Source organism: Camelina sativa, chromosome 13 (assembly GCF_030686135.1).
Source record: "Camelina sativa cultivar CO46 ecotype springtype chromosome 13, ASM3068613v1".
Lineage (NCBI taxonomy): Eukaryota > Viridiplantae > Streptophyta > Magnoliopsida > Brassicales > Brassicaceae > Camelina > Camelina sativa.
The window spans coordinates 17,553,202-17,625,290 of NC_141892.1; the positions used below are offsets into that span (position 1 = coordinate 17,553,202).

General features: G+C 40.8%; 2 protein-coding genes and 2 non-coding genes across 4 annotated transcripts; 3 read left to right on the forward strand and 1 right to left on the reverse strand.

Moving 5' to 3' along the window:
* Positions 1-11,317: 11,317 nt before the first annotated feature.
* On the forward strand, positions 11,318-31,254 carry LOC147929697 (uncharacterized). Its single transcript, XM_087480694.1, has 8 exons — positions 11,318-11,349; positions 11,496-11,894; positions 17,385-18,690; positions 18,757-18,943; positions 28,161-29,480; positions 29,580-29,696; positions 29,904-30,295; positions 31,135-31,254. Exons 1-8 carry the CDS (start codon positions 11,318-11,320, stop codon positions 31,252-31,254), a joined length of 3,873 nt encoding a protein of 1,290 aa, XP_087336820.1.
* Positions 25,152-25,258, forward strand: LOC147929698 (small nucleolar RNA R71). The gene has a single exon (XR_015579043.1). It is a non-coding gene; the product is annotated as a small nucleolar RNA R71 (small nucleolar RNA).
* A 1,448-nt stretch (positions 31,255-32,702) lies between the features above and the next one.
* On the forward strand, positions 32,703-34,821 carry LOC147929699 (uncharacterized). The gene is made up of 2 exons (XM_087480695.1): positions 32,703-34,017; positions 34,079-34,821. Exons 1-2 carry the CDS (start codon positions 32,703-32,705, stop codon positions 34,819-34,821), a joined length of 2,058 nt encoding a protein of 685 aa, XP_087336821.1.
* LOC147929700 (small nucleolar RNA R71) lies at positions 33,249-33,355 on the reverse strand. The gene has a single exon (XR_015578991.1). It is a non-coding gene; the product is annotated as a small nucleolar RNA R71 (small nucleolar RNA).
* Positions 34,822-72,089: the final 37,268 nt, after the last annotated feature.

Below are 72,089 nucleotides of genomic sequence, written 5' to 3' on the forward strand. Positions count from 1 at the left end.
TTTTACCCATCCAAATGCCTTGACCAGGGCTGCCCTTGAGATAGCTCAAAATCCTCTCCACTTGACTCCATTGATACTTGCTTGGAGCTTGCATGTGCTGACTCACCTGATTCACAGCATAAGAGATATCAGGTCGTGTGATAGTTAAATAGATCAACTTACCTACAAGCCGTCGGTAGCATGTGACGTCCGGGAACGGCTCGTCCAATGGTTCGCGTGGTTTGCCTTCCTTCGCCCGAATGCTCTCCCCCTTTCGCTTGAGCTGGTAATCTTCATCCAGTGGTGTAGTAGCTGGAACCGTACCAAGTTTGCCTGTCTCAGCAAGCAAGTCAAGAGCATACTTGCGTTGTGAGAGGAAGATACCCTCCGGGGAACGGCAGATTTCGATGCCGAGGAAGTATTTGAGCTCTCCGAGGTCCTTAATGTCAAAGGCAGACTTGAGAGAGTCTTTAATGGCAACAATACCGGCCTTGTCATCGCCAGTCACGATGATGTCATCGACATAAACCAGCACCACAACCAGGCCAAGTGATGTCTTGAGAGTGAAAAGAGTGTGGTCAGCCTCCGATCGTCTAAAGCCATTCGCCTTAAGAGTGGAGCTGAGCTTATGGTACCAGGCGCGTGGTGACTGTTTGAGGCCATAGATGGCCTTGCGTAACCGTAAGACCTTCCCGGGAGCAACAATGTCCTCAAGGCCAGGCGGAGGAGTCATGTACACTTCTTCATCTAGCTCGCCTTGGAGGAACGCGTTCTTCACATCCATTTGCCATAAGTCCCAAGAAAGGTTCACGGCCACCGATAGCACTACTCGCACGGTATGCAATTTGGCCACGGGAGCAAACGTTGCCGTGTAGTCATCTCCATAGGTTTGAGTGAACCCTCGGGCCACCAGCCGTGCCTTATGCCTTTCAATCTCTCCCGTGCTCAAGAACTTGATGGTGAATACCCACTTTGAACTTACGGCCTTCTTCCCTTTGGGGAGGTCAGCCTCATCCCATGTGTGATTTCTGATCATTGCACCAGCTTCATCCTCCACAGCATCTACCCATACCTTATGTTCTTTGGCCTCCTCGTACGTTTGGGGAACCCAGTGTTCATCAACTTGGCCGAAGAAGGCTTGGTGCTCGGTCGGAAGCAGCTCGAGCGAACATACGGCTTGGATAGGATGTGCGACGGCTTGACTGTTGTAGTAGACCCTCTTATCTTTCCATGTAGAGGGGTGAGACCGGACACGCGTGCTTCGTCGTGGAGCTGGTTGAGCTGGCGGCACTGATTGGCTGGACTGAGTGACATCTTCGATGACCGGTTCAGCATCGGGTCGTGTCTCGGTCAGGCTTGAGTTTGGCTCGGGCATCTCATGTGCCTCGGTCATGCTCTGGTTTGGCTCGGGCATCTCATGGTCCGGGGATATCATCTCGGGCATAGCACCTTCCGGCTCGAGCGTATGGTCAATGGAGCTCGGGTTGGGTTCTGGCTGAGGAAGGGCTGTGGCCGTAGGCGGATTTCCGAGATGGTCAAGGAGAAACTTAAGGCTGGAGGCTCTATCATTTGGTGATGATGAAAGATCCTTCAAGCTGTTCCAGTCTTTGTTATCAAAATAACCCACATTTTCCAAGAACCGAACATCTCTTGATACATACAGCCGGCTTGTCTTTGGGTCAAAACACTTGTATCCCTTTTGAGTAGTGGAGTAGCCGATGAACATACACCTTATGCTTTTGGGATCGAGCTTACTCCGCTGTTCTCCTGGCACAAGTACAAAAGAAACACACCCAAAGACCCGTAAGTGCTCTAGAGATGGTTTAAATCCATTCAATACCTCAAATGGCGATAGGTCATTAAGGACTTTGGTTGGTGTCCGATTGATCAAGTAGCATGCTGTCATCACAGCATCACCCCAATATCGCCTTGTAACGTGTGAATGGAACATCATCGACCGTGCCACCTCCATTAGATGTCGGTTCTTCCTCTCGGCCACACCATTTTGTTGGGGCGTATAGGGACAACTCGTTTGGTGTAGTATGCCGTGTTTTGCTAGGTGTTCTCTGAATTTGTGACTTGTATACTCTCCACCATTGTCTGATCTAAGTACCTTAATTTTAGCATTGAAATGATTAGTAACATAATTTTGAAAGTTTATAAAAGCATCAAACACTCTATCCTTTGAAGGCAACAAAGTAATCCATGTGTACTTAGATTTTTCATCAATAAAAGTCACAAAATATTTGTTATTATCTCTAGAAAGGCATGGTGAAGTCCACACATCCGAGTGCACTAAATCAAAACAATGCTCATAAATAGTTTTAGACTTGGGAAAAATAGATTTGCAATGTTTACCAAGAATACAAGACTCACACATTGAACTATCAAAAGAAACACTTGGTAACATTAAAGCAAGGGCACGAGAATGAGGATGGCCTAATCTAGCATGCCACACACTATCCAAATTAACAACAAAACAAGATTTAGTAGATAAACTTGGCGAGGTTTTCTCTAGGACATAGAGATCTCCACTCCCTTGTCCCTCTCCAAGAACTTTTCCAGTCTCAATATCCTGAAAATGAACACTATTAGGACCAAAGATTGCATAACAATTCAAATCATTAGTGGTTCTCTTAACCGATAGGAGATTAGATGTGAAGGTAGGCATAAAGAAAGCTTTTGTGGTTTTATCAAATAGTTTCAAGTCCCCTATTCCTTTCACTGGTATTTGTTCTCCATTTGCAATTATAACATTTCCTAAAGCCGGTTTTATATTGTCAATTAGACTAGGATTACTAATCATGTGGTGAGAAGCACCCGAGTCTATGACAAGAGATTTACTAGGCTTAGAGGTAAAGAAAGAGATACCAGACTCCTTGAGTGAGGCAATGGAACGGATGAGCGCCTCAAGGTCTGATTTCCTAACCACTTCTCCATAGGCTGCGGTCATGGCTGCCTCATCTCCTTGCTTTGACGGCCCGGCTCCCTTGTCGCTAACCGCTTCCTTTGAGAGGTTTGCTTTGAACTTGGCCGGTTTGAGATGAGGGTGGAGGACCCAGCACTTGTCTTTCAGGTGACCCCGCCTCTTGCAGTGGTCGCATATCCACACCTTCCTCTCCTCTTGCTTGTACACTCCTTTATTAGCCGTAGCAAGCTCCCCCTTACCGCTAAACAAGTCAAGAGAACCTTGCTCTCTTTGGATTTGTGAACAAATGTCTTCAAAAGAGGGAAGTTTCTCTGCCCTGAGGATGTGCTTCAAGAGATCGTTGAAGGATGGGTTTAAAGTAAGAAGGAGACCAAAGATCTTGTCTTGCTCCTTTCTTTCAGTCAACACACTCGGATCGAGTGTACTCGGCCGCAACATGTCAAGCTCGGACCATAAAGCTCGAAACTTGCCAAGATGTTTAGTGAACTCCACATCATCTTGGTTAAGCTCATTTATGGCCTTCTTGACCTCAAAGACCCGAGTCAAGTTGGAGATATTGCCATAGACACCTTTAAGTGTCTCCCACAACTCCTTGGCCGTCTCGCAATATGAGTAGGCCTCAAGGATTGGTGTGTCAAGAGAGTTTTGGAGAACAGATAGGACAACTTGGTCTTCTTGGAACCACTTGGCCTTCCTCTCGCTCTCTTCTTCTACTTCCTCCTCGGAAGCGCCTTCATCTTCTCCTTTGAGGTTTTGTTTTGGAGCATAGTCACTCTCGACATGACTCCAAAGACCACGACCTCCAAGGGCAGTTCTTGTGGTTCTAGTCCACAGCAAGTAGTTTGTTCCTTTGAGAACAACCGGCATGACAATGGGTTTGGCGTTTTCCATGGTTTAACCGCTATGGACCGATGGACAAAGCTTTTACCCGGAGAATAAAGAGAAATAGGACTGAGAATCGAGTGAACAAGAATGAAGAATGGAAGAATAGAAGAGATAGGTTATCAAGAACGACAACCTAGCTCTGATACCATGTTGAAATAAGCGGAAGACTTAGAGAGATTTGAGAGGTTTAGAATGAAGAAGAAGAGTTGGTGGCGAATAGTATGAAAGAGAGTGATAATAGATTAGAATTAGGTAGAATATCCCAAATACAACACATGACAAAGGTTTAAATAGGGAGGCAGCTAGGGCGACCACATGACCTAAAATAGAAACAAAAGAAATCGACAATTAGGAGAGAGAGGGGGTAGGTGATCGGTGATAGCGACTTGTCCTAGTCTTCCACTCTTGTCCACTTGCGCTTTCTCCCTAACGGCTACACAAGGGATTCTCGATCCTTCTCATGGGCTGAAGGTAAGCAGGCCTCCTCACTATCCTCACACATAGATGACTCGGCCTTAGTGCTTCACTCGGCCTTATTGCTTGCACGTACGGACGGTACGGACTGTACGGACGCCATAGGCTTATTCTTGATCAATATTTGGAGTATTTAGACAATATTTAAACCCATTTTATCCCACAACAGGCTTAAACCGAGAAAACATTGGTTTGAAGCAATAAACAGCTACGTTACTCTTTCTTGGGTCAAAATATGTAACAATCCAATGCATTTGACTAATTATAAGAGTTCGGGTTGAATTTGGAGTGTTTAGATACCACCTATACCCATTTTGTCCTGAAACAGACTTAAACCGAGAAAAAGGCTAAAACTGAGAGAAAACATTGATTCGAAGCAATAAACATATATGTTACTCTTTCTAGGGTCAAAATATGTAACAAACAAATGCATTTGACTAATTATAAGAGTTCGGGTTGAATTTTTAGACACCACTTATACCCATTTTTCCTAAAACAGGCTAAAACCGAGAAAACAGGCTAAAACCGAGAGAAAATATTGATTCGAATCAGTAAAAAGCTATGTTACTCTCTCTAGGGTCAAAATATGTAACAATCCAATGCATGTGACTAATTATAAGAGTTTGGGTTGAATTTGGAGTGTTTAGACACCACTTTTACCCATTTTGTCCTGAAATAGGCTAAAACCAAGAAAATATAGATTTGAAGCAGTACACAGCTTTGTTACTGTTTCTAGGGTAATAATGTGTGACAATCCAATGCATGTGACTAATTATAAGAGTTTGGATTGAATTTGGAGTGTTTAGACACCACTTTTAACAATTTTGTCCCGAATTAGGCTAAAACCGAGAAAATATAGATTTGAGGCAGTAAACGGCTTTGTTACTGTTTCTAGGGTAAGAATGTGTGACAATCCAATGCATTTGACTAATTGTAAGAGTTTGGGATGAATTTGGAGTGCTTAAACAACACTTAAAACCCGTTTTATCCCAAAACATGCTAAAACAGACTAAAACCGAGAGAAAACATTGATTCGAAGCTGTAAACAGCTATGTAACACTTACTAGGGTCAAAATATGTAATAATCCAATGCATTTGACTCATTATGAGAGTTCGGGTTGAATTTGGAGTGTTTAGACACCACTTATACCCATTTTGTCCCGAAACAGGCTTAAACCAAGAAAACATTGATTCTAAGCAGTAAACTGTGTTGTTACTGTTTCTAGGGTCAGAATTTTTTACATTCCAATGAATTTGACTAATTGTAAGAGTTCGAGATGGATTTGGAGTGTTTAGACAACACTTAAACCCATTTTATCCCAAAAGAGGCTTAAACCGATAAAACAGGCTAAAACCGAGAGAAAACATTGATTCGAAGCAGTAAACAGCTATGTTACTCTTTCTAAGGTCAAATTATGTAACAATCCAATGCATTTGACTAATTATAAGAGTTTGGGTTGAATTTGGAGTGTTTAGACACCAGTTATACCTATTTTGTCCTAAAACAGGCTTAAACCGAGAAAACAGGCTAAAACCAAGAGAAAACAATGATTCGAAGCAGTAAACAGCTATGTTACTCTTTCTAGTGTCAAAATATGTAACAATCCAATGCATTTGACTAATTATAAGAGTTCGGGTTGAATTTGGAGTGTTTAAACACCACTTATACCTATTTTGTCCTAAAACAGGCTAAAACCGAGAAAACAGGCTAAAATCGAGAGAAAACATTGATTCGAATCAGTAAAAAGCTATATTACTCTCTCAAGGGTCAAAATATGTAACAATCCAATGCATTTGACTAATTGTAAGAGTTCTGGTTGAATTTGGAGTGTTTAGACACCAGTTATACCCATTTTGTCCTGAAACAGGCTTAAACCGAGAAAACAGGCTAAAACCAAGAGAAAACAATGATTCGAAGCATTAAACAGCTATGTTACTCTTTCTAGGGTCAAAATATGTAACAATCCAATGCATTTGACTTATTATAAGAGTTCGGGTTGAATTTGGAGCGTTTAAACACCACTTATACCCATTTTGTCTTGTAACAGGCTAAAACTAAGAAAACATGAATTCTAAGCAGTAAATAGCGTTGTTACTGTTTCTAGGGTCAGAATGTGTGACATTCCAATGCAATTGACTAATTGTAAGAGTTCGGGATGAATTTGGAGTGTTTTGACAACACTTAAACCCATTTTATCCCAAAACAAGCTTAAACCGAGAAAACAGGCTAAAACCGAGAGAAAACATTGATTCGAAGCAATAAACAGCTACGCTATTATTTCTAGGGTCAAAATATGTAACAATCCAATGCATTTGACTAATTATAAGAGTTCGGGTTGAATTTGGAGTGTTTAGACACCACTTATACCCATTTTGTCCTGAAACAGGCTTAAACCGAGAAACAGGCTAAAACCAAGAGAAAACAATGATTCGAAGCAGTAAACAGCTATGTTACTCTTTCTAGGGTCAAAATATGTAACAATCAAATGCATTTGACTAATTATAAGAGTTTGGGTTGAATTTGGAGTGTTTAGACACTACTTTTACCCATTTTGTCCCGACACAAGCTAAAACCGAGAAAATATAGATTTGAAGCAGTAAACAGCTTTGTTACTGTTTCTAGGGTAAGAATGTGTGACAATCCAATGCATGTGACTAATTATAAGAGTTTGGGTTGAATTTGGAGTGTTTAGACACCAATTTTACCATTTTGTCCCGAAACAGGCTAAAACTGAGAGAAAACATTGCATTTGACTAATTATAAGAGTTCGGGTTGAATTTGGAGTGTTTAGACACCACTTATACCCATTTTGTCCCGAAACAGGCTTAAACCAAGAAAACATTGATTCTAAGCAGTAAACTGTGTTGTTACTGTTTCTAGGGTCAGAATTTTTTACATTCCAATGAATTTGACTAATTGTAAGAGTTCGAGATGGATTTGGAGTGTTTAGACAACACTTAAACCCATTTTATCCCAAAAGAGGCTTAAACCGATAAAACAGGCTAAAACCGAGAGAAAACATTGATTCGAAGCAGTAAACAGCTATGTTACTCTTTCTAAGGTCAAATTATGTAACAATCCAATGCATTTGACTAATTATAAGAGTTTGGGTTGAATTTGGAGTGTTTAGACACCAGTTATACCTATTTTGTCCTAAAACAGGCTTAAACCGAGAAAACAGGCTAAAACCAAGAGAAAACAATGATTCGAAGCAGTAAACAGCTATGTTACTCTTTCTAGTGTCAAAATATGTAACAATCCAATGCATTTGACTAATTATAAGAGTTCGGGTTGAATTTGGAGTGTTTAAACACCACTTATACCTATTTTATCTTGAAACAGGCTAAAACTAAGAAAACATGGATTCTAAGCAGTAAACAGCGTTGTTACTGTTTCTAGGGTCAGAATATGTGACATTCCAATGCAATTGATTAATTGTAAGAGTTCGGGATGAATTTGGTATTGCCCATGGTACACTCGAGACTTGAGGTTGTCCGTACGGTCGTCCGTACATATACCATTAAGGTCGTCCGTACATATACCATTAAGGCCAAGGCCTATCGAGTGTAATGAGAAGAGATGAGGTTGGATTACCTACCAAGGCCCATTAGAAGGATCTCGAAGAAGTTATGGAGCCGTTGGAGGATAAGGTCACGAGATAGTTTCCCTTAGGGATACAAGGTCACGTCACTATCACCCTTGGGATCAATCCCTTCTCTCTCTTTATGTCTATATCTACAAGTTGTCGAGTGTAATAGGTTGTTGCCCTAGTTTTTCTTCCATATAAGGCTCTTAGCCGACATTATAAACCATATACTAATAGAATCTCATCATTCACAATACTCTCTCTACTCTACTTCTCTCAAACTTTGCTCTTAGTTCCGCTTAAACGTTTTAAACCAACATGGTATCAGAGCGAGTTTGTCGATCTATGACTCTATAAACCTTCTCTTTACTCTTCTATCATTCTCTTTGATTCTACTCTCTTATTCTACCCGTTCACTCTGCTCACTATTCTATTTGCTATTCTACTCGCCACTCTACTTAACAATGGATAACAACAAGACAATTGTTACTCTGGTGGTGCTCAAAGGAGCAAACTACTTGTTGTGGAAGAGAACCACAAAGACCGCACTCAGTGGCCGAGGACTTTGGGTCCACGTTGAAATGGACCAACTCCCCAAGAAAGCCACTAAGGAGGACGGTAAAGAAGAAAAGGAAGAAGACAAGGAGGCTGATCTATAGAAGGAAGTCAAATGGTTCCAAGAAGATCAGACCGTGCTTGCCATTCTCCAAAACTCGTTTGACGCACCTATCCTTGAGGCCTATTCGTATTGTGAGACGGCCAAGGAGTTATGGGAGACACTGGCGAACGTGTATGGGAACGTGACCAACTTGACTCGTGTGTTTGAAGTCAAGAAGGCGATTAACGGTCTCCATCAAGAAGACTTGGAGTTCACGAAGCATTTTGGGAAGTTTAGGTCGTTATGGGCTGAGCTTGAGATGCTTCGACCGGGTACTATCGATCCAGCCATCCTCAACAAAAGAAAGGAGCAAAACAAGGTGTTTGGCCTTCTACTCACTCTTAACCCGACGTTTAATGACCTAATTAAGCATATCCTCCGTGGAGACAAGCTGCCTACGCTTGAGGACGTTTGTTCTCAAGTGCAAAAGGAACAAGGCTCCCTTGGTCTCTTTTGTGGAAAGGAAGACTTGGCTACCGCAAACAAAGGTGTCTACAAGCACGACGACCGGAGAGTGACCATGTGTGACCACTGCAAGAAGAAGGGACATGTGAAAGACAAGTGCTGGATCCTTCACCCTCACCTTAAGCCGGCCAAGTTCAAGGTGAATCTCTCACATGAAGGGTCAAGCGGTCAAGGTTCCGGTGCAGCAAACCAAGGCGGTGTGGCGGCTACGGCTATGGTGGCCTTGTTTGGGGATCTTGTGAGGAAATCCGAACTGGAGGCCCTCATCAAATCCATTGCCGCACTAAAAGATTCCGGTACCACCTTTTTTGCTTCACAGCCTAGTAAAACGCTTGTTGTAGTCTCGGGTGCTTCTCACCACATGATAAGTAACCCTAGTCTTATACACAACATTAAATCGGCTGTAGGGAATGTTATTATTGCAAATGGAGATAGAATACCAGTTAAAGGTGTAGGAAACTTAAAACTGTTTGATAAGGACTCAAAAGCTTTCTTTATGCCTACATTTACTTCTAATCTCTTATCAGTTAAGCGAGCTACAACTGATTTAAATTGTTATACCATCTTCGGCCCTAATAGTGTGCATTTTCAGGATATTAAGACTGGAAGGTTCTTGGAGGAGGAGATGCTAAAGGAGATCTCTATGTTCTAGAGAAAACCTCATCAAGTCCATCTAATTTGTTTTCCCTTATTTCAAATCTTAGTAGTATTTCGAGTGATGTGTGGCATGCTAGACTAGGCCATCCTCACTCTAGAGCCTTTGAATTAATGTTGCCTAACATTTCCTTTGATAATTCAAGTTGTGAACCTTGTATTCTTGGTAAACATTGCAAGTCTATTTTCCCTAAATCAACTACTATTTATGAACATTGCTTTGATTTAGTACATTCTGATGTTTGGACTTCACCTTGCCTATCTAGAGAAAATAACAAGTATTTTGTGACCTTTATTGATGAAAAATCAAAGTACACTTGGCTTACCTTGTTACCGTCTAAAGATAGAGTCTATGATGCATTTGTTAACTTTCAGAACTATGTTACTAATCATTTCAATGCTAAAATAAAGGTACTAAGGTCAGACAATGGAGCAGAGTACACAAGCCACAAACTTAAAGCCCATTTGTCCAAACACGGCATACTACAACAAACTAGTTGTCCCTATACACCCCAGCAAAACGGTGTGGCGAGATCGATGATGTTTCAAACCAATGTCACCAAACACTTCTGGGGAGACGCCGTAATGACAGCTTGTTACCTGATCAATAGGACTCCCACCAAAGTCTTACAAGACAAATGACCATATGAGGTACTGAATAAAATTAAACCCTCATTGGATCACTTACGCGTTTTCGGGTGTGTGTGTTTTGTCTTGGTTCCAGGTGAACAAAGAACTAAACTCGACGCCAAGAGCACCAAATGCATGTTCATCGGCTATTCATCGAGTCAAAAGGGCTATAAATGCTATGATCCGACCACTGGCCGCTTACTTATCTCCCGAGATGTAAAGTTCCTTGAACAACAAGGATACTATGAGACAAAGGATTGGGAAAGCCTAAAAGACCTCTCTCAATCCAACTCTGATCGAGCAGCAAACCTACGGTTTCACCTGAATCATCTCGGCATCACAGCACCATTGAGTCACACGGACCAGGATCATCCTGATTCGACTCCGCATGAACCGATAGTGAGTTCTACACCAACCAAGGACGAGGAAGATCAAGAAAATGCTTCCGAGCCGCTTGTTCTTCTGACCTATGAACCTCTTGCTGAGCCAAACCAGGTGGATAGTGATCACACGAGTGCTGACATCGATGTCCCCTCACAGGAATCGACCGTAGTTCTCCCTAGGCGAAGTGAACGACTTAAATTTCATCCGTCGACTTGGAGAGAGAAACGGGTTTACTACAATAATCAGGCAGTGGCTCACCCAATTCAAGCTATGTGTTCACTTGACCTTGTTCCTCAAGACCATGCCGCATTTCTCACCAAGATCGATGCTCAGTTCGTTCCTCAAACCTATGATGAGGCTAAAGAACACAAGGAATGGCTAGCGGCTGTTGATGATGGACCGGTGCGATGATCCGTAATCATACTTGGGACAAGGCTGAGCTTCCGAAAGGGAAGAAGGCGGTCAGCTCCAAATGGGTCTTCACAATTAAGTATTTGAGCAATGGTGATGTGGAGCGCTAAAAGGCTCGTCTTGTTGCTCGCGGTTTTACATAGACCTATGGCGCTGATTACACGGATACATTTTCCCCGGTCGCCAAGCACCACACCGTCCGCGTTGTTCTTTCTCTTGCTACGAACTTCTCGTGGGACCTTTGGCAGATGGACGTCAAGAATGCCTTTCTTCAGGGGGAGCTCGAAGAAGAGGTCTACATGCATCCTCCCCCAGGCTTGGAGAACATAGTTGCTCCGGGCAACGTTCTTCCCCTCCGCAAGGCTATCTACGGCTTGAAATAATCCCCTAGGGCGTGGTATCATAAACTTAGCTCTACGCTTCGTACCAACGGCTTTAGGCGATCGGAAGCGGACCACACCTTGTTTACTCTCCACACTGCCGGTGGTCGCGTGGTGGTCCTTGTTTATGTTGATGATATAATCTTCACCGATGATGATAAAGATGGAGTCTCTACCACTAAGGCTCTTCTTCACTCTGCGTTTGACATAAAGGACCTTGGCGAACTCAAATATTTCCTTGGGATAGAAATCTCTCGATCTCCGGTAGGGCTGTTCCTCTCTCAACGAAAGTATACGCTGGATTTACTCCAAGAAACTGGTAAACTTGGCGCTAAACCAGTCTCTACGCCACATGAAGAGGGTTACCAGGTCAAGCGAAAGGGGGAGATGAAGAAATCACCAAATGCTCCAGTGAACAAGTTGGCTGAGCCATATGAGGATGTGGGGAGATATCGTAGGTTGGTGGGGAAGTTGATCTATCTCACCATCACAAGACCGGATCTTTGCTATGCCATGAATCAAGTTAGCCAACATATGAAAGCACCAACAAACTTCGATTGGAACACGATAGAGAGGATCCGTTGTTATCTTAAGGGGAGCCCTGGCCGAGGCATTTGGATGGGGAAGAACAACAACACTAAGCTCGTTGGCTATTGTGACGCGGACTATGCGGGTGATACAACCGATAGGAAATCCACGACAGGGTATTGCACGTTCGTTGGAGGAAACCTAGTAACTTGGAAGTCGAAGAAACAGAAAGTTGTGTCTCAATCAAGTGCCGAGTCGGAATATAGGGCTATGAAGAAGCTCACAAACGAGCTTACATGGCTCAAAGGCCTCCTCAAGGACCTTGGAGTGGAGACTGACAAACCGATCACTATGCATTGTGACAACAAGGCGGCAATACACATAGCAACCAACTCGGTCTTCCATGAAAGAACTAAGCATATCGAGGTAGATTGCCATAAGGTGCGAGAGAAGATTGAAGAAGGTGTAGTCTTACCGTGTTACATGCCAAGCAAAGACCAATTGGCGGACATCTTCACAAAGGCCACTAGTCCACAAATTTGCGAATACATCTCTAGAAAGCTTGGACTAGTAGATCCCACACACCCATGAGAAACTCCTCTAATCCGTAGGGATCATACTCTTTTCCTTAACATGGTTTTGTCCCATGTGGTTTTCTATGTTAAGGTTTTTAACAAGGTGATTCCTTACAGGTTCCAAGCTTAGCCGTTCCACTTGGCTAAGCTTGAGGGGGAGTATTGCCCATGGTACACTCGAGACTTGAGGTTGTCCGTACGGTTGTCCGTACGGTTGTCCGTACGGTCGTCCGTACATATACCATTAAGGCCAAGGCCTATCGAGTGTAATGAGAAGAGATGAGGTTGGATTACCTACCAAAGCCCATTAGAAGGATCTCGAAGAAGCTATGGAGCCGTTGGAGGATAAGGTCACGAGATAATTTCCCATAGGGAGACAAGGTCACGTCGCTATCACCCTTGGGATCAATCCCTTCTCTCTCTTTATGTCTCTATCTACAAGTTGTCGAGTGTAATAGGTTGTTGCCCTAGTTTTTCTTCCATATAAGGCTCTTAGCCGACATTGTAAACCATATACTAATAGAATCTCATCATTCACAATACTCTCTCTACTCTACCTCTCTCAAACTTTGCTCTTACTTCCGCTTAAATGATTTAAACCAACATTTGGAGTGTTTAGACAACACTTAAGCCCATTTTATCCCAAAACAGGCTTAAACCGAGAAAACATTGATTTGAACCGAGAGAAAACATTGATTCGAAGCAATAAGCAGCTTCGCTACTCTTTCTATGGTCAAAATATGTAATAATCCAATGCAATTGACTAATTATAAGAGTTCGGGTTGAATTTGGAGTGTTTAGACACCACTTATACCCATTTTGTCCTGAAAGAGGCTTAAACCGAGAAAACAGGCTAAAACCGAGAGAAAACATTGATTCGAAGCTGTAAACAGCTATGTAACACTTTCTAGGGTCAAAATATGTAACAATCCAATGCATTTGACTAATTATAAGAGTTCGGGTTGAATTTGGAGTGTTTAAACACCACTTATACCCATTTTGTCTTGAAACAGGCTAAAACTGAGAAAACATTGATTCTAAGAAGTAACAGTGTTGTTACTGTTTCTAGAGTCAGAATATGTGACATTCCAATGAAATTTACTGATTGTAAGAGTTTGGGATGAATTTGGAGTGTTTAGACAACACTTAAACCCGTTTTATCCCATAAGAGGCTTAAACCGAGAAAACAGGCTAAAACCGAGAGAAAACATGGATTCTAAGCAGTAAACAGCATTTTTACTGTTTCTAGGGTCAGAATGTGTTACATTCCAATGCAATTGACTAATTGTAAGAGTTCGGGATGAATTTGGAGTGTTTAGACACCACTTATACCCATTTTGTTCCGAAACAGGCTTAAACCAAGAAAACAGGCTAAAAACGAGAGAAAACATTGATTCGAAGCAATAAAAAGCTATGTTACTCTTTCTAGAGTCAAAATATGTAACAATTCAATGCATTTGACTAATTATAAGAGTTCGGGTTGAATTTGGAGTGGTTAAACACCACTTATACCCATTTTGTCTTGAAACAGGCTAAAACTGAGAAAATATTGATTCTAAGCAGTAAACAGAGTTGTTACTGTTTCTAGGGTGAGAATGTGTGACATTCCAATGCAATTGACTAATTTTAAGAGTTCGGGATGAATTTTGAGTGTTTAGACAACACTTAAACCCGTTTTATCCCAAAACAGGCTTAAACCGAGAAAACAGGCTAAAACCGAGAGAAAACATTGATTCCAAGCAGTAAACAGCTATGTTACTCTTTCTAAGGTCAAATTATGTAACAATCCAATGCATTTGACTAATTATAAGAGTTCGGGTTGAATTTGGAGTGTTTAGACACCAGTTATATCCATTTTGTCCCGAAACAGGCTTAAACCGAGAAAACAGGCTAAAACCAGGAGAAAACATTGATTTTAGCAGTGACCAGCTATGTTACTCTTTCTAGGGTCAAAATATGTAACAATCCAATGCATTTGACTAATTATAAGAGTTCGGGTTGAATTTGGAGTGTTTAAACACCACTTATACCCATTTTGTCTTGAAACAGGCTAAAACTGAGAAAACATGGATTATAAGCAGTAAAGAGCGTTATTACTGTTTCTAGGGTCAGAATGTGTGACATTCCAATGCAATTGACTAATTATAAGAGTTCGGGATGAATTTGGAGTGTTTAGACAACATTTAAACCCATTTTATCCCAAAACAGGCTTAAACCGAGAAAATATTGATTCGAAGCAGTAAACAGCTATGTTACTCTTTCTAGGGTCAAAATATGTAACAATCCAATGCATTTGACTAATTATAAGAGTTTGGGTTTAATTTTGAGTGTTTAGACACCACTTTTACCCATTTTGTCCCGAAACAGCCTAAAACCGAGAAAATATAGATTTGAAGCAGTAAACACCTTTGTTACTGTTTCTAGGGTAAGAATGTGTGACAATCCATTGCATTTGACTAAATGTTAGAGTTCGGGATGAATTTGGAGTATTTAGACAACACTTAAACCCGTTTATCCCAAAACAGGCTTAAACAGGCTAAAACTGAGAGAAAACTTTGACTCGAAGCAGTAAATAGCTATGTTACTCTTTATAGGGTCATAATATGTAACAATCCAATGCATTTGACTAATTATAAAAGTTTGGGTTGAATTTGGAGTGTTTAAACACCACTTATACCCATTTTGTCTTGAAACAGGCTAAAACTGAGAAAACATTGATTCTAAGCTGTAAACAGCGTTGTTACTGTTTTTAGGGTCAGAATGTGTGACATTCCAATGCAATTGACTAATTTTAAGAGTTCGGGATGAATTTGGAGTGTTTAGACACCACTTATACCCATTTTGTCCTGAAACAGGCTTAAACCGAGAAAAAGGCTAAAACTGAGAGAAAACATTTATTCAAAGCAATAAACATCTATGTTACTCTTTCTAGGGTCAAAATATGTAACACTCCAATGCATTTAACTAATTATAAGAGTTCCGGTTGAATTTCAAGTGTTTAGACACCACTTATACCCATTTTGTCATAAAACAGGCTTAAACAAAGAAAACAGGCTCAAACCGAGAGAAAACATTGACTTGTATCAGTAAACAGCTATGTTACTCTCTCTAGGGTCAAAATATGTAACAATCCAATGCATGTGACTAATTATAAGAGTTTGGGTTGAATTTGGAGTATTTAGACACCACTTTTACCCAATTTGTCCCGAAACAGGCTAAAACCGAGAAAATATAGATTTGAAGCAGTAAAAAGTTTAATAACTGTTTCTAGGATAAGAATGTGTGACAATCCAATGCATTTGACTAATTGTAAGAGTTCGGGATGAATTTGGAGTGTTTAGACAACCATTAAACCCGTTTTATCCCAAAACAGGCTTAAACAGTCTAAAACCGAGAGAAAACATTGATTCGAAGCAGTAAACAGCTATGTTACTCTTTATAGGATCAAAATATGTAACAATCCAATGCATTTGACTAATTATAAGAGTTCGGGTTAAATTTGGAGTGTTTAAACACCACTTATACCCATTTTGTCTTGAAACAGGCTAAAACTGAGAAAACATTGATTCTAAGCAGTAAACAGCATTATTACTGTTTCTAGAGTCAGAATGTGTGACATTCCAATGAAATTGACTAACTGTAAGAGTTCGGGATGAATTTGGAGTGTTTAGACAACACTTAAACCCGTTTTATCCCAAAACAAGCTAAAACCGAGAAAACAGGCTAAAACCGAGAGAAAACATTGATTCGAAGCAGTAAACAGCTATGTTACTCTTTCAAGGGTCAAAATATGTAACAATCCACTGCATTTTACTAATTAGAAGAGTTCGGGTTGAATTTGGAGTGTTTAGACACCACTTATACCCATTTTGTCCCGAAACAGACTAAACCGAGAAAACAGGCTAAAACCGAGAGAAAACATTGATTCGAAGCAATAAACATCTATGTTACTCTTTATAGGGTCAAAATATGTAACAAACAAATGCATTTTACTAATTATAAGAGTTCGGGTTGAATTTGGAGTGTTTAAACACCACTTATACCCATTTTCTCTTGAAACAGGCTAAAACTGAGAAAACATTGATTCTAAGCAGTAAACAGCGTTCTTGCTGTTTCTAGGGTCAGAATGTGTGACATTCCAATGCAATTGACTAATTTTAAGAATTCGAGAAGAATTTGGAGTGTTTAGACAAAACTTAAACCCGTTTTATCCCAAAACAGGCTTAAACCGAGAAAATATTGATTTGAAGCAGTAAACAGCTATGTTACTTTTTCTAGGGTTAAAAAATGTAACAATCTAATACATTTGACTAATTATAAGAGTTTGGGTTTAATTCTGAGTGTTTAGACACCACTTTTACCCATTTTGTCCCGAAACAGGCTAATATAAATGGGGATCATGGTCACCTTGTCCGTACAGCCACCGTCCGTACATACTCTAGCCGGGCCGTCCGTACAACCGTGATGTCCAAACATGTATAGGCCCATTCGTTGTGTCACAAGCCTCATAGTGAACCAAGACAAGTCTCTAGATCCTTCTATTCCTACCGTTGGCGACTCAAGCAAGTGGGGGAGAAGAAGTCACATGTTAGGATAAAGAACAAGACATGTCACTTTCATGTCTTAATTACATTTAGCATCTTGTATTGAATATTCCTATTGCCTTCACATGTCTATATTTAGTTTGTATCTAGGTTCTAAATCAAGCAAGAAGTTGAATTCTTCTTCTACACTCTCTCTTACATTCCTACTCACTCACACAACCCTAAACCGCAAACTCTCCCTCTTGCACTATACTTTCTCCTCTTATCTTCTTCCTTGAATCTAAAACTTACATGGTATCAGAGCCTTGTTGCTCCTAGTTCTCAATCTCTCACCCATTCATCACTTCCGCCCTTATTACTTCCCTCACTTCTGTTTCAATCGCAAGAAGCGTTGGATAAAGCTATTGACCATGGAAGGCACCAAGACCTTGATTGTTCCAGTTACTCTCAAAGGAGAGAACTACTTGTTGTGGGCGAGGACCACAAAGACGGCACTATGCGGTCGAGGGCTTTGGACCCATATTACCACGAGTGAGGCTCCAAAGGAAGAGTCCACCATAGACGGCAAAGAAGCGGTCACAAGTGGTGGAGACAAATGGTTTCAAGAAGACCAAAGTGTTCTTGCCATCATTCAAAACTCTCTTGATGCTCCAATACTTGAGGCCTACTCATACTGCGAGATGGCCAAGGATCTGTGGGACACATTACAAAATGTGTTCGGCAACACCACCAATTTAAACCGAGTATTTGAGATCAAGAGGGCCATTAACAACCTAAGCCAAGAAGACATGGAGTTCACCAAACACTTTGGGAAGTTTCGGTCCCTTTGGGCTGAACTTGAGATGCTTAGGCCGGCCACACTTGATCCGGCCATACTGAACAAGAGGCGAGAGCAGGACAAGGTGTTCGGTCTACTTCTCACACTAAATCCTTCTTACAATGACCTCATCAAACATATCTTGAGGTCAGATAAGCTTCCTAGCCTAGATGAGGTGTGTAGCCAGATTCAAAAGGAGCATGGCTCCATGGGGCTGTTTGGTAACAAAGGAGAACTTGTAACCGCTAACAAGGCTGAAGTAGCGGTTGCAAACAAGAGCTACTATCGGCATGATGACAAGAATCCTCCAGTGTGCGACCACTGCAAGAAACCTGGTCACTTCAAGAGCCAGTGTTGGATACTCCATCCACATCTTAAGGTTAATCGACCAGTAAACAACCGCAGAGGACCTAGAGCACATCAAGCTACCGTAGAGCCTACTATCACCGAATCAAATCAGCGAATCATCGAAGGACAAGGAACTGCTCTAGCAGCGACGTCCGACCTGGTGAGGAAGTCAGATCTTGATGCCCTTATCAAAGCTCTCAAGGAAGCCTCTGGTAACTCCTATCTTGCTTTAAATCAAACTAAACCGCTTATAGTCGATTCTGGTGCGTCACACCATATGATTAGTGACTCCAAGTTAATAAGTGAAATTAAACCGGCAGTTGGAAATGTGATTATATCTAATGGTGAGAAAGTACCAGTTAAGGGAATAGGTAACTTAAAATTATTTGATAAGACTACTAAAGCATTTTACATGCCTAGCTTTACATCAAACCTTTTATCTGTTAAGAGAGCCACCACCGATTTAAATTGTTATGCTATATTTGGTCCTAACAATGTACATTTTCAGGATATTGATACCAGCCAAGTCCTTGGACAAGGAGTCTCTCAGGATGACTTATATGTTCTTGAAGACTTAAATCTATCTACTTCTAATGCTTCTTGTTTTAGTTCAGTTTCTGTTAAAGCAAACAATGCTATATGGCATGCTAGATTGGGACACCCTCATTCTCGCGCTTTAGAAATTATGCTTCCAAGTATTTCTTTTAAAAACAATGAATGTGAGGCTTGTATCCTTGGTAAACACTGCAAAACTGTTTTTCCAAAATCTTTAACTATTTATGAAAAATGTTTTGACTTAGTTCACTCAGATGTGTGGATATCTCCTTGTTTGTCTAGAGAAAATCAAAAGTATTTTGTTACCTTCATTGATGAAAAGTCTAAATATACCTGGCTAACCTTGTTACCTACTAAGGATAGGGTTCTTGAAGCTTTCATTAGTTTTCAAAAATATGTGACTAACCATTACAATGCTAAAATCAAAATTTTAAGGTCAGATAATGGCGGCGAATACACTAGTCACTGAAACTGACTCTTTTTGTGGTTGGGTGAATGATGTATGGAATGATGATGTATGGAATGAATAGATGTCAGGGTGTTCCAATTCCCCTTATGCAATTGTAGTATAAGAGGTGTCAATCCAATCTGAGTGCTTGTGAACAATCAAGATGTGCATATGAGTCTAAGTCAAGCCAATTGTAAAGATTGTTTGTCACTAACAATCCTATAATGAGATATGAAATGCAGAAAGTAAAACCAACTAGAACAAGATACTAAATGCAAACAGAACAGACAAATTAAAGCTATAATGAAACTAGAACAGAAATAGACACTATGCTGATGAACTAATGCAAGACAAGTAATGAACAGAAAACTAAGCGAATGCAATGGAAATGAAAAAGGAATGAAACAAGACAATCACAAATCATAAACACAAGTTCTGGGGACGAACTCGAGCAGCACTCGACCGAGTGTAGGTCGAGTACAGGGTCGAGCTAGACTAAACGTGAAAACAGAGCAACAAAAGAAAAACAGAGCAATGCAAAAACGAATCAAACAACAAGCAAGCAATGATATTTAGACTAAGATATTAATAAACAAAGAAGGCCTTGAGGAGGGATTCATGGGCTGAACTAATCATTGTGGTTATCTAACTTGGTCAACAAATCTCAAGCAAACTTTGAGCTGATCTCTAGACATACTATTCTAAGACATGTTTAATCCACTCTCATGGCAAGAAACAATCAAACCTATGCATTTCTAGATTTGTTCTCACAAAGTAAAGAATCTACACAAGCAGGCATTAAGCAATACATCTCAAACCAAACAAGACTTCTAATCTCTTAGCAAGCCTAATGGTAAGCTCTAGATCTAGCCTTATCTATGCTCCTTAGACATTGGTGTGATGCTAAGATGCTTGAAATCAAACCCTACCTTCTCAGATATAGGATCAGCATTAAGAACATCTATCCTAGAAGAGATCTACAACAATCAAGCTTGACCAAATCAAATAAACCACAAGATCAACCCAGCCTAACCCATCCTCAAGGTCCTAAACAAACTACTCACAAGAACACATGGTGAAATAAGTCAAAAACCCAGAAAATATTGAAACTTGCATCATTAGAAAGATGAAACAGAGATCTACAATATTGATGAAGAAATAAAACTCGAAATCTTAATATTTTGAAAGTTATGAAACAAACAAAATACAAGAATCTAGTCTTTCTTTCTTAAAACAAGTACAAAATCTAAAATAAAAGAAAGTGCAAAAGGAATAAATCTAAAAAAGGTAAAAACTAGTTTTGAGACTCTCTAAAAAGCTGGACCCTTTGGTGGCTGCAGGTACAAGGACCTTATATAGGAGATGAGGTGGAAGCCCTAAAAATACAAAAAGTCAAAGCAGTCAACGGCTCGGTCAACTCGACTAGTTCTCGGTCGAGTGGCTGGTCGAGCTGGCTTCTCTCGTGCATTCTCCACTCGGTCGAGTCCTTCCCAGCACACGGTCGAGTGTCTGGTCGAGTGTGCGGTCGAGTTGGACTCTGGACCTTGATTCTACAGCCTTAACTCTCTTGTTTTCTCCTCAGGATTGCTTCACTTCTCCTCAGCATTGCTTCCATGCTCCTTAAGCTCCAAAATCACCTGTTTATGCATGAAAAGATGCAAATGCAATGCAACTATACTCTAATGCATGATTAGTCCTAAAGCTACACAATAATGGCCTAAATGGATAGCAAAAGATGCAAACGTTGTGAATAAACTAAGGGAAAACAAGGTAAAATATATGAACATCAACACCCCCAAACTTAGTCTTTGCTTGCCCTCAAGCAAATAATCAAGACGAAAGAAGGTAGGTGAGGTTTGAAAGTGGGATCTCAGCTCCTAAAGCTTGCAAATAGACTATCTAGAATCAATGTCCAAGTTACTAGTACTATGATGCAAGTTGAATGAGCTATACTTAAAAATTTTAGACAAGCATATCACAACCTTTACTGATTTGAGCCTTAGATACCCACATGCATTCAAATCAACCATTCCTTTTAACATTCATTAATCAAGAACATGAATCAATTATATGCAATGCTTAAACTCATTTGGCTTGGCAATAAAAGGTTTAGAGACAATGATGGTCTCTCTTTAGAGTGGGGTTTATCAATATCAAAGTTCTCTCATAAAAAATGGATTGAGCTTTAGAAGAATGCTAAAGGTAAGAACACTTAGACATATACAAGAATAAAACCTTGTCTACCCAAAGGCTCCCAAAGTGTTTTATCCTAGCAATCTAAACCCAAATGATCCTAGTTCTACCCTTTAACTTCTTCTCTTCTTTTTCAACCTTTTCTCTTTTGGTTTTCAAGTCTTAGGAGATGTTTCTTATTTGATCTTTCTAGTGGGATGGGGGATTCTTACTTATTTGCTATGGTTCTCTTTTCTTCTTATTCTTAAGACATATAAGCATTTTGCTAGACTTCTCTTTTTCTTTCTTTTCTTTTCTTTAATTAGAACCATTCCCAACATTTTTTTTACTTCCCATCCTTTCACTAGACTTTTACTTAAACACATTCTCCTCTTAAAGACTCTACCCTCTTTTCTTTCTCTTTTTCCTCTTTTCTTTTCATAACAACCAAGTCCCAAACCCAACAAGTGAACCACCTAGTCCTATCTAGTTTGAAAAATGCAAACTAGAACTACACAAGGCTTTACTCTTGTCAGTTCAAACCTAACACTTTCTACCAAGCTCAATCCCAAAAATAGGCCTCACACACACAAGAATAAACATGGTTTGAAAGAAGGTTTGGTTTAGGGGTAGGGGAACTGATTCTTAATGAGGAAATCAGCTACTTGGATCAACAAGAGTGGTAAAAAGGAAGAAGATGATCCAAATATGTATATGGTATCCATGAGTTTAAAACAATGCACACATTGATAATTGAAAGTCAATATTAGGTTCTTATAAATAGGAAATGGTTTCAAATCTCAACATGCTTCAATTTAGAGCAAATGCAATGTAGGAATTCAAGGCTTGGTTCAATCTTATGCTTCTAACCACTCAACTAGCATCAAAGTACTATTAACTTGGGCATTGATCCTAGTCTAGTGAATAAACAAGCTAACAAGGGAATACTCATCATAGATCCCTAATGCAAATACTATACAATCCTACATGAAACATGCTAAACAAGATCCTAATATGCAATGCAAACTACATGAACACTCTTTTTTTTATAAAGAATTTTCAAAAAATTTCAAATTTTTAGGGTTTTTCTATGTCTTAGATGATATGCAAATACTAACATGTTGATGCTAAAAATTTGAAATAAGAATCACAAAACACATGTCAAATGCTATCTCAAACCCTCCCCCAAACTTAAATCACACAGTCCCTGTGTGAAAGAAATTTGATTGAGGATTCAAGATGAAAAACAAAAACAAAACACAATGTCAAATGCATTGATATTTACAAGTGAAGGTGATAGTGGTACCTTAGGGATTGTGGAAGTAGTTTTCCACATCCATCTGCATGCTGTCATAGGAGTAGTTGGGGTCTTGCTGGTTACTTGGAGGTGGAGATTGGGGCAGCTCGACGATGGGAATCGACCGGGACTCGGTCGAGTACGTGCTCGAGTGGGGGGGTCGAGCCTGACCACGAGTCTTCTTTTCCTCTTCTATCTTGTCTCCCTTGCTTCCCTGATCGTGAAAATACCAAAACAAAATCAAAATACCAAAAACCTTAAACAATATGTACATGGATACCTTAGGGACTTCCTCCCTAGTGAGCTTGTTTAAAGTCACTAAGCTTGACTTTGGTGTCCTTTTTAGACTTGGTTTAGATACCAATGAGGTGATGAAATCCTCCCTGGAACCTCTTGATCACTGTAAAGTTGATCCTTGATCTCCTCACCCTTAACACACAAACCATATTTCTTCTTGATTTTGAGCCTTGGTCTTGCTTTCCTTAAGGACCTCTTGTTCAGCTTAACTTGAAGATCCTCAACCATACTAGTCAACTCTTGAACTGACCTCTTAAGCTTTTCCACAGAATCATCTTGAAAGGAGAGCTTAGCCTTTGGAGTTGCTTCACCACTTAAACCTTCTTGACCTCCTTTGTCCTTGATAGTAAAAGGTTGATCATCAATGGTAGGAAGGTTGGTTGGGTTATAGATGTTAAACTTCATGGCTATATCTTCAGCAATGTTCAAGGTCACAACACCCTCTTTGACATCAATAACTGCTCCAACAGTGGCTAGGAATGGCCTTCCAAGAATGATTAGATCTTCAGGTTCCTTGTCCATCTCCAACACCACAAAATCAGTGTGAACCCTTGCCTTCCCTATCTTGACTGGGACATTCTCCAACCTTCCAACTATCTCCTTGTTTGACCCATCAGCTAGACATATATGAAGGTTGGTGGATTTGAAATCAGTTCTCCCAAGCTTTTGTGCTATGGAGTATGGCATCACACTTGTTGAAGCTCCCAAATCACAAAGGCATTGGTTGTAGTGAAGATAGCTAAGTGTGCAAGGTAGATAGAATGGACCTGGATCCTTAAGCTTGATTGGAATGATAACTCCTCCAAGGTCCTCAAGATCCTTCTCATCTTGAGCTTCAGCTTTCTTCTTTGACAAATCAAGCAAAAAATCTTTGTAGAGAAGATATGGATCATACTGTTCCAAGGCAGGTCCTCTCTCTTTTTCTTGGTAAGCAATGGTGATCTCTTGTATGGCCAACACTTCCTCAACCACAGCTTCTTCCTTTAAAACCCTCTCTTCTTGTTGTTGCTTAGCCATCATCTCCTTTCTCTCAATGATTTCCCTAAGCTCCTTAATCTTTTGTGCCTTGAAACGTCCTGGGAATGGAAGAGGTGGCTTGTAAGCAGGAGGAATGTACTTAGCAGGCTTGACAGCTTCTGAGTCTGCAACTCGATCGACCACTCGAGCATGCACTCGGTCGAGTGGCTGTTCGAGTACCTGGTCGAGTGCAATAACGGACTCCAGTTGCTTTGCACAAACGTCACTTGGGGCTTCAGTAACTAATGAATTCCCCCAAACTTTGACTTCACTGTCCTCAGTGACTTCCTCATCAGAGATATGAATGGCTTTTGCAGTGAACTCCCTTGGATTTTGAACAGCTTTTCCAGGGAGTTGGTTGGGTTTAGGAGCTGAAGTAGAGGCAATGTTACTCTCCATATACTTCACTCTGGAATTGAGACCTTCAAACTTCATGTTCAGATCATTGTACTGTGATGTGAGCTTTTGATTCAATTCAGCAAACTGTTTGGCTTCCTCAATCTTGCCTTGTGTTTGCCCAATCAACAACTGTTGCATCATTGCTCTTAAGTCTTGTTCCTGGCCTTGGTTAGTCTGAAACCCTGGTGGGGGACACAATTGGGGCTGGAACACTTGATGTTGTTGCTTGGGGATGTAGTTTCGGTGCTGTTGTTGAGGCTAAGGAGGTGGATAGACTTGGTCTTGAGGGTTGGCCACATTGGTGCTCCTATAAGAGAGATTGTTGTTTTTGAAACCTCCTTGGTTGTAGCCTTTGAATCCTCCCTGGTTTTGCATGTAGCACAACTCAGCAAATTCAGGCTCCCCCTCTTGAACTGGAGCTTCTTCTGCACCAATGAAGTGAATGGACTTGGACTGGCTTAGGAGTATCTTGTCAAGCTTCTCATTGACCATCTTCAAATCCTTCTTATACTTGTCCTCTTGATCAGTTGAGGAGCCCCTTATGGTCCTATCATAATCCTCGTTATAATTGCCATCAGATTGAGCAAGATTCTCAACTAATTCCCATCGTTCTTCCACATTCTTGTTGAGGAAGTTGCCATTAGAGACTGTATCAAGAAGCATTCTTATCTTGGGAAGCACTCTTCTATACAAGGTGCTTAGAAATGACTTATTGCTGAAACCATGGTGAGGACACTGAGTCTGGAATCCTTTAAACCTCTCCCAAGCTTCACAAAAGCTCTCATTATTCCTTTGAGCAAACCCAGAAATTTCATTCCTCAACCTAGCAGTCCTTGCATTGGAGAAAAACTTGGCCAGAAAAGCTTTCTTGCATGCATCCCATGTGGTGATAGCTCCAGTAGGAAGAGTCTTCTCCCAAAGGTGAGCTTTGTCTCAAAGAGAAAATGGGAAAAGCCTTAATTTGAATCCATCTTCACTCACTCCATTGATCTTTGTGAGTCCACATATTCTGTCAAACTCATCAAGGTGATCTAGTGGATCCTCCATTGGCAACCCATGAAATTTGTTGGCTTGTATCATTGAGATCAATCCACTCTTGATCTCAAAGTTATTGTTTGCTACTGAAGGTGGCACAATTCCAGCCCTTTGGTTGTGGGTATTGGGTGCATCTCCTGCACCAATGTGCCTTAGTCTCTGCTCATGGATAGCTGGTTGCTCCATGATGTCTTGACCTTGTTGTTGTTGAACTACTCTCTTTTGCTTATGTCCCAAACCCTTTTGTAGCTTGTGGATGTTGTCAATAGGCTGTTGAAGACATTCTTTGCCTTTTGACCTTGTGTGCATCAACAAACTCTACTCCAGACTCGAACAGGTACACGACCGAGCGCAGGCTCAAGTGGGTGGTCGAGTCGACTGGGAAGTAATGGCTATTTGGATCCGGCTTCTGGCTCGATCAAGTGCTCGATCACAGCTCGGTCGAGTGGTGGTCGAGTGGGTACCTGAAACACAAAACATCCAAGCAAAGGAAGATTCGAGTTCAGTAACGTCACAAGTGTTTAAACGAACTTAATCTTAGACTAATATTGATCCTAAATGTCACAAAACAAACTCAAATGGGCAACGGCGCCAAATTGAAACTGACTCTCATGGGCAACAGCGCCAAATTGAAACTGACTCTTTTTGTGGTTGGGTGAATGATGTATGGAATGATGATGTATGGAATGAATAGATGTCAGGGTGTTTCAATTCCCCTTATGCAATTGTAGTATAAGAGGTGTCAATCCAATCTGAGTGCTTGTGAACAATCAAGATGTGCATATGAGTCTAAGTCAAGCCAATTGTAAAGATTGTTTGTCACTAACAATCCTATAATGAGATATGAAATGCAGAAAGTAAAACCAACTAGAACAAGATACTAAATGCAAACAGAACAGACAAATTAAAGCTATAATGAAACTAGAACAGAAATAGACACTATGCTGATGAACTAATGCAAGACAAGTAATGAACAGAAAACTAAGTGAATGCAATGGAAATGAAACAGGAATGAAACAAGACAATCACAAATCATAAACACAAGTTCTGGGGACGAACTCGAGCAGCACTCGACCGAGTGTAGGACGAGTACAGGGTCGAGCTAGACTAAACGTGAAAACAGAGCAATGCAAAAACGAATCAAACAACAAGCAAGCAATGATATTTAGACTAAGATATTAATAAACAAAGAAGGCCTTGAGGAGGGATTCATGGGCTGAACTAATCATTGTGGTTATCTAACTTGGTCAACAAATCTCAAGCAAACTTTGAGCTGATCTCTAGACATACTATTCTAAGACATGTTTAATCCACTCTCATGGCAAGAAAAAATCAAACCTATGCATTTCTAGACTTGTTCTCACAAAGTAAAGAATCTACACAAGCAGGCATTAAGCAATACATCTCAAACCAAACAAGACTTCTAATCTCTTAGCAAGCCTAATGGTAAACTCTAGATCTAGCCTTATCTATGCTCCTTAGACATTAGTGTGATGCTAAAATGCTTGAAATCAAACCCTACCTTCTCAGATATAGGATCAGCATTAAGAACATCTATCCTAGAAGATATCTACAACAATCAAGCTTGACCAAATCAAATAAACCACAAGATCAACCCAGCCTAACCCATCCTCAAGGTCCTAAACAAACTACTCACAAGAACACATGGTGAAATAAGTCAAAAACCCAGAAAATATTGAAACTTGCATCATTAGAAAGATGAAACAGAGATCTACAATATTGATGAAGAAATAAAACTCGAAATCTTAATATTTTGAAAGTTATGAAACAAACAAAATACAAGAATCTAGTCTTTCTTTCTTAAAACAAGTACAAAATCTAAAATAAAAGAAAGTGCAAAAGGAATAAATCTAAAAAAGGTAAAAAACTAGGTTTTACTCTCTAAAAAGCTGGACCCTTTGGTGGCTGCAGGTACAAGTGCCTTATATAGGAATGAGGTGGAAGCCCTAAAAATACAAAAAGTCAAAGCAGTCAACGGCTCGGTCAACTCAACCAGTGCTCGGTCGAGTGCCTGGTCGGGCTGGCTTCTCTCATGCATTCTTCACTCGGTCGAGTCCTTCTCAGCACACGGTCGAGTGTCTGGTCGAGTGTGCGGTCGAGTTGGACTCCGGACCTTGATTCTACAGCCTTAACTCTCTTGTTTTCTCCTCAGGATTGCTTCACTTTTCCTCAGCATTGCTTCCATGCTCCTTAAGCTCCAAAATCACCTGTTTATGCATGAAAAGATGCAAATGCAATGCAACTATACTCTAATGCATGATTAGTCCTAAAGCTACACAATAATGGCCTAAATGGATAGCAAAAGATGCAAACGTTGTGAATAAACTAAGGGAAAACAAGGTAAAATATATGAACATCAGTCACGCATTCAAACAACACTTGAACAATCATGGCATTATCCACCAAACCAGCAGCCCATATAACCCCCAACAAAATGGTGTGGCCGAACGCAAGAATAGACATCTCATGGAGGTAGCCCGGTCCATGATGTTCCACACAAATGTTCCAAGGCGTTTTTGGGGAGATGCGGTCCTTGCGGCATGCTATCTTATAAACCGCATTCCCACTAAGATTTTACAAGACGTCTCTCCATTTGAGGTATTGAACAAAGAAAAGCCTACATTTCATCATTTACGTGTGTTTGGATGCACTTTTTTTGTGTTAAGACCAGGTAAATTACGAGACAAACTCGAGGCCAAAAGCACCAAAGCAATGTTCATTGGGTATTCCACCACACAAAAGGGATATAAGTGCTATGATCATGAGGCTAGACGAGTTCTTGTCTCTAGGGACGTGAAGTTTGTTGAATCTCATGGGTACTACAGCAAGAAAAATTGGGAAGATCTCCGAGATCTATCGACCTCGTCCTCCGATCGGGCGGTCAACCTCCGTATCATCCTCGAACGCTTAGGGGCCACAAATGATCGAGACGCACATCGTTCTCCTGGGCCAAACTCACCAGAAGGGCCCCAACCACCTCTAGACAGCAGAACTAGTGAGTCTACCGAGCCCTGTCCTCAGACAGATAAAGTCAACCAGTCAAACGATGAAGAGCTCAAATCGCCTAATCCGGACACCAGTATACATCCTGGAGGAGATACTGATCCACAAGACTCTGAAGATGAAGAAGATGATCATGATGAAGTTATCCCATTAAGACGCAGCCAACATCTCAAATTTCCCCCATCCAACTGGAAGAACACTCGGGTGTACTACAACAATGCAGCGGTAGCACACCCGATCCAAGCCGTATGTACGCTTGCCCATTTACCTATGGAACACCAAGTATTCCTCGGACAAGTTGATAGACACTGGATCCCACAAACATATGAAGAGGCCAAAGACCATAAGGTGTTGCGTGATGCAGTACAAGATGAGAGAACGGCCATGGAGACAAATCACACATGGGACGAGGCTGACGTACCTAAAGGAAAGAAGGCCGTTACGTCCAAATGGGTATTCACAATCAAGTATCGTAGTGATGGGGAGATTGAACGTTACAAATCACGACTTGTGGCAAAAGGCTTTACGCAAACGTGCGGGGAAGATTATAAAAATACGTTTGCTCCGGTGGCTAAACTACATACCGTTCGTGTGGTTCTATCATTGGCGGTCAACTTGAAATGGGAACTATGGCAGATGGACGTTAAAAATGCGTTCCTACAAGGTGAATTGGAGGATGAAGTATACATGAGACCACCACCTGGCCTAGAAGACACGATCGGTCCGGGCAAGGTACTTAAGCTGAACAAAGCAATCTATGGACTGAAACAATCACCAAGCGCATGGTACCACAAGCTAAGCTCGACCTTGCTCAGTCGAGGCTTCAGGAGATCCGAACCTGATCACACCCTGTTCACATATCCTAGCACCAAAGGTATTATAGTCATTCTTGTATATGTTGATGACATCATCATATCAGGAAATGACTCGGTAGGTATTCAAGAAACCAAAACATTTTTGAAGTCAGTGTTTGATATCAAGGACCTGGGTGAGTTAAAATACTTCTTAGGGATAGAAGTGTGTCGCTCGGAAGAGGGATTAATTCTATCTCAAAGAAAATATGCTATTGATCTCTTAAGTGATGTAGGGAAACTTGGATCAAGACCGGTTAGTACACCGCTGGATGAGAACTGCAAAGTTTGTCGTGAGGGGGAGCTAGAAGACCAACCATTTGAGAATGTAGCCCAATATAGGAGATTGGTCGGTAAGCTCATTTACTTAACTATTACACGACCAGATATTTGTTTTGCTGTGAATCAGGCCAGTCAGCACATGCAAGCTCCAAAGATCCACCACTGGAACATAGTCAACCGGATTCTTAAGTATATCAAAGGATCACCGGGCCAGGGTATTTGGATGGGATGCAACAACAACACGGAGCTTGTAGGCTATTGTGATGCGGACTATGCAGGAGACCGAGACGACCGGCGATCAACAACCGGCTACTGTACCTTTCTAGGAGGCAACCTAGTGACATGGAAGAGCAAGAAACAGAAAGTGGTATCTCTATCTAGTGTGGAGTCGGAGTATAGGGCGATGCGCAAACTTACTACTGAGTTGATGTGGCTCAAGAATCTACTTCAAGACCTTGGAGTTGAAATTACCAAGCCCATCACTATGCATTGTGACAATGAAGCAGCTATCCATATTGCAACCAACTCGGTGTTCCACGAGAGGACAAAACATATCGAAGTCGATTGTCACAAAGTTCGAGAGCAAATCCAACTAGGCGTCACCATTCCGTGTCACACCGAGAGCTCCGAACAATTGGCCGATGTATTCACAAAAGCAGCTAGCCCACAAGTGTGTGAGTACATACACTCAAAGCTTGGACTCATGGACCTCACTAAACCATGAAGCCTACACTCTTTTTCCCTTACCTAGAGTTTTTTCCAAGAGGTTTTCTATACTAAGGTTTTTAACGAGGTAGGTGATCATTGGTTCAAGCTTCAGTCTTGGGGTCCAATGACTAAGCTTGAGGGGGAGTATAAATTGGGATCATGGTCACCTTGTCCGTACAGCCACCGTCGTACATACTCTAGCCGGGCCGTCCGTACAACCGTGATGTCCAATCATGTAAAGGCCCATTTGTTGTGTCACAAGCCTCATAGTGAACCAAGACAAGTCTCTAGATCCTTCTATTCCTACCGTTGGCGACTCAAGCAAGTGGGGGAGAAGAAGTCACATGTTAGGATAAAGAACAAGACATGTCACTTTCATGTCTTAATTACATTTAGCATCTTGTATAGAATATTCCTATTCTTTCACATGTCTATATTTAGTTTGTATCTAGGTTCTAAATAAAGCAAAAAGTTGAATTCTTCTTCTACACTCTCTCTTACACTCCTACTCACTCACACAACCCTAAACCGCAAACTCTCCCTCTTTCACTATACTTTCTCCTCTTATCTTCTTCCTTAAATCTAAAACTTACAGCTAAAACCGAGAAAATATAGATTTGAAGCAGTAAACAGCTTTCTGATGTATCTGCATTTTACTTGTTTTAGATCCTCATTTGCATTCACTTTAGCATCATTTCATCCTGTGTTTGTAGCATTTGCGTCTCATTCTTGCATAAATTCACTCACTTAGTAGTTTTCCATTAGCATTGCATACATTGTTGCATATGGAGTTGTTATCAGGTTTTGGAGAGCTTTTGGGAACACGAAGCTGAGCAGAGTGCAAGGCAAAAGAGAGCTCGATCGAGCTGGGAAGACGAAGTGAAGCAGAGGAAGTCGAACCAAGGCAGAATGACCAACTGAAGCGGAATCTAGCCTAACGCATGCAGAGCAGAAGACAAGGCGGAGCGACTGACACAAGAGGCAGAGCTCGATCGAGCTGATTGAAAGAAAAGACGGTCGAGCTGTCTGAGACAAAGAAGAGCTCGATCGAGCTAAAGTGGAACGTGAAACCAAAGCTGGACAAGAGGAGAAAGCATAGCTCGATCGAGCTGTTGGAAGCAGAGGAGAGCGAGATCGTGCTAAGCATCAACCGACTTCAAAATCGTTGACTTTGACTAGGGTTTTCACAAGTTTAGTATAAATATGTCTCATTTGTTTAGACTAAGAAAGCTCCTTTTTAGCTATTTTTAGAACTTCTCTCAAGAAACAAAACGTGTTTAAGGCTTTGTAATTCGAATTCTCTTTTAATCTTTCAAGTTTTTATAGTTTTACATCTCTCTTTTATGCTTTAGTTTATATAATCTTGTTAATCTCTCTTTAATCTCTTTTCATAATTTTGCTTATTGAATTTTCTGGGTTTGGGTTCTTGAGCTTCATGATTTCTGAGTAGTGTTCTTAAAGTTCTTGAGGTTGGGTGAGATCCATGAGATTTTCTTAGTCTTTTCTAGGGTTTTGATGTTTAAATCTTTTAGATCCCTTCTGGATTAGTGTTCTTCATGCTAGCTTCTTTCTGATCATCTAAAGCTTGACCCGAGGCATTTCCACCCGAGAGGGCTTGGTGAAATGTCTGATCTAGCTAATACCGGAGATTTACGTGCCTAGCCTAAGATATTAGTTGTCTAGGGTGTTTATTGACATTGATTGATTGGTTGTTAATGTCTGCCTTGTTATGATTCGCTAAAGAGATTTAGGTCTGGAGGTAACTTGGCTTGAGGGTCTCTGTCACGAGAGTGGATTGACCTGTTGTTGAATCTTTCGTCTAGGGATAGCTTTGTTTAAAGTTTTATCGAATCTTTGTATTAAGACTAAGTTACTTAATGGATCATTGATACCCAGCCTCACGAGCTCTATTTTATCATCTGTTTGCATCAGTTTACGTTTTGCTTGTTTCGCTTAGCTCTGCTTAGTTTTGTTAGACACTGCTTAGTTTTGCTATTAGTTCTCCTTTTCTTTTGTTGCTTGCTCACTTAGGTTGTTAGAAAATCAAAACTAAGGTTCGCTTGACTTAGCTAGATTTGATTGCATCTTTTGTGGTTAATAGCTCACCCATTTGGTTTGACACCCTTTGTACTACAATGACAATTTAAGTGCTTAGGGAATTGAACTTCAGTAGAGTAGTAAAATCTTACTATCAATTTGGCGCCGTTGCCAATTGGGTGTTTGTCTGTTACATTTAAGATTTCAGATCTCTTAAGATCAAACTGTTTTTCTTTTATTTTCGTTTACTGACTTGTTGGCTGTCTATCTGTTTGCTTCAGGAACACTCCTTCGACACACAGCTCGAGCAGTGCTGTTGAGTTCTCTCTTGCATGCAAACACGCTCCCAAGGCAGTCATAATCTCCTTTTCTGTGACGACATCGATCGTTTACCCCGCGCGTTGAGACAGCAAAGGAATCAAGTCGGATTAGATCAACAAGATCACGTTGGTATAAATAACCAACAGCACGACCCTCATGCACCTGGTGCACAAAACAATCTGCCACGCCAACCACGACACATTGGCGCTGGTGATGCTCCTAACACCCACACGCAGCGTCAGGGAATTGTGCCTCCTTCCATCCCAAACAATAATTTGGAAATCAAGAGTAGTCTCATCTCTATGATTCAAGGCAACAAATTTCATGGCTTGCCGATGGAAGACCCTCTTGATTACTTGGACGAGTTTGACAGGCTCTGCAGCCTCAGAAAGATCAATGGTGTTAGCGAAGATGCATTCAAGCTGCACTTGTTCCCATTCTCTCTTGGTGACAAAGCACATCAGTGGGAAAAAGCTGTACCTCAGGGATCCATCACCTCTTGGGATGATTGTAAGAAGGCTTTTCTTGCGAAGTTCTTCTCTAACTCGTGGACTGCTAAGCTCCGCAATGCAATCTCCAGCTTTGCTCAGAAAAATGGTGAAACCTTCTGTGAAGCTTGGGAAAGATTCAAGAGCTCCACTACTAAATGTCCTCACCATGGTTTCAGTCAGGAATCCCTCCTTAGTACTCTCTACCGAGGCGTTCTGCCTAAGTTCAGGATGATGCTTGACACTGCAAGCAATGGCAACTTCGTGAACAAGGATGTTGAAGATGGTTGGGAGCTTGTTGAGAACTTAGCTCAATCTGACGGGAACTACAATGAGGATTATGATAGGACTGTTAGGAGCAACAACGATACTGATGACAACACCAAGAAGGAAATCAAGGCTCTTCATGAGAAATTTGACAGGATTTTGTTGGGTCAACAGAAGCAGGTAATTTCTGTCTGTGAAGCTGCGCAGATACAGGTCCCAGACGGGGAGGTTGATCCAACTGAGGAGTTATGCTACATTCAGAACCAAGGTGGCTACAATAGAGGTTTCAACAACTACAGAGCTAACCCGAATCTCTCCTACAGAAGCACAAACGTTGCTAATCCACAGGATCAGGTCTACCCTCAGCAACAACAACCTCAACAACAGCAGGCGCAGCAGCCGCACAAGCCCTTCGTTCCTTACAACCAGAATCAGAATTTTGCTCCGAAGCAGCAGTACTTTCAACCACAGCAGCAGGGCAACATGAGTGCACCTCCAGGTTTTCCACCTCAGGCACCACCTCCCGATATGACAACTATGCTTCAGCAACTTCTTCAAGGAAAAGCAGCTGGTGCTCAGGATGTTGCCAATCTCTGAAGTGCAACATAATTTTCACGATTTGAACACCAAAGTTGAGGCACTGAACTCTAAAGTGAAGTACCTAGAGAGCAACCACGCTACAACTTCTTCTGCAAAGCCTCAAGGCCAACTTTCAGGAAAAGCTATCCAAAACCCGAAAGAGTACCACCAAGCTCAAAGTATTACCCTTCGCAGTGGCAGAAAACTCCCATCTCAAACAGAACCTACTGCAATCACTGTGGACAGTGATGAACAAGATGGGGAGGACTTCTGTGAACCAGAGATTCAAGCTGAACAGAAGGAAGAGGAAGACAAGATCCAAGTTCAACCAGAGTTACAAGCTAAACCCTCGACTGAAAAAGCAACAGTTCCTGAAGCAAAGAAGCCAGTGTTCATCCCACCTCCTTACAAACCTAAACTTCCATTCCCAGGAAGGTTCAAGAAAGAGGTTGTGGCGAAGTACAAAGCAATTTTTGATAAACAAATGAAGGAGATCGAAGTGAAAATGCCTTTACTCGATGTTATTGCTCTCATACCTCAGTCCCACAAGTTTTTGAAAGATCTGGTAAATGAAAGAATCAAGGAGACTCGGGGGATGGTGGTACTAACTCATGAGTGCAGTGCTCTCATACAAAGGAAGGCTGTCATGGAAAAGCTCGGTGATCCAGGATGCTTCACTCTGCCATGCTCCCTTGGTCCATTCGCTTTCAATAATTGTCTCTGCGATCTTGGAGCATCTATCAGCTTGATGCCACTCTCCTTGGCTAAAAGTTTGAACAATGCAATATCGCTATGATTTTGGCTGACAGGTCTGTGAGGTATGCTAATGGTATCTTAGAGGATTTACCTGTCAGAGTTGGAGATGTGGAGATTCCTACTGACTTCGTAGTATTGGAGATGGATGAAGGACCAAAGGATCCTCTGCTTTTGGGAAGGCCATTCTTGGCAACAGCTAGAGCAATCATTGATTGCAAGAAAGGTCAGATAGAGCTAAACCTTGGTAAGGACTTCAAGATGAACTTTGACATTAAAGATGTCATGAAGAAGCCTACCATAGAAGGGCAACTGTTCTACATAGAAAGGATGGATCAGTTGGCAGATGAGCTACTTGAAGAGCTCAATGAACAGGATCATCTTCAGAGTGCTTTGACAAAGAATGGTGAAGATGGGTACCTACACTTGGAAACTGAAGCTTATCAGAAGATTTTGGACTCTCACAAAGAGGAAGAAGGATCTGCAGTCTTTGAGGACTTGAAAGCTCTACAAGCAGTGAATTTCAAGTGTGCAGACCAAGCAGAAAATCAAGGTTTGATGCTTTCACTCGACCTGCAAAGCTCTACAAGCAGTCCTGCGCCTGATGACTGGACTGAACTCAAAGCACCAAAGGTAGAACTCAAACCTCTACCAAAAGGGCTAAGGTACGCTTTCTTAGGCCCTAACTGTACTTACCCTGTCATAGTAAATGCTGAGCTTAGCCATGATGAATTGGAAATGTTGTTAACTGAACTAAAAAGGTTTAGAAGGGCAATAGGGTATTCACTATATGATATTAAAGGGATTTCTCCTAGTCTATGCACACATAGGATTCATCTTGAAAATGAAGCATACTCTAGTGTAGAACCCCAGCGTAGATTAAACCCAAACCTGAAGGAGGTAGTCAAGAAAGAAATCCTTAAGTTGCTAGATGCTGGTATTATCTATCCTATCTCTGACAGTACATGGGTTTCACCTGTACATTGTGTTCCTAAGAAGGGTGGGATAACTGTAGTGAAAAACTAAAAAGATGAGTTCATCCCCACTAGGACCATTACAGGGCATAGAATGTGCATAGACTATAGGAAGTTGAATGCTGCATCTAGGAAAGATCACTTCCCATTGCCTTTCATTGATCAAATGTTAGAAAGATTGGCTAATCATCCTTACTACAGTTTCCTTGATGGGTATAGTGGATTCTTTCAAATCCCTATACATCCAAATGATCAGGAAAAGACCACTTTTACTTGTCCTTATGGCACATTCGCCTACAGGAGAATGCCTTTTGGTCTTTGTAATGCACCTGCTACTTTTCAGAGGTGCATGACCTCTATTTTCTCGGATTTGATAGAGGAGATGGTGGAGGTGTTCATGGATGACTTTTCTGTGTATGGCTCCTCCTTTTCCTCCTGTTTGTTGAACCTGTGCAGGGTACTTACCATGTGCGAGGAAACAAACTTGGTGCTGAACTGGGAGAAATGCCACTTCATGGTCAGAGAAGGAATAGTCCTTGGGCACAAGATTTCCGAGAAAGGGATAGAGGTTGATAAGGCCAAAGTTGAGGTTATGATGCAGTTGCAACCCCGAACCAATGAGAAAGATATGAGAAGTTTCCTTGGGCATGCAGGATTTTACAGAAGGTTTATCAAGGATTTCTCCAAGATAGCCAGACCTCTTACCAGGTTGCTCTGCAAGGAGACAGAGTTCATCTTTGATGATGAATGTTCGGAAGCCTTCAAGCTTATCAAGGAAGCTCTGATATCTGCTCCAATAGTCCAAGCACCTAACTGGGACTATCCTTTCGAGATCATGTGCGATGCTTCTGATTACGCAGTTGGAGCTGTTCTGGGACAGCGAATTGATAAGAAGTTGCATGTCAACTACTATGCAAGCAGGACCCTTGACGACGCACAAGGAAGATACATCACCACTGACAAGGAGTTGCTGGCAGTAGTGTTTGCATTTGAGAAGTTCAGGAGCTACTTGGTTGGTTCAAAAGTGATTGTCTACACGGACCATGCTGCACTGAGGTACATCTACGCAAAGAAGGACACCAAGCCTAGACTTCTGAGATGGATACTTCTTTTGCAAGAGTTTGATATGGAGATCCTCGATAAAAAGGGGATTGAGAATGGAGTCGCTGATCACCTCTCAAGAATGCGGATTGAAGACATGGTCCCCATTAATGACTCAATGCCTGAAGAGCAACTAATGGTGTTTGAGACTCTGAATAAGAGTACATACGCCGGGTTAGAGTTGGAGATGGTTGAAGCACTGTCACTGAAGGAAGACAAGTTTCCATGGTATGCAGACCTTGTCAACTACTTGATCTGTGGAGAGGTTCCCAAGAGTTTGGACAGCTACAACAGGAAGAAGTTCTTCAGAGATGTCAACCACTACTTCTGGGATGAGCCTTACTTGTTCAAGAGAGGGTCTGATGGTCTGTTCAGAAGGTGTATAGCAGAAGAGGAAGTACAGGGTGTGCTTGAGCACTGTCATGGGTCAACGTATGGAGGACACTTTGCTGCATTCAAGACGGCCTAGAAAGTTTTACAAGCATGTCTCTGGTGGCCTACTCTATTCAAGGATGCTCACACATTCATCACCAAGTGTGATGCTTGCCAAAGGATGGGTAATATCACAAGAAGGAATGAGATGCCTCATAACCCAATCTTGGAAGTGGAAATATTCGATGTCTGGGGGATTGACTTCATGGGTCCGTTCAATCCTAAATCAAATGGCAACGAATACATCTTAGTGGCAGTTGACTATGTTTCTAAGTGGGTTGAAGATATTGCAAGTCCCACCAACGATCATAAGGTTGTCTTGAAGCTGTTTAAAAGCATCATCTTACCAAGGTATGGAGTACCAAGAGCTGTAATCAGTGATGGAGGAAGTCACTTTGTCAACAAGGTCTTTGATGGTATGCTGAAGAAGTATGGGGTGAAACACAAAGTAGCGACTGCTTATCACCCCCAAACCAGTGGGCAAGTAGAAGTATCCAACAAGCAGATTAAGGGGATCCTGTCAGCAATTGTTGGGTTGTCTAGGAAGGATTGGTCTATGAAGCTGGATGAGACTCTTTGGGCTTACATAACAGCTTACAAGACACCAATTGGAAGAACACCGTTTCAGTTGGTATATGGTAAAGCATGTCACCTTCCTGTGGAGGTTGAATACAAGGCGCTTTGGGCTATTAAGATGTTAAATCTGAACATTGACAAAGCACAAGCCAAGAGAGTTGTTGATCTACATGAGCTTGAGGAAATCAGACTTGATGCTTGTGAAAGCTCCAAAATCTATAAGGATAGAACCAAGGCTTTTCATGACAAGAAGATTGTTGTGAAGGAACTAAAGTCTGGAGATCAAGTCTTGCTTTTCAACTCCAGACTTAAGTTGTTTCCTGGCAAGCTCAAGTCAAGATGGTCTGGACCATTTGAGATTAAAGAGGTTTTGCCATACGGATCAGTAACTTTGCTTAACAAGGATGGTAGTGAATTCACAGTAAATGGACAAAGGGTCAAGAAGTACCTTGCTGATCAAAAGATTCCGGAGGGGTCCTCTGTGCCTCTCTGTGATCCTCCAAAAGCCTAAAAGAAATAGGAAGTCAAGCTTAGAGACTTAAAACAAGCTCACTTGGGAGGAAGTCCCATGTTTATCCCTGTATATATTTCTTCTTATTGGTATTTAGGTTGTTTTTGTTAGTTTTATGATTTTCTCAGGTTTTTAAAAGAAAAATCAAGTTCGTACACTATGTAGCTTGGCCCAACGCAGCGTGGTGATCGAGCTGGAGACGGAGTCAACACAAGTCAACAAAGCAGCATTGGATTCCTTCCCATTTTCGCACAGCTCCTAAAAGTGGGTAGAACACGTTTTAAATCTTGTCCACCAAACTCAAGCTTGGTCCCACCACATGTCTCCTCCAACTCCACCATGTCTTCCCCAAGACAACACAAAGTTGTCTCCTCTCACCCATCAAGTCGAGTTCTATCATCTCTCCACTATAAACAAAAGACTAAGTCACACTCTTCTTCACTCAACTTTGCATATCTTGTCTCTCTCTCTAAATCGTTTAAGCTTAGCCATACATTTCATCAACCTTAGCTTTTGCGATTCTTGCTCTCTCTCAAGTTCTCTAAGCTTCATCTCTGCTTCTCACCATGTATAACAAGCTTAGATGGAAAACCAGTACCAAGCCACTTAATGCTGAGCTAGCTAGAAGCATCACTGACAAGAGGCGGAGATACATTGAGGCAGAAGAGGAAGAAGAGGAGGAACCACCAGTGGTTGAGGCAAAAGAAGAAGCAGAGGGTTCGCTTCTGACACGAAAGGAAGCTGCAGCCAAAGTAATAAGGCTTGCCAAAGCTAGAGGGTCACGCGCTTCAGCCGAACCTCAAGTAGACGACGTACAAAACGTGGAGCCAGTGCAACCTTCTAGGAGATCACTGGATACAATAGCTCGACGAACAATCCATCCACGGCGGTCACTATCTCATGATAGAAACCCACAAACTCAGGATCGAGTTGTTAGCTCTGGGGAGTCATCACGTAGGAGAGCTGAAATAGCTCAAGGAAAAAGACCAGTGGGGCGAGTAAGGCAGATTCAGGAGGATTTAACAGATTCAGAGGAATACACACCGCCAGCCACACCGTCAGGGGAGCAGCTCACTCCACAAGACTACTATAACCTCTTCATGGAATGCAATTTCGCTGCAACAAGATACCCGCATCGCTCTACCATGCGCAAGCTTGGAATTAAAGAGGACGTTGAGCTCCTATTCAAAAACTGTAGTCTTGGAAATTTTATGAGGTGTAACCGTGAAGCATAAAAAGATGAAACCTGCCAGTTCCTCGCTTCTCTCAACGTGTACTACTATGAAGAAAGCGATGAAGACAAGTCTGGGCTAGGCTATTTTACATTCATGATCCACGGAAAGCGCTACTCTTGCAGCATCACCAACTTAGAGAAGTTGTTTGGTTTCCCTAGCGGGACGGAAACCTGCCCTGACTTTGACGACAAAGAGTTGAAGGCACTTTGGAAAACTATGAGCAATGGTGGTTACACATCCTCGAGAAGCAAGAGCAACGAAATTAGGAGTCCGGCGATCAGATACTTTCACAAATGTGTTGCAAGCACTTTCTTTGCGCGCCAAGCTAACGGGACAGTCAACGAGAGTGAGCTTCAGATGATTGATCTTGCTCTTCAGAGCCTCCTCCCAACCACAACAGATGGCACTGTGCTTCGGGGAGACGGGTCAGACACACCTCTTTCCGTATATTTGTTAAGGCAGTTCCTAGCCTACCGCGATTGGGTAGTCAAAAACCATGAGAAGAAGAATAACACGTTGACTGTTGGCGGGATAATCACTCCTATCCTATCCAATCGTGGTGTCCCCTTGCGCTCAGATCTTCATGAACCTCGCTCGTTGGATATGGGGTATCTGAAGAAAGCACTGTTTCTTGACCATGGAGTGCATGAAGACAAGCTTATGTTTCGTTTCCATCACCCACGCATTGGTGACGCTAGGGTCTTACTTCCTAACCCAACTCTCACTACGCTGGAGGACATTCACAACATCTGGTTCCTCCTAAACCCTGCGGATCTCCACTACCCTGGAGGCACTCAACCTGACACGGCAGAAGCTGTTAACTCGCCTGACCCGCAGCCTATGGACATATCTGAAGAAGAGTCACCTCAGCAGTTCTGGTTCACACAGCCTCCTTCTCCTAAGCAGAGCAGGCACATGAAAGGCACCAACAGGAATATCAGCCTTCTACAGCGATGGAACAAACTTCAGGATAAATCTTACAAAGCTCTGCGAGGAACGGTGAAGGAGTTAACAAATTCTATGAAAGGATTGACGCTTCGGGTCACTAAACTTGAAGAGGGAAGAACTCCTCCACCTCCACCCTCATCGAGCAATGTGCTCCCGAGAAGCAACTCTGCAAGCCTACTCAGGCGAGGCTCCAACCCAGCTGAACCCGCTAGAGCTAGTTCTTTTGAGCCAGCCAGAGCTAGTTCCTTCGAACCTGCCAGAACCAGTTCCTTTGAGCAAAACCAGAGAAAGCGCAGAGCAGCTAAACCACCATCAAGCTCGAAGAGAGGCTTCCCTGTCCCACTGGATCTCGAAGATGAACACGCCAGCTCGATCCATCATCCTACCCTCCCACCGCTGGTTACACCCTAGAGAGCATAAAGGCCTACCTTGACTCCCAATTCTCCTAAACAACCAAGTAACACTCCTCACTCATATGTTTATACCATTGCATTTCATTTAGTTTGTTTTCTTTGTCTTTTGAACTCTCCTTCAAATTTTTGTTACACAAGGGACTGTGTAATTTAAGTTTGGGGGAGGGTTTGAGATGTATATAACTTGTTTTCTTTGTCTCTTATTTTCAAATTTTGCATCATTGAGTCTGCATACATATAAGGCATAGAAAACCCAAAAAAATTTGAAAATTTTTTAAATTTTCTAAAAAAAAAACAGTGTTCATATAGTTGTAGTTGCATTTTAGATTAAGTCTTGCTTTCTTTTTAGTAGTTTGTACATATGCAGTAGTTTGTGAATATGTGTTCGGGGTCTGTGATGAGTTTTCCTCGTAGACATGCTGATTTACTAGATAAATTCAATGCCCAAGTTATTAGTTGTCTAACGCATGATCTAGCGAACCTGAAGTAAAACCGCACCATGTTTAGAATTCACAACTCTGTATTCTTGTCTAGATGGAAACATGTTGCGATCTGATGCCTTCCCTATTTACTTGAACTTAATCTTGACTCATAATTATCATGTTTTAAGCACTGAATCTGAACTCATGGATACCAATATACATACTTGGATTTTCTTTCACCTTTATACCACTCTTGGCTAATCCAAGTAGCTGATTCCCATTATTGGAACAGTTTCCCCCACCATTAGCCTACCCTTCTTTCAAGCCAAAATTATCTCTGTGTGTGAGGCCTTATTTTTCGGATTGAACTTAGTAGAAAGTGTTAGGTCTGAGCCGACAGGAATGGAACCTTGTGTAGTTCTAGTTCGCGTTATCCGGACTAGATAGGACTAGGTGGGAACTTGTTACAGGGGTTTGGGATTCAATGTGTGCAGAAAGGAAAAGAAAAGAATGAAAAGAAAGGATAAAGTCTCTAGGAGGGGTAATCTGTCTCTAAATATGAAAGTCTAGTAAAGGATTTGGGGAATGCAAAGTGTAGAAAAAAAAAGAAAGATGGTTCTAAGAAAAGAAAAGAAAGTTGTCAAAGAATGTATAGCAAAAGCTTTTGAAGTCTTAAGAAATAAGAAGGAAAAGAGGACCATAGTGTTTTAGAAAAGAAACCCCAAATCCGCTAGGCAAAATCAAAAAGAAACCTCTCCTGAGACTTAGTACAAAAGGGTGAATGGGTATGATCAAAAGAGCTAAAAGCTGAAGGGTAGAGTTAGGACAATCTGGGTTTAGAGAATTAGGAGTCAAACGCTTGGGTACTCTCGGGTAGACAAGGTTTTATTCCTGTATGCATTTGTTGGTCCTTACCTTTAGCCTTCTCCCAAAAGCTCAATCCATTTTCTTGAGAGAACCCTGATCAAAAACGATGAACCTACTCTAAAGGAGATCACCTTTATCTCCATCCTTTTCTTACCAAACCAAATGAGTTCATAGGCAGTGTTTAAGCTTGATTCACGGTTCCAATTCAATGAATGTTAAAGGGATAGGTTGATTTGAATGAATGTCAAAGTTGAAACAGAAGTTAAGGCGTGTAAGGAAGAGCATGGCTAAAGTTTTTAAGTAGGACTCTCTCTCTCTTTTTGCGTTTTACAATTACTAACTTGGACATTGATTTTACCTATTTTATCAGCATGTTTTGGTTCTGAGCCCCCTCCTTCAAACCTCTTCTTCAAGCTTAATCTTGATTATTTGCTTGAGGGCAAGCAAGAAATAAGTTTGGGGGAGTTAATGTATCTGCATTTTACTTGTTTTAGATCCTCATTTGCATTCACTTTAGCATCATTTCATCTTGTGTTTGTAGCATTTGCGTCTCATTCTTGCATAAATTCACTCACTTAGTAGTTTTCCATTAGCATTGCATACATTGTTGCATATGGAATTGTTATCAGGTTTTGGAGAGCTTTTGGGAACACGAAGCTTAGCAGAGTGCAAGGCGAAAGAGAGCTCGATCGAGCTGGGAAGACGAAGTGAAGCAAAGGAAGTCGAACCAAGGCAGAATGACCAACTGAAGCGGAATCTAGCCTAACGCATGCGAGCAGAAGACAAGGCGGAGCGACTGACACAAGAGGCAGAGCTCGATCAAGCTGATTGAAAGAAAAGACGGTCGAGCTGTCTGAGACAAGAAGAGCTCGATCGAGCTGAAGTGGAACGCAAAACCAAAGCTGGACAAGAGGAGAAAGCATAGCTCGATCGAGCTGTTGGAAGCAGAGGAGAGCGAGATCGTGCTAAGCATCAACCGACTTAAAAATTGTTGACTTTGACTAGGGTTTTCACAAGTTTAGTATAAATATGTCTCATTTGTTTAGACTAAGAAAACTCCTTTTTAGCTATTTTTAGAACTTCTCTCAAGAAACAAAACGTGTTTAAGGCTTTGTAATTCGAATTCTCTTTTAATCTTTCAAGTTTTTATAGTTTTACATCTCTCTTTTATGCTTTAGTTTATATAATCTTGTTAATCTCTCTTTAATCTCTTTTCATAATGTTGCTTATTGAATTTTCTGGGTTTGGGTTCTTGAGCTTCATGATTTCTGAGTAGTGTTCTTAAAGTTCTTGAGGTTGGGTGAGATCTATGAGGTTTTCTTAGTCTTTTCTAGGGTTTTGATGTTTAAATCTTTTAGATCCCTTCTGGATTAGTGTTCTTCATGCTAGCTTTTTTCTGATCATCTGAAGCTTGACCCGAGGCATTTTCACCCGAGAGGGCTTGGTGAAATGTCTGATCTAGCTAATACCGGAGATTTACGCGCCTAGCCTAAGATATTAGTTGTCTAGGGTGTTTATTGACATTGATTGATTGGTTGTTAATGCCTGCCTTGTTATGCTTCGCTAAAGAGATTTAGGTCTGGAGGTAACTTGGCTTGAGGGTCTCTGTCACGAGAGTGGATTGACCTGTTATTGAATCTTTCGTCCAGGGATAGCTTTGTTTAAAGTTTTATCGAATCTTTGTATTAAGACTAAGTTACTTCATGGATCATTGATACCCAGCCTCACGTGCTCTGTTTTATCATCTGTTTGCATCAGTTTACGTTTTGCTTGTTTCGCTTAGCTCTGCTTAGTTTTGTTAGACACTGCTTAGTTTTGCTATTAGTTCTCCTTTTCTTTTGTTGCTTGCTCACTTAGGTTGTTAGAAAATCAAAACTAAGGTTCGCTTGACTTAGCTAGATTTGATTGCATCTTTTGTGGTTAATAGCTCACCCATTTGGTTTGACACCCTTTGTACTACAATGACAATTTAAGTGCTTAGGGAATTGAACTTCAGTAGAGTAGTAAAATCTTACTATCACTTTCTTACTGTTTCTAGGGTAAGAATGTGTGACAATCCAATGCATTTGACTAATTGTTAGAGTTCGGGATGAATTTGGAGTGTTTAGACAACACTTAAACCCGTTTATCCCAAAACAGGCTTAAACAGGCTAAAACCGAGAGAAAACTTTGATTCGAAGCAGTAAACAGCTATATTACTCTTTATAGGGTCAAAATATGTAACAATCCAATGCATTTGACTAATTATAAAAGTTCGGGTTGAATTTGGAGTGTTTAAACACCACTTATACCCATTTTGTCTTGAAACAGGCTAAAACTGAGAAAACATTGATTCTAAGCAGTAAACAGCGTTGTTACTGTTTCTAGGGTCCGAATGTGTGACATTCCCATGCAATTGACTAATTTTAAGAGTACGGGATGAATTTAGAGTGTTTAGACACCACTTATACCCATTTTGTCCCGAAACATGCTTAAACTGAGAAAACAGGCTAAAACCGAGAGAAAACATTGATTCGAATCAGTAAACAGCTATGTTACTCTCTATTGGGTCAAAATATGTAATGATCCAATGCATGTGACTAATTATAAGAGTTTGGGTTCAATTTGGAGTGTTTAGACACCACTTTTACCCATTTTGTCCCGAAACAGGCTAAAACCAAGAAAATACAGATTTGAAGCAGTAAACAGCTTTTTACTGTTTCTAGGGTAAGAATGTGTGACATTCCAATGAAATTGACTAATTGTAAGAGTTTGGGATGAATTTGGAGTGTTTAGACAACACTTAAACCTGTTTTATCCCAAAACAGGTTTAAACCGAGTAAACAGGCTAAAACCGAGAGAAAACATTGATTCGAAGCAGTAAACAGCTATGTTACTCTTTCTAGGGTCAAAATATGTAACAATCCACTGCATTTTACTTATTATAAGAGTTCGGGTTGAATTTGGAGTGTTTAGACACCACTTATACCCATTTTGTCCCAAAACAAGCTTAAACCTAGAGAAAACAGGCTAAACCCGAGAGAAAACATTGATTCGAAGCGATAAACATCTATGTTACTCTTTCTAGGGTCAAAATATGTAACTAACAAATGCATTTGACTAATTATAAGAGTTCGGGTTGAATTTGGAGTGTTTAAACACCACTTATACCCATTTTGTCTTGAAACAGGCTAACACTGAGAAAACATTGATTTTTAGCAGTAAACAGCATTGTTACTGTTTCTAGGGTCAGAATGTGTGACATTCCAATGCAATTGACTAATTTTAAGAGTTCGAGATGAATTTGGAGTGTTTAGACAACACTTAAACCCGTTTTATCCCAAAACAGGCTTATACCGAGAAAATATAGATTCGAAGCAGTAAACAGCTATGTTACTCTTTCTAGGGTCAAAATATGGAACAATCCAATGCATTTTACTAATTATAGGAGTTTGGGTTTAATTTTGAGTGTTTAGACACCACTTTTACCCATTTTGTCCCGAAACAGGCTAAAACCGAGAAAATATAGATTTGAAGCAGTAAACAGCTTTGTTACTGTTTCTAGGGTAAAAATGTGTGACAATCCAATGCATTTGACTAACTGTTAGAGTTCGGGATGAATTTGGAGTGTTTAGACAACACTTAAACCCGTTTTATCCCAAAACAGGATAAAACAGGCTAAAACCGAGAGAAAACTTTGATTCGAAGCAGTAAACAGCTATGTTACTCTTTATAGGGTCAAAATATGTAACAATCCAATGCATTTGACTAATTATAAGAGTTTGGGTTGAATTTTGAGTGTTTAAACACCACTTATACCCATTTTGTCTTGAAACAGGCTAAAACTGAGAAAACATTGATTCTAAGCAGTAAACAGCGTTATTACTGTTTCTAGGGTCAGAATGTGTGACATTCCAATGCATTTGACTAACTGTTAGAGTTCGGGATGAATTTGGAGTGTTTAGACAACACTTAAACCCGTTTTATCCCAAAACAGGCTTAAACAGGCTAAAACCGAGAGAAAACTTTGATTCGAAGCAGTAAACAGCTATGTTACTCTTTATAGGGTCAAAATATGTAACAATCCAATGCATTTGACTAATTATAAGAGTTCGGGTTGAATTTTGAGTGTTTAAACACCACTTATACCCATTTTGTCTTGAAACAGGCTAAAACTGAGAAAACATTGATTCTAAGCAGTAAACAGCGTTGTTACTGTTTCTAGGGTCAAAATGTGTGACATTCCAATGCAATTGACTAATTTTAAGAGTTCGGGTTGAATTTGGAGTGTTTAGACACCACTTATACCCATTTTGTCCCGAAACATGCTTAAAATGAGAAAACAGGCTAAAACCGAGAGAAAACATTGATTCGAATCTGTAAGCAGCTATGTTACTCTTTATAGGGTCAAAATATGTAACAATCCAATGCATGTGACTAATTATAAGAGTTTGTGTTCAATTTGGAGTGTTTAGACACCACTTTTACCCATTTTGTCCCGAAACAGGCTAAAACCAAGAAAATACAGATTTGAAGCAGTAAACAGCTTTGTTACTGTTTCTAGGGTAAGAATGTGTGACAATCCAATGCATTTGACTAATTGTAAGAGTTCTGGATGAATTTGGAGTGTTTAGACAAGAATTAAACCCGTTTTATCCCAAAACAGGCTTTAAAAAGCTAAAACCGAGAGAAAATATTGATTCGAAGCAGTAAACAGCTATGTTACTCTTTATAGGATCAAAATATGTAACAATCCAATGCATTTGACTAATTATAATAGTTCGGGTTGAATTTGGAGTGTTTAAACACCACTTATACCCATTTTGTCTTGAAACAGGCTAAAACTGAGAAAACATTGATTCTAAGCAGTAAACAGCATTGTTACTGTTTCTAGAGTCAGAATGTGTGACATTCCAATGAAATTTACTAAATGTAAGAGTTCGGGATGAATTTGGAGTGTTTAGACAACACTTAAACCCGTTTTATCCCAAAACAGGCTTAAACTGAGAAAACAGGCTAAAACCGAGAGAAAACTTTGATTCGAAGCAGTAAACAGCTATGTTACTCTTCATAGGGTCAAAATATGTAACAATCCAATGCATTTGACTAATTATAAGAGTTCGGGTTGAATTTTGAGTGTTTAAACACCACTTATACCCATTTTGTCTTGAAACAGGCTAAAACTGAGAAAACATTGATTCTAAGCAGTAAACAGCGTTGTTACTGTTTCTAGGGTCAGAATGTGTGACATTCCAATGCAATTGACTAATTTTAAGAGTTCGGGTTGAATTTGGAGTGTTTAGACACCACTTATACCCATTTTGTCCCGAAACATGCTTAAAATGAGAAAACAGGCTAAATCCGAGAGAAAACATTGATTCGAATCTGTAAGCAGCTATGTTACTCTTTATAGGGTCAAAATATGTAACAATCCAATGCATGTGACTAATTATAAGAGTTTGTGTTCAATTTGGAGTGTTTAGACACCACTTTTACTCATTTTGTCCCGAAACAGGCTAAAACCAAGAAAATACAGATTTGAAGCAGTAAACAGCTTTGTTACTGTTTCTAGGGTAAGAATGTGTGACAATCCAATGCATTTGACTAATTGTAAGAGTTCTGGATGAATTTGGAGTGTTTAGACAAGAATTAAACCCGTTTTATCCCAAAACAGGCTTTAAAAAGCTAAAACCGAGAGAAAATATTGATTCGAAGCAGTAAACAGCTATGTTACTCTTTATAGGATCAAAATATGTAACAATCCAATGCATTTGACTAATTATAATAGTTCGGGTTGAATTTGGAGTGTTTAAACACCACTTATACCCATTTTGTCTTGAAACAGGCTAAAACTGAGAAAACATTGATTCTAAGCAGTAAACAGCGTTGTTACTGTTTCTAGGGTCAGAATGTGTGACATTCCAACGCAATTGACTAATTTTAAGAGTTCGGGTTGAATTTGGAGTGTTTAGACACCACTTATACCTATTTTGTCCCGAAACATGCTTAAATGAGAAAACAGGCTAAAACCGAGAAAAAACATTGATTCGAAGCAGTAAACAGCTATGTTACTCTCTATAGGGTCAAAATATGTAACAATCCAATGTATTTGACTAATTATAAGAGTTCGGGTTGAATTTTGAGTGTTTAAACACCACTTATACCCATTTTGTCTTGAAACAGGCTGAAACTGAGAAAACATTGATTCTAAGCAGTAAACAGCGTTGTTACTGTTTCTAGGGTCAGAATGTGTGACATTCCAATGCAATTGACTAATTTTAAGAGTTCGGGTTGAATTTGGAGTGTTTAGACGCCACTTATACCCATTTTGTCCCAAAACATGCTTAAAATGAGAAAACAGGCTAAAACCGAGAGAAAACATTGATTCGAATCTGTAAGCAGCTATGTTACTCTCTATAGGGTCAAAATATGTAACAATCCAATGCATGTGACTAATTATAAGAGTTTGTGTTCAATTTGGAGTGTTTAGACACCACTTTTACCCATTTTGTCCCGAAACAGGCTAAAACCAAGAAAATACAGATTTGAAGCAGTAAACAGCTTTGTTACTGTTTCTAGGGTAAGAATGTGTGACAATCCAATGCATTTGACTAATTGTAAGAGTGCTAAATGAATTTGGAGTGTTTAGACAACAATTAAACCCGCTTTATCCCAAAACAGGCTTTAAAAAGCTAAAACCGAGAGAAAACATTGATTCGAAGCAGTAAACAGCTATGTTACTCTTTATAGGATCAAAATATGTAACAATCCAATGCATTTGACTAATTATAATAGTTCGGGTTGAATTTGGAGTGTTTAAACACCACTTATACCCATTTTGTCTTGAAACAGGCTAAAACTGATAAAACATTGATTCTAAGCAGTAAACAGCGTTGTTACTGTTTCTAGAGTCAGAATGTGTGACATTCCAATGAAATTTACTAATTGTAAGAGTTCGGGATGCATTTGGAGTATTTAGACAACACTTAAACCCGTTTTATCCCAAAACAGGCTTTAAAAAGCTAAAACCGAGAGAAAACATTGATCCGAAGCAGTAAACAGCTATGTTACTCTTTATAGGTTCAAAATATGTAACAATCCAATGCATTTGACTAATTATAAGAGTTCGGGTTGAATTTTGAGTGTTTAAACACCACTTATACCCATTTTGTCTTGAAACAGGCTAAAACTGAGAAAACATTGATTCTAAGCAGTAAACAGCGTTGTTACTGTTTCTAGAGTAAGAATGTGTGACATTCCAATGAAATTTACTAATTCTAAGAGTTCGGGATGAATTTGGAGTGTTTAGACAACACTTAAACCCGTTTTATCCCAAAACAGGCTTAAACCGAGAAAACAGGCTAAAATCGAGAGAAAACTTTGATTCGAAGCAGTAAACAGCTATGTTACACTTTATAGGGTCAAAATATGTAACAATCCAATGCATTTGACTAATTTTTAGAGTTCGGGTTGAATTTTGAGTGTTTAAACACCACTTATACCCATTTTGTCTTGAAACAGGCTAAAACTGAGAAAACATTGATTCTAAGCAGTAAACAGCGTTGTTACTGTTTCTAGGGTCAGAATGTGTGACATTCCAATGCAATTGACTAATTTTAAGAGTTCGGGTTGAACTTGGAGTGTTTAGACACCACTTACACCCATTTTGTCCCGAAACATGCTTAAAATGAGAAAACAGGCTAAAACCGAGAGAAAACATTGATTCGAATCTGTAAGCAGCTATGTTACTCTCTATAGGGTCAAAATATGTAACAATCCAATGCATGTGACTAATTATAAGAGTTTGTGTTCAATTTGGAGTGTTTAGACACCACTTTTACCCATTTTGTCCCGAAACAGGCTAAAACCAAGAAAATACAGATTTGAAGCAGTAAACAGCTTTGTTACTGTTTCTAGGGTAAGAATGTGTGACAATCCAATGCATTTGACTAATTGTAAGAGTGCTAAATGAATTTGGAGTGTTTAGACAACAATTAAACCCGCTTTATCCCAAAACAGGCTTTAAAAAGCTAAAACCGAGAGAAAACATTGATTCGAAGCAGTAAACAGCTATGTTACTCTTTATAGGATCAAAATATGTAACAATCCAATGCATTTGACTAATTATAATAGTTCGGGTTGAATTTGGAGTGTTTAAACACCACTTATACCCATTTTGTCTTGAAACAGGCTAAAACTGATAAAACATTGATTCTAAGCAGTAAACAGCGTTGTTACTGTTTCTAGAGTCAGAATGTGTGACATTCCAATGAAATTTACTAATTGTAAGAGTTCGGGATGCATTTGGAGTATTTAGACAACACTTAAACCCGTTTTATCCCAAAACAGGCTTTAAAAAGCTAAAACCGAGAGAAAACATTGATCCGAAGCAGTAAACAGCTATGTTACTCTTTATAGGTTCAAAATATGTAACAATCCAATGCATTTGACTAATTATAAGAGTTCGGGTTGAATTTTGAGTGTTTAAACACCACTTATACCCATTTTGTCTTGAAACAGGCTAAAACTGAGAAAACATTGATTCTAAGCAGTAAACAGCGTTGTTACTGTTTCTAGAGTAAGAATGTGTGACATTCCAATGAAATTTACTAATTCTAAGAGTTCGGGATGAATTTGGAGTGTTTAGACAACACTTAAACCCGTTTTATCCCAAAACAGGCTTAAACCGAGAAAACAGGCTAAAATCGAGAGAAAACTTTGATTCGAAGCAGTAAACAGCTATGTTACACTTTATAGGGTCAAAATATGTAACAATCCAATGCATTTGACTAATTATTAGAGTTCGGGTTGAATTTTGAGTGTTTAAACACCACTTATACCCATTTTGTCTTGAAACAGGCTAAAACTGAGAAAACATTGATTCTAAGCAGTAAACAGCGTTGTTACTGTTTCTAGGGTCAGAATGTGTGACATTCCAATGCAATTGACTAATTTTAAGAGTTCGGGTTGAACTTGGAGTGTTTAGACACCACTTACTGTAAGACTTTGTAGAATAAAGAAGAGAATCAAGAGATTGATGAGAGATATCGGTAGACAAAGAGAATGAGGAAGAAGAAAAGATTAGGTTATTGTTCCATAAGAATACATATTACAATGTAGGCTAAAGCCTATATATATCAAGGGAAAATTAGGGCTACACCCTCTACCAACCGATCGTATAAGTGATAGGGACAAGGAGAGAGATAGAACTAATCCCAACGGTGATAGTGACCCGTCCTAGTCTCCTTAAACACAACATAACCCGTGACTCCACTTGTTCCTCCTCTCTAACGGCTACAAGCGACATTCTAGATCCTTCTTATGGGCCTAAGGAGAGCAGGCCTCCTCATTGTCTTTACACACTTACATGACTCGGCCTTATTGCTTGGTTGTACGGACGGCCCCATAATTGTACGGACGGCCATGGCTGCCTTAGGCTTATTCTCTTGATCAATACTCCCCCTCAAGCTTAGCCGAGTGAAATGGCTAAGCTTGGAACCCGTGAAGTAGCACCTCATTAAAAAACCTTGACTTAGAAAACCTCATGGGACAAAACCAAGTCAAGGGAAAAAGAGTGTGCTGTCCATGGATTAGGGAAGCTTGATCATGGCCGTGTAATGTCTACAAGTCCAAGTTTGCTGTAGATGTGATCACAAACCTTGGAGCTTGCAGACTTGGTGAAGATGTCAGCTAGCTGATCTTGACTCCTTGTGTGGCATGGTAACACCACTCCTTCTTCAATCTTCTCTCTCACCTTGTGGCAATCGCTTTCTATGTGCTTGGTCCTCTCATGAAAGACTGAGTTTGTGGCAATGTGGATAGCCGCTTCATTGTCGCAGTGCATGGTCATGGGCTGCTTTGTCTCGATGCCTAAGTCCTTGAGTAGGCCCTTCAGCCATGTCATCTCGTTAGTGAGCTTCCTCATAGCTCTATACTCGGCCTCGGCGCTAGAGCATGAAACCACCTTTTGTTTCTTAGACCTCCATGTAACCAAGTTGCCTCCAACAAACGTGCAGTACCCAGTGGTGGATCTCCTATCCAGCGTGTCGCCATTGTAATCCGCATCACAATAGCCAACGATTTCGGTGTTGTCATTCTTGCCCATCCAAATACCTTGACCCGGACTGCCCTTGAGATAGCTTAGGATCCTTTCGACTTGACTCCATTGGTACTTGCTTGGTGCCTTCATATGTTGGCTAACCTGATTCACAGCATAGGATATGTCAGGTCGTGTGATAGTAAGGTATATCAGCTTACCTACAAGCCGGCGGTAGCGTGTGACGTCTAAGAATGGCTCGTCCATTGGTTCCTTAGGTCGGCCTTCTTTTGCCCGTAAGCTCTCCCCCTTTCGCTTGAGCTGGTAATCTTCATCAAGGGGCGTAGCAACCGGAGACACACCAAGCTTGCCAGTCTCCTCTAACAAGTCAAGAGTATACTTGCGTTGTGAGAGGAAGAGTCCTTCCGGTGAGCGACAAATCTCAATACCAAGAAAGTATTTGAGTTCCCCAAGGTCCTTGATGTCAAATACCGACTTGAGAGAGTCCTTGGTGTCCTGAATGGCCGCCTTATCATCACCAGTCACGATGATGTCGTCGACGTATATGAGCACCACCACCCAACCAATAGAGGTGCGACGCGTGAAGAGGGTATGATCAGCCTCCGATCGCGTAAAACCATCAGTCTTGAGAGTGGAGCTTAGTTTGTGGTACCACGCTCGTGGGGACTGCTTAAGGCCATAGATGGCCTTACGTAGCCTCAAGACTTTTCCGGGTGTAACCATGTCTTCAAGGCCGGGAGGAGGCGTCATGTACACTTCTTCATCAAGTTCACCTTGAAGGAAGGCGTTCTTCACATCCATCTGCCATAAGTCCCATGAGAGGTTGACAGCAAGAGACAGCACAACCCGAACCGTATGGAGCTTGGCCACGGGTGCAAAGGTGTCCGTGTAGTCCGCGCCATAGGTTTGGGTGAAGCCACGGGCCACTAACCTGGCTTTATGCCGTTCAATGTCACCATTGCTCAAATACTTTATGGTAAACACCCATTTGGAGCTAACTGCCCGCTTGCCTGGAGGAAGATCCGATTCGTCCCACGTATGATTCCGGATCATGGCGCCAGTTTCATCCTTGACCGCATCTAACCAAACTTGATGTTCCTTGGCTTCATCATATGTCTGCGGGATCCAATTGGCGTCCACTTGGCCGAAGAAAGCTTGGTGATCAGCAGGTAACAGCTCAAGGGAACAAACGGACTGAATGGGATGAGCGACAGCTTGGCTGTTGTAATAGACACGCTTGTTCTTCCAAGTGGAGGGATCCGATCGAGGTCTGGTGCTCCGACGCAGGACTGGTGCCGGAAGTGGATCCACGCTAGGCAACACGGTGGACGTACCGTCCGTAGGAGCCGTCTCCGTGTTTTCCTCGGTAGAGGCCGCCGCCGGAGCATGCGTGTCCGTTGTAGGGCCAGGGACGGGAACACCGGTTATGGGTAGGTCAGACTCGAGAGATTCACCATCTTGGGCTGAACCATTGTCATTTGCATCTCCTTGGTCAGACCCACCATCGGTAGAAATTTGACTTAGTGTTGGCCGCACGGCACCCGTTGGTGGAGATGGGTTGCCAAGGTGATCAAGAAGGAACCGTAGACTCGAAGCTCGGTCATTAGGTGAGTGAGAGAGATCTTTAAGGCTGTTCCAATCCCTCTTGTCATGGTAGCCCACATGTTCTAGAAACCGGACATCTCGAGAGACATATAGTCGACTTGTGGCCGGATCATAACATTTGTACCCCTTTTGTGTGGTGGAGTAGCCAATGAACATACACTTTGTACTTTTGGCATCCAGCTTACTCCTTTGTTCTCCTGGTACTAACACAAAACAAACACAGCCGAAAACTCGTAAGTGATCAAGAGATGGTTTAAATTTGTTTAGTACTTCAAATGGAGATAAGTCATGAAGAACTCTAGTTGGTGTTCGGTTGATTAGGTAGCATGCAGTCATCACGGCATCACCCCAATATCGTTTAGGAACACTCGAATGGAACATGATTGCCCGCGCCACTTCCATGAGGTGCCGGTTCTTCCTCTCGGCCACACCATTTTGTTGTGGCGTGTAGGGACAACTAGTTTGATGGAGAATGCCATGCTTGGAGAGATGTTCTTTGAACTTGCAACTTGTGTATTCCCCCCCATTATCAGACCTAAGTACCTTAAGTTTAGCATTGAAGTGATTAGTCACATAATTTTGAAAATTGATAAAGGCATCAAATACTCTATCTTTAGATGGCAACAAGGTAATCCAAGTGTATTTTGATTTTTCATCAATAAAAGTCACAAAATACTTGTTATTATCTCTAGATAGGCATGGTGATGTCCAAACATCTGAGTGAACTAAATCAAAACAATTCTCATAAATAGTAGTTGACTTAGGAAAGATAGACTTGCAATGTTTTCCAAGAATACAAGGTTCACAAGTAGAATTATCAAAAGAAATATTAGGAAACATCAACCCTAAAGCACGTGAATGTGGGTGGCCTAGCCTAGCATGCCACACCATATTCGAATCAACAACAAAACAAGACTTAGTAGAGGATAAATTTGGATCGGTTTTCTCTAGGACATAGAGATCTCCACTCCCTTGCCCTTCTCCAAGAACCTTTCCAGTCTCAATATCCTGAAAATAAACATTGTTAGGACCAAAGATTGCATAACAATTCAAATCATTTGTGGCCCTCTTAACCGATAGTAAATTGGAGGTAAAGGTAGGCATAAAGAAAGCTTTTGAGGTTTTATCAAATAGTTTCAAGTCCCCTATTCCCTTTACTGGTATTTGTTCTCCATTTGCAATAACAACATTTCCTAAGGCCGGTTTTATGTTGTCAATTAAACTAGGGTTACTAATCATATGATGTGAGGCTCCCGAGTCAATAACAAGCGATTTGCTAGGCCTAGAAGTAAAGAAAGAGATACCAGACTCCTTGAGTGAAGCAATGGAGCGGATGAGAGCCTCAAGGTCTGACTTCCTCACCACATCTCCGTAGGCTGCGGTCATGGCCACCTCATCTCCCTGCTTTGATGATCCGGCTCCTTTATCGCTAACCGCTTCCTTTGAGAGGTTGGCTTTGAACTTGGCCGGCTTGAGATGAGGATGGAGAACCCAGCACTTGTCTTTCAGATGACCCCGCTTCTTGCAGTGGTCGCACACCAACAACTTCCTCTCCTCTTGCTTGTACATTCCTTTGTTGGCCGAAGCAAGCTCCCCCTTACCGCTAAACAAATCAAGGGATCCTTGCTCTTTCTGAATTTGGGAGCAAATATCTTCAAAGGAGGGGAGCTTCTCTGCCCTTAGGATGTGCTTCAAGAGGTCGTTGAAGGACGGGTTCAAGGTAAGTAGGAATCCGAAGACTTTGTCTTGCTCCTTTCTTTCGTTTAGCACACTTGCCTCAAGTGTACTTGGCCGCAACATGTCAAGCTCGGACCATAGTGCACGGAACTTACCAAGATGCTTAGTGAACTCCACATCATCTTGGTTAAGATCATTTATGGCCTTTTTGACCTCAAAGACTCTAGTCATGTTAGAGACATTACCATACACGCCTTTAAGTGTTTCCCACAGTTCCTTGGCCGTCTCGCAATATGAGTAGGCCTCAAGGATAGGCGTGTCCAGAGAGTTTTGGAGAACAGATAGGACAACTTGGTCTTCTTGGAACCATTTGGCCTTCCTCTCGCTCTCTTCCTCCGCTTCCGCCTCGGAAGCGTCCTCTCCTTTGGGGTTTTTCTTTGGGACATAGTCGGACTCGACATGACTCCAAAGGCCACGACCTCCAAGGGCGGTTCTTGTGGTTCTTGTCCACAGCAAGTAGTTTGTCCCCTTTAGGACAACCGGTGAAACAATGGGCTTGGCGTTTTCCATGGTCGGATTTCTATGGACCGATGGGTAAAGCTTTTACCCGGAGAATAAGAGAGATGCGAGTAAGAAGAAACGAAGATAAGGAGACTAGAGTGTAGAAATGAGTAGGAGAATGAGATTAGACTGTAGAGAATCGAAGAACTTGCTCTGATACCATGTAAGACTTTGTAGAATAAAGAAGAGAATCAAGAGATTGATGAGAGATATCGGTAGACAAAGAGAATGAGGAAGAAGAAAAGATTAGGTTATTGTTCCATAAGAATACATATTACAATGTAGGCTAAAGCCTATATATATCAAGGGAAAATTAGGGCTACACCCTCTACCAACCGATCGTATAAGTGATAGGGACAAGGAGAGAGATAGAACTAATCCCAACGGTGATAGTGACCCGTCCTAGTCTCCTTAAACACAACATAACCCGTGACTCCACTTGTTCCTCCTCTCTAACGGCTACAAGCGACATTCTAGATCCTTCTCATGGGCCTAAGGAGAGCAGGCCTCCTCATTGTCTTTACACACTTACATGACTCGGCCTTATTGCTTGGTTGTACGGACGGCCCCATAATTGTACGGACGGCCATGGCTGCCTTAGGCTTATTCTCTTGATCAATACTTACACCCATTTTGTCCCGAAACATGCTTAAAATGAGAAAACAGGCTAAAACCGAGAGAAAACATTGATTCGAATCTGTAAGCAGCTATGTTACTCTCTATAGGGTCAAAATATGTAACAATCCAATGCATGTGACTAATTATAAGAGTTTGTGTTCAATTTGGAGTGTTTAGACACCACTTTTACCCATTTTGTCCCGAAACAGCCGAAAACCAAAAAAATACAGATTTGAAGCAGTAAACAGCTTTGTTACTGTTTCTAGGGTAAGAAGGTGTGATAATCCAATGCATTTGACTAATTGTAAGAGTTCTGGATGAATTTGGAGTTTTTAGACAACAATTAAACCCGTTTTATCCCAAAACAGGCTTTAAAAAGCTAAAACCGAGAGAAAATATTGATTTGAAGCAGTAAACAGCTATGTTACTCTTTATAGGATCAAAATATGCAACAATCCAATGCATTTGACTAATTATAATAGTTCGGGTTGAATTTGGAGTGTTTAAACACCACTTATACCCATTTTGTCTTGAAACAGGCTAAAACTGATAAAACATTGATTCTAAGCAGTAAACAGTGTTGTTACTGTTTCTAGAGTCAGAATGTGTGACATTCCAATGAAATTTACTAATTGTAAGAGTTCGGGATGCATTTGGAGTATTTAGACAACACTTAAACCCGTTTTATCCCAAAACAGGCTTTAAAAAGCTAAAACCGAGAGAAAACATTGATCTGAAGCAGTAAACAGCTATGTTACTCTTTATAGGTTCAAAATATGTAACAATCCAATGCATTTGACTAATTATAAGAGTTCGGGTTGAATTTTGAGTGTTTAAACACCACTTATACCCATTTTGTCTTGAAACAGGCTAAAACTGAGAAAACATTGATTCTAAGCAGTAAACAGCGTTGTTACTGTTTCTAGAGTCAGAATGTGTGACATTCCAATGAAATTTACTAATTCTAAGAGTTCGGGATGAATTTGGAGTGTTTAGACAACACTTAAACCCGTTTTATCCCAAAACAGGCTTAAACCGAGAAAACAGGCTAAAATCGAGAGAAAACTTTGATTCGAAGCAGTAAACAGCTATGTTACACTTTATAGGGTCAAAATATGTAACAATCCAATGCATTTGACTAATTATTAGAGTTCGGGTTGAATTTTGAGTGTTTAAACACCACTTATACCCATTTTGTCTTGAAACAGGCTAAAACTGAGAAAACATTGATTCTAAGCAGTAAACAGCGTTGTTACTGTTTCTAGGGTCAGAATGTGTGACATTCCAATGCAATAGACTAATTTAAAGAGTTCGGGTTGAACTTGGAGTGTTTAGACACCACTTATACCCATTTTGTCCCGAAACATGCTTAAAATGAGAAAACAGGCTAAAACCGAGAGAAAACATTGATTCGAATCTGTAAGCAGCTATGTTACTCTCTATAGGGTCAAAATATGTAACAATCCAATGCATGTGACTAATTATAAGAGTTTGTGTTCAATTTGGAGTGTTTAGACACCACTTTTACCCATTTTGTCCCGAAACAGGCTAGAACCAAGAAAATACAGATTTGAGGCAGTAAACAGCTTTGTTACTGTTTCTAGGGTAAGAATGTGTGACAATCCAATGCATTTGACTAATTGTAAGAGTTCTGGATGAATTTGGAGTGTTTAGACAACAATTAAACCCGTTTTATCCCAAAACAGGCTTTAAAAAGCTAAAACCGAGAGAAAACATTGATCCGAAGCTGTAAACAGCTATGTTACTCTTTATAGGTTCAAAATATGTAACAATCCAATGCATTTGACTAATTATAAGAGTTCGGGTTGAATTTTGAGTGTTTAAACACCACTTATACCCATTTTGTCTTGAAACAGGCTAAAACTGAGAAAACATTGATTCTAAGCAGTAAACAGCGTTGTTACTGTTTCTAGGGTCAGAATGTGTGACATTCCAATGCAATTGACTAATTTTAAGAGTTCGGGTTGAATTTGGAGTGTTTAGACACCACTTATACCCATTTTTTCCCGAAACATGCTTAAAATGAGAAAACAGGCTAAAACCGAGAGAAAACATTGATTCGAATCTGTAAGCAGCTATGTTACTCTCTATAGGGTCAAAATATGTAACAATCCAATGCAGGTGACTAATTATAAGAGTTTGTGTTCAATTTGGAGTGTTTAGACACTACTTTTACCCATTTTGTCCCGAAACAGGCTAGATCCAAGAAAATATAGATTTGAAGCAGTAACCAGCTTTGTTACTGTTTCTAGGGTAAGAATGTGTGACAATCCAATGCATTTGACTAACTGTTAGAGTTCGGGATGAATTTGGAGTGTTTAGACAACACTTAAACCCGTTTTATCCCAAAACATGCTTAATCAGGCTAAAACCGAGAGAAAGCTTTGATTCGAAGCAGTAAACAGCTATGTTACTCTTTATAGGGTCAAAATATGTAACAATCCAATGCATTTGACTAATTATAAGAGTTCGGGTTGAATTTTGAGTGTTTAAACACCACTTATACCCATTTTGTCTTGAAACAGGCTAAAACTGAGAAAACATTTGTTCTAAGCAGTAAACAGCGTTGTTACTGTTTCTAGGGTCAAAATGTGTGACATTCCAATGCAATTGACTAATTATAAGAGTTCGGGTTGAATTTTGAGTGTTTAAACACCACTTATACCCATTTTGTCTTGAAACAGGCTAAAACTGAGAAAACATTGATTCTAAGCAGTAAACAGCGTTGTTACTGTTTCTAGAGTCAGAATGTGTGACATTCCACTGAAATTTACTAATTGTAAGAGTTCGGGATGAATTTGGAGTGTTTAGACAACACTTAAACCCGTTTTATCCCAAAACAGGCTTAAACCGAGAAAACAGGCTAAAACCGAGAGAAAACTTTGATTCGAATCAGTAAACAGTTATGTTACTCTTTATAGGGTCAAAATATGTAACAATCCAATGCATTTGACTAATTATAAGAGTTCGGGTTGAATTTTGAGTGTTTAAACACCACTTATACCCATTTTGTCTTGAAACAGGCTAGAACCAAGAAAATACAGATTTGAAGCAGTAAACAGCTTTGTTACTGTTTCTAGGGTAAGAATGTGTGACAATCCAATGCATTTGACTAACTGTAAGAGTTCTGGATGAATTTGGAGTTTTTAGACAACAATTAAACCCGTTTTATCCCAAAACAGGCTTTAAAAAGCTAAAACCGAGAGAAAACATTGATCCGAAGCAGTAAACAGCTATGTTACTCTTTATAGGTTCAAAATATGTAACAATCCAATGCATTTGACTAATTATAAGAGTTCGGGTTGAATTTTGGGTGTTTAAACACCACTTATACCCATTTTGTCTTGAAACAGGCTAAAACTGAGAAAACATTGATTCTAAGCAGTAAACAGCGTTGTTACTGTTTCTAGAGTCAGTATGTGTGACATTTCTGTTGGGATTTATGAGACAAAGCTCACAAGAGAGGGTAGACAAACACTTGGTGAATGAATCCCCCTTTACCCACAACAAACTAACTCATTCTCAAGGGGGAGGAGAGAACATCAACTTGTGATGAACTCCCCATAAACAAGCTAGATAGAACCCAAATACTAGAGAGTAAGCGGATCCTAACTAGGAGAAGCACTAGTTTGAGACTTATCCTCTTCTAGTATCACAACACTTAGAGTTTGTGTACTTAGGAGAAGGAGGATTAAGAATCAGTAATCTAGGCTAAGTAAAGCAGTAAATAAGAAGAGTTTAGGTGGATTTGAGAAGAGAATAGGCTGCCTTAAGGGCAGCCCCTAACCGCTAATCCTAAACTCTCTACATTGTTAATATGAAACAAGAACACAAGTATAGAGAGGAAATCGGTTTCTCTTCTATTGAATAATGTGTTGTGATGTGTTACAAAATGAGAGATTACAATGCTTAATATAGGAGAACAAATGTATATGGCCGTTTGAGATAAATGAGAGGTGAGAGTGACATATAGCCGTTGGTGCACAAGTGGGTGTATGGTGAAAGGGACAGCTCCTTCCCTTGGTTGTCTCATTCTTCACCAACCAAGGTCTCACATGCTTCCTTCCTTCCCTTCTTTTCCCTTTGTGAGACATTTAACTTCTTCTTGGGCCTCTTCTTCTTATAAGGCCTTTACTTCACAATTCTTCTCACATTGCTCTTATGGCCTTGCTGACCACTCTCATTGTTCTCACGGCCCATATGGCCTTACTGGCCACTCTTATTGTGCTCACGGCCTTACTGGCCGCTCCCACACCACTCATGGCCTTACCGGCCACACTTCTTGTACTAGCAGCCTTACCGGCTACTCTCTTCTTCCTTGTGCAGCTCGGCCTCACCGGCCTCCCTCTCTCTTCTCCTTCTTATATACTAATACTCCCCCGCACGTTTGATCTGCAGGGCACCATGGGGACCAAAGATCAAGCGTGGACACGTGAGGACTACCTCATTAAAAACCTTAACAAAGAAAACCACTTGGGAGAAAACTTTGTTAAGTAAAAAGAGTGTAGTCTCCACGGTCCTTGATGTCGCATTGATCTTGGTTTGTCAAGAACCAGCTCTCTTTCTCTTTAAGCCTTTGAACCGCTACACTTCCTTAGCCCTCCTTGCCTTTAGCACATTCCTTATGATCTCCATCCTTGTTCCTTTAGAATTCCTTTGAGGCTCTCATAGTCTCCTTTACCCTTAAACAAGTGATAAAGAAGAAAAGAATAAGTGTTTGCTATGAGGAATATCAAAGAAAATTTCTAAAAGTGTGACAATTTAAGAAGAATCATATTAAAGACTAAAGACTAGTAATGAAGCTAAGGTAATGAATTTATGAATTAAAATAGAGAAGAGTTTAGAGCACAGCCTTTATGGTGTTTTGATGGATAGGAGGGAGAGAGTTGATCACTGTTGCGGTTTGGAATTCCTCCTTGAGACCGCTCCTCTAACCATGGTTTTAAACCCGGTCAGTTTTATTTGTCAGACTGACACATGCCCACTGAATCGGACATAACTTTCGAACGGCTGCTCGGATTGGTATGATTCCACTTCCACTGGCAAGATGACTCTGTGGTCTCGAACTTTAATGAATAACGCGGAAGCCGAATTGTTGGGATTTATGAGACAAAGCTCACAAGAGAGGGTAGACAAACACTTGGTGAATGAATCCCCCTTTACCCACAACAAACTAACCCATTCTCAAGGGGGAGGAGAGAACATCAACTTGTGATGAACTCCCCATAAACTAGCTAAATAGAACCCAAATACTAGAGAGTAAGCGGATCCTACCTAGGAGAAGCACTAGTTTGAGACTATCCCCTTCTAGTATCACAACACTTAGAGTTTGTGTACTTAGGAGAAGGAGGATTAGAATCAGTAATCTAGGCTAAGTAAAGCAGTAAATAAAGAAGAGTTTAGGTGGGTTTGAGAAGAGAATTAGGCTGCCATAAGGGCAGCCCCTAACCGCTAATCACCTAAACAATCTACATTGTGAATATGAACAAGAACACAAGTAGAGAGGGGAAATCGGATTCTCTTCTTGAATAATGTTGTTATGTTGTTACATATATGAGAAATTACACATCTTAATATAGGAGAACAAAGGCATAGAGCCGTTAGGCACACAAGGGATTCAAAGGAGAGATGAAAGGGACAGCTCCTTGTCTTTGGTTGACTCGCTATGCTTCCCAACCAAAGCTACACGTGATCTCCTTCCCTTCCATGCCTTGTGACCGTTAGATCTCCTTCCCTTGTGGCCATTGGATCCTTCTTCCCTTCCTTGTGGGATTTCCTTTCTTCTTCTTTATGGGCCTCTCCCTTGTAAGGCCTCGTTTTCCTCCTCTCAAACTCGGCCTCTCTATCTACTGGACCGAGCGCAGGCCTAAGGGCCGAGACCGTACGGACGGGCCTTCTCTTCATCGTACGGACGGGCCTTCTCTTCATCGTACGGACGGGCCTGTACGGACGGGCCTGTACGGACGGGCCTGTACGGACGGGCCTTCTCTTCATCGTGTTCACGGCCTAACTGGCCGCTCACCGGACATGGGTCCGTTCACGGACACGGTACATGGTACCGGACACGGTACATGGTCGCTCACGGACACGGACATGGCCTTACCGGCCTTTACATGGCCTTTCCGGCCTTTCTTCTCTTCTTCCAAGGCTCGGCCTTACCGGCCTCTCCTCTCTCTTCCTCCTTACTCTCTAATACTCCCCCGCACGCTTGATCTGCAGGGCACCATGGGGACCAAAGATCAAGGGTGGACTAGTGTCATCTACCTCATTAAAAACCTCAACAAAGAAAACCTCTTGGGATAAAACTTTGTTAAGGGAAAAAGAGTATAGACTCCACTATCCATGATGTCCCTTGACCTTGGTTTGCAAAGAACTAGCTCCCTTCTCTTCATGATTTGAACCGCTCCTACTCCTTAGCCCACCTTGCCTTTAGCACATTCCTTATGATCTCCATCCTTGCGCCTTTAGAGTTTCTTTGAGGCTCTCATAGTCTCCTTTACCCCTTAAACAAGTGATAAAGAAGAAAAGAATAAGTGTTTGCTATGAGGAATATCAAAGAAAATTTCTAAAAGTGTGACAATTTAAGAGAACATATTAAAGAGTAAAGACTAGTAATGAAGCTAAGGTAATGAATTTAAGAAATTTAAATAGAGTAGAGTTTAGAGCACAGCCTTTATGGTGTTTTGATGGATAGGAAGGAGAGAGTTGATCACTGATGCGGTTTGGAATTCCTCCTTGAGACCGCTTCTCTAACCATGGTTTTTAAACCCGGCCAGTTTTATCTGTCAGACTGATACATGCCCACTGAATCGGACATAACTTTCGAACGGCTGCTCGGATTGGTATGATTCCACTTCCACTGGCAAGATGACTCTGTGGTCTCGAACTTTAATGAAGAACGCGGAAGCCGAATCGCAGTGGAAGGGTTTCGTCCGAGTCGATCTTTGAGACGCTTCGGCTGAGCTTTAAGTAAAGACTTTTGCTTGTGGCCGAGCAGAATCTGTGAGGTACGGTCTGAAGTCACTTGATCTCCCCCGTAACCTTTACTTGATGATGGGCTGAAACCTCATCACCTCAGTTGAAGCCTTGTGCATCACCGTTCTTGTGCACATCCAATCAACAGTTGAAACCTTGTGCATCACCTTTCCTAAAGACCATTGTGCACATCCGATCAACAACTTGGCACTAACACACATGCTCTTGGACTGATTCATCACCTTCCACCAGCTTAACAAAGACTTGGTGGCCCTTGGTTCTAACTCCAGGCATTGTGCTGCGCTCTCCTCATGGCTATCTTGTAGCCTTCAACCTCGCCACTTCTTCTTCTTGAGATAGTAGGCGAGCTCCACACAATCTTCAAGGCTGAAGCTGAAACCAAATTCAATGGAACAGATTCTAAACAAGAGATTGTTAGAGATTAGAGAATAGAGAATATAGAATATTACTGAAAATAAAATAGAATTTAGAGAATAAGTAACCAGAGAATTAGTAACCAAGAGTATAGAGTATAGTAGAGTATATGGGCGGAAGTATAAGGTGAGTGGAGAGTAGAATAGAGAATTTGCTCAAGAGTTCTTATGGACAGAGTTATACTCTGTTTTCTTGAGTTTGCAGAAGCTTTGACAGCCAAGAGCATCCAACATTCAACAAGACTTTGGTGCTTTAATGGCTGAAACACATGGACCGTTTGGACCTAACTCATGGTAGAATCACTTAAACAAAGTGTTCTCCAAGATCTTAAGGCTTTAGATCCACGAAAATAACATATAGAAGATGTTTTTCGTGGTCCCAAGCAAAGAAGAAACAACAAAAGCCTTTGGAACAACCTATTGTCCAACGGTTAAAAGAATGCATCTTTGAACAGCTTTAGTCTAGTTGACCAAGCGGACATGAGATGCGAAAATTAAGATCTCTCTCTTCTTCAAGCTTGAATCTGGACACACCATAGGGCCAGAAACAAAGCTTTCTCAACATTGAGAAGAAGAAGTAGCGATTTAGTAATTAAGCCTTTAAAGGAAATTTAACAAAAGCAAAATTAGACCTTTAGAGGAAAATTAACTAAATCCTAAGAGAGCTAAATCCTAAGAATTTCGTGGCTCATACAAGCACACAAGAACCGTGAATCCTCACCATGAACAACACAATTTGCTCAATGGTTCATCACTTCCCACACATCCCAAAATAAACAAAGCTATTACCAAATCGGTAAAGCTTAAGGATGGGGCTTGTAAAATCGATTTCTTTCCACACACTTGGTCTACAAATTCTAACAAGACAAGAGACCAAGCTTACTCAACAATGAGCTGCTAGAGAATCGATTTAATCAACAAAAGCAAAATTAAAGCTTTAAAGAAACTAAGCTAAGCGATTTAACACCTAAGCAAAGTCTAAAACTTTAACTAAGCTAACTCCTAAGAAAACGACTTTGAGAATGAGTTTAAATCACCAAGAACAGAACCTGCTCTGATACCATGTTGGGATTTATGAGACAAAGCTCACAAGAGAGGGTAGACAAACACTTGGTGAATGAATCCCCCTTTACCCACAACAAACTAACCCATTCTCAAGGGGGAGGAGAGAACATCAACTTGTGATGAACTCCCCATAAACTAGCTAAATAGAACCCAAATACTAGAGAGTAAGCGGATCCTACCTAGGAGAAGCACTAGTTTGAGACTATCCCCTTCTAGTATCACAACACTTAGAGTTTGTGTACTTAGGAGAAGGAGGATTAGAATCAGTAATCTAGGCTAAGTAAAGCAGTAAATAAAGAAGAGTTTAGGTGGGTTTGAGAAGAGAATTAGGCTGCCATAAGGGCAGCCCCTAACCGCTAATCACCTAAACAATCTACATTGTGAATATGAACAAGAACACAAGTAGAGAGGGGAAATCGGATTCTCTTCTTGAATAATGTTGTTATGTTGTTACATATATGAGAAATTACACATCTTAATATAGGAGAACAAAGGCATAGAGCCGTTAGGCACACAAGGGATTCAAAGGAGAGATGAAAGGGACAGCTCCTTGTCTTTGGTTGACTCGCTATGCTTCCCAACCAAAGCTACACGTGATCTCCTTCCCTTCCATGCCTTGTGACCGTTAGATCTCCTTCCCTTGTGGCCATTGGATCCTTCTTCCCTTCCTTGTGGGATTTCCTTTCTTCTTCTTTATGGGCCTCTCCCTTGTAAGGCCTCGTTTTCCTCCTCTCAAACTCGGCCTCTCTATCTACTGGACCGAGCGCAGGCCTAAGGGCCGAGACCGTACGGACGGGCCTTCTCTTCATCGTACGGACGGGCCTTCTCTTCATCGTACGGACGGGCCTGTACGGACGGGCCTGTACGGACGGGCCTGTACGGACGGGCCTTCTCTTCATCGTGTTCACGGCCTAACTGGCCGCTCACCGGACATGGGTCCGTTCACGGACACGGTACATGGTACCGGACACGGTACATGGTCGCTCACGGACACGGACATGGCCTTACCGGCCTTTACATGGCCTTTCCGGCCTTTCTTCTCTTCTTCCAAGGCTCGGCCTAACTCGGCCTCTCTATCTACTGGACCGAGCGCAGGCCTAAGGGCCGAGACCGTACGGACGGGCCTTCTCTTCATCGTACGGACGGGCCTTCTCTTCATCGTACGGACGGGCCTGTACGGACGGGCCTGTACGGACGGGCCTGTACGGACGGGCCTGTACGGACGGGCCTTCTCTTCATCGTGTTCACGGCCTAACTGGCCGCTCACCGGACATGGGTCCGTTCACGGACACGGTACATGGTACCGGACACGGTACATGGTCGCTCACGGACACGGACATGGCCTTACCGGCCTTTACATGGCCTTTCCGGCCTTTCTTCTCTTCTTCCAAGGCTCGGCCTTACCGGCCTCTCCTCTCTCTTCCTCCTTACTCTCTAATACGAATCGCAGTGGAAGGGTTTCGTCCGAGTCGATCTTTGAGACGCTTCGGCTGAGCTTTAAGTAAAGACTTTTGCTTGTGGCCGAGCAGAATCTGTGAGGTACGGTCTGAAGTCACTTGATCTCCCCCGTAACCTTTACTTGATGATGGGCTGAAACCTCATCACCTCAGTTGAAGCCTTGTGCATCACCGTTCTTGTGCACATCCAATCAACAGTTGAAACCTTGTGCATCACCTTTCCTAAAGACCATTGTGCACATCCGATCAACAACTTGGCACTAACACACATGCTCTTGGACTGATTCATCACCTTCCACCAGCTTAACAAAGACTTGGTGGCCCTTGGTTCTAACTCCAGGCATTGTGCTGCGCTCTTACATGGCTATCTTGTAGCCTTCAACCTCGCCACTTCTTCTCCTTGAGATAGTGAGCGAGCTCCACACAATCTTCAATGCTGAAACTGAAACCAAAAATCAATGGAACAGATTCTAAACAAGAGATTGTTAGAGATTAGAGTATAGAGAATATTACTGAAATTAAATAGAGAATTTAGAGAATTAATAAGAGTATATATGGAGAATAGAAAGTGAGAGTATAAGGGAGAGTATTGGCGGTAGTATAAGATGAATGGAGAGTAGAATAGAGAATCTGCTCAAGAGTTCTTATGGACAGAGTTTAACTCTGTTTTCTTGAGTTGAAAGAAGCTTTGACAGCCAAGAACATCCAAGAAGACAATCTCTTTTGGTGCTTTAATGGCTGAAACACAATGGACCTTATGGAAAATTAGTTTCTCCAAAGGTTTAACAACAAAACTCCTTGTAGAATCACTTAAACAAGTGTTCTTCAAGAGATTAAGGCTTTAGATCCACGAAGATAACATATAGAAGATGTTTTTCGTGGTCCCAAGCAAAGAAGAAACAACAAAAGCCTTTGGAACAGCCTATTGTCCAACGGTTAAAAGAATGCATCTTGGACCAACTTGAATCTATTTGACCAAGCGGGCTCTACATGCTAAAATAGTCTCTCTCTTCCTCAAACTCGAACCTGGACACACCATATGACCAGAAACAAAGCTTTCTCAACCTTGAGAAGAAGAAGAAGTGATTTAGTAATTAAACTTTAAAGGAAATTTAACAAAAGCAAAATTAAACCTTTAAAGGAAAATTAACTAAATCTTAAGAGAATCCTAGGAAAAATCCTAAGGATTTCGTGGCTCTATACAAGCCTAAAAACACGTGAATCCTTACCAAGAACAAGAACAATTTGCTCCTTGGTTCATCACCACCTCAATTTAAACCCAAGCTTTTACCCAATCGGTGAAGCCTAAGAATGAGGTTTTAAAATCGATTTCTTTCACACACTTGGTCTATGAACTCTACAAAGACCCAAGACCAAGCTTACTCAACATTGAGCTGCTAGAGAATCGATTTAACAACAAAAGCAAAATTAAAGTTTTAAAGAAACTAAGCTAAGCGATTTAACACCTAGGCTAGGATTAAAACTTTAATTAAGCTAACTCCTAAGAGAACCAACTTGAGAACGAGTTTGAGTCACCAAGAACAGAGCCTGCTCTGATACCATGTTGGGATTTATGAGACAAAGCTCACAAGAGAGGGTAGACAAACACTTGGTGAATGAATCCCCCTTTACCCACAACAAACTAACTCATTCTCAAGGGGGAGGAGAGAACATCAACTTGTGATGAACTCCCCATAAACAAGCTAGATAGAACCCAAATACTAGAGAGTAAGCGGATCCTAACTAGGAGAAGCACTAGTTTGAGACTTATCCTCTTCTAGTATCACAACACTTAGAGTTTGTGTACTTAGGAGAAGGAGGATTAAGAATCAGTAATCTAGGCTAAGTAAAGCAGTAAATAAGAAGAGTTTAGGTGGATTTGAGAAGAGAATAGGCTGCCTTAAGGGCAGCCCCTAACCGCTAATCCTAAACTCTCTACATTGTTAATATGAAACAAGAACACAAGTATAGAGAGGAAATCGGTTTCTCTTCTATTGAATAATGTGTTGTGATGTGTTACAAAATGAGAGATTACAATGCTTAATATAGGAGAACAAATGTATATGGCCGTTTGAGATAAATGAGAGGTGAGAGTGACATATAGCCGTTGGTGCACAAGTGGGTGTATGGTGAAAGGGACAGCTCCTTCCCTTGGTTGTCTCATTCTTCACCAACCAAGGTCTCACATGCTTCCTTCCTTCCCTTCTTTTCCCTTTGTGAGACATTTAACTTCTTCTTGGGCCTCTTCTTCTTATAAGGCCTTTACTTCACAATTCTTCTCACATTGCTCTTATGGCCTTGCTGACCACTCTCATTGTTCTCACGGCCCATATGGCCTTACTGGCCACTCTTATTGTGCTCACGGCCTTACTGGCCGCTCCCACACCACTCATGGCCTTACCGGCCACACTTCTTGTACTAGCAGCCTTACCGGCTACTCTCTTCTTCCTTGTGCAGCTCGGCCTCACCGGCCTCCCTCTCTCTTCTCCTTCTTATATACTAATAATTTCACTGAAATTTACTAATTGTAAGAGTTCGGGATGAATTTGGAGTGTTTAGACAACACTTAAACCCGGTTTATCCCAAAACAGGCTTAAACCGAGAAAACAGGCTAAAACCGAGAGAAAACTTTGATTCGAAGCAGTAAACAGCTATGTTACTCTTTATAGGGTCAAAATATGTAACAATCCAATGCATTTGACTAATTATAAGAGTTCGGGTTAAATTTTGAGTGTTTAAACACCACTTATACCCATTTTGTCTTGAAACAGGCTAAAACTGAGAAAACATTGATTCTAAGCAGTAAACAGCGTTGTTACTGTTTCTAGGGTCAGAATGTGTGACATTCCAATGCAATTGACTAATTTTAAGAGTTCGGGTTGAACTTGGAGTGTTTAGACACCACTTATACCCATTTTGTCCCGAAACATGCTTAAAATGAGAAAACAGGCTAAAACCGAGAGAAAACATTGATTCGAATCTGTAAGCAGCTATGTTACTCTCTATAGGGTCAAAATATGTAATAATCCAATGCATGTGACTAATTATAAGAGTATGTGTTCAATTTGGAGTGTTTAGACACCACTTTTACCCATTTTGTCCCGAAACAGGCTAGAACCAAGAAAATACTGATTTGAAGCAGTAAACAGCTTTGTTACTGTTTCTAGGGTAAGAATGTGTGACAATCCAATGCATTTGACTAATTGTAAGAGTTCTGGATGAATTTGGAGTGTTTAGACAACAATTAAACCCGTTTTATCCCAAAACAGGCTTTAAAAAGCTAAAACCGAGAGAAAACATTGATCCGAAGCAGTAAACAGCTATGTTACTCTTTATAGGTTCAAAATATGTAACAATCCAATGCATTTGACTAATTATAAGAGTTCGGGTTGAATTTTGAGTGTTTAAACACCACTTATACCCATTTTGTCTTGAAACAGGCTAAAACTGAGAAAACATTGATTCTAAGCAGTAAACAGCGTTGTTACTGTTTCTAGAGTCAGAATGTGTGACATTCCACTGAAATTTACTAATTGTAAGAGTTCGGGATAAATTTGGAGTGTTTAGACAACTTTTAAACCCGTTTTATCCCAAAACAGGCTTAAACCGAGAAAACAGGCTAAAACCGAGAGAAAACTTTGATTCGAATCAGTAAACAGCTATGTTACACTTTATAGGGTCAAAATATGTAACAATCCAATGCATTTGACTAATTATAAGAGTTCGGGTTGAATTTTGAGTGTTTAAACACCACTTATACCCATTTTGTCTTGAAACAGGCTAAAACTGAGAAAACATTGATTCTAAGCAGTAAACAGCGTTGTTACTGTTTCTAGGGTCAGAATGTGTGACATTCCAATGCAATTGACTAATTTTAAGAGTTTGGGTTGAACTTGGAGTGTTTAGACATCACTTATACCCATTTTGTCCCGAAACATGCTTAAAATGAGAAAACAGGCTAAAACCGAGAGAAAACATTGATTCGAATCTGTAAGCAGCTATGTTACTCTCTATAGGGTCAAAATATGTAACAATCCAATGCATGTGACTAATTATAAGAGTTTGTGTTCAATTTGGAGTGTTTAGACACCACTTTTACCCATTTTGTCCCGAAACAAGCTAGAACCAAGAAAATACAGATTTGAAGCAGTAAACAGCTTTGTTACTGTTTCTAGGGTAAGAATGTGTGACAATCCAATGCATTTGACTAATTGTAAGAGTTCTGGATGAATTTGGGGTGTTTAGACAACACTTAAACCCGTTTTATCCCAAAACAGGCTTAAACAGGCTAAAACCGAGAGAAAACTTTGATTCGAAGCAGTAAACAGCTATGTTACTCTTTATAGGGTCAAAATATGTAACAATCCAATGCATTTGACTAATTATAAGAGTTCGGGTTGAATTTTGAGTGTTTAAACACCACTTATACCCATTTTGTCTTGAAACAGGCTAAAACTGAGAAAACATTTGTTCTAAGCAGTAAACAGCGTTGTTACTGTTTCTAGGGTCAAAATGTGTGACATTCCAATGCAATTGACTAATTATAAGAGTTCGGGTTGAATTTTGAGTGTTTAAACACCACTTATACCCATTTTGTCTTGAAACAGGCTAAAACTAAGAAAACATTGATTCTAAGCAGTAAACAGCGTTGTTACTGTTTCTAGAGTCAGAATGTGTGACATTCCACTGAAATTTACTAATTGTAAGAGTTCGGGATGAATTTGGAGTGTTTAGACAACACTTAAACCCGTTTTATCCCAAAACAGGCTTAAACCGAGAAAACAGGCTAAAACCGAGAGAAAACTTTGATTCGAATCAGTAAACAGCTATGTTACTCTTTATAGGGTCAAAATATGTAACAATCCAATGCATTTGACTAATTATAAGAGTTCGGGTTGAATTTTGAGTGTTTAAACACCACTTATACCCATTTTGTCTTGAAACAGGCTAAAACTGAGAAAACATTGATTCTAAGCAGTAAACAGCGTTGTTACTGTTTCTAGGGTCAGAATGTGTGACATTCCAATGCAATTGACTAATTTTAAGAGTTCGGGTTGAACTTGGAGTGTTTAGACATCACTTATACCCATTTTGTCCCGAAACATGCTTAAAATGAGAAAACAGGCTAAAACCGAGAGAAAACATTGATTCGAATCTGTAAGCAGCTATGTTACTCTCTATAGGGTCAAAATATGTAACAATCCAATGCATGTGACTAATTATAAGAGTTTGTGTTCAATTTGGAGTGTTTAGACACCACTTTTACCCATTTTGTCCCGAAACAAGCTAGAACCAAGAAAATACAGATTTGAAGCAGTAAACAGCTTTGTTACTGTTTCTAGGGTAAGAATGTGTGACAATCCAATGCATTTGACTAATTGTA

What these genes read in the sequence shown, in the direction of transcription:
- LOC147929699 (XM_087480695.1), top strand. Translation starts at nt 32,703, where the DNA reads ATGCAAACACGCTCCCAAGGCAGTCATAATCTCCTTTTCTGTGACGAC. An exon ending in TCTTCAAGGAAAAGCAGCTG is followed by an intron (nt 34,018 to 34,078) that starts GTGCTCAGGATG and finishes TGAACACCAAAG; the next exon opens with TTGAGGCACTGAACTCTAAA.
- LOC147929697 (XM_087480694.1), top strand. Translation starts at nt 11,318, where the DNA reads ATGCCTTTCTTCAGGGGGAGCTCGAAGAAGAG. An exon ending in GATGTGGGGAGATATCGTAG is followed by an intron (nt 11,895 to 17,384) that starts GTTGGTGGGGAA and finishes ACATGGTATCAG; the next exon opens with AGCCTTGTTGCTCCTAGTTC. An exon ending in CCAATATAGGAGATTGGTCG is followed by an intron (nt 29,697 to 29,903) that starts GTAAGCTCATTT and finishes CGGACTATGCAG; the next exon opens with GAGACCGAGACGACCGGCGA.